Source organism: Lepus europaeus, chromosome 4 (assembly GCF_033115175.1).
Source record: "Lepus europaeus isolate LE1 chromosome 4, mLepTim1.pri, whole genome shotgun sequence".
Taxonomy (NCBI): domain Eukaryota; kingdom Metazoa; phylum Chordata; class Mammalia; order Lagomorpha; family Leporidae; genus Lepus; species Lepus europaeus.
This window is the reverse complement of record NC_084830.1, coordinates 87,291,384-87,345,885: the sequence shown is the minus strand read 5'-3', so window position 1 is coordinate 87,345,885 and position 54,502 is coordinate 87,291,384. Positions and strand designations below refer to the sequence as shown.

General features: G+C 40.0%; 1 protein-coding gene across 1 annotated transcript; it reads right to left on the bottom strand.

The window, feature by feature from the left end:
* Positions 1-16,478: 16,478 nt before the first annotated feature.
* LOC133758420 (short-chain dehydrogenase/reductase family 16C member 6-like) lies at positions 16,479-51,799 on the bottom strand. Its single transcript, XM_062189577.1, has 6 exons — positions 51,479-51,799; positions 38,142-38,273; positions 29,006-29,105; positions 28,438-28,582; positions 19,099-19,224; positions 16,479-16,605 (listed from the first exon to the last, which is right to left on the bottom strand). Exons 1-6 carry the CDS (start codon positions 51,797-51,799, stop codon positions 16,479-16,481), a joined length of 951 nt encoding a protein of 316 aa, XP_062045561.1.
* Positions 51,800-54,502: the final 2,703 nt, after the last annotated feature.

Below are 54,502 nucleotides of genomic sequence, written 5' to 3'. Positions count from 1 at the left end.
AGTGTGTGTTTGGGGTCTTGACTTTGATGTAAAAGACTGATTTTGTCCTTGAACTTAAATGGCACCTTTCTCCATCAGTTCAATATGCTAAATTTGTAGCTTCAAGGGGATGATGAAAAATATTTGAAGTGCATTGGAAATTGCATCTTTTCAATTCCTTACATTTATGATTTGAAAAACTACAGGTGTCACATTAAAAATGTGGGGAGATATGTGATATTGAAACCTAGGGATTATTCAAACAAATCTGAAAACCATTGATGTGTATTGTGTTTTCTTTATTGTTTCTATTTTTCTATTTTCTTGCTTCTTGTTTTAGAGTTTTTTTCATTTTGATAATTTTCATAATAGAGTTTGGAAATCACAGCTCTTAATTTGTGAAACTTGTATTACTTGTTTTTCCTAGCTACAAATTATAGAAAATAAGCAGAGGGACTACCCAGTTGCCAAGTATATTAGAGCTGTGATTGGAAATTAGTTTTGAGAGCAAAGAGCCCTTAAGGATTTGGATCAGCTTCATGAAAATGATATGTACCAAGTACCCATTTTAGCGTTATCTGTGATGGCTCAGAACCGGATCAGCTATCCGATAATTCATGGCGTAGTCCTACAGCAGAATATTATATAGCAAAGAAATGTAGTGAACTGCTGCTACAAGCAATTTGTGCTTGACTCAGAAAAATGATGCTGGACAAAATGACAAATATAAGTGTATCGTGTGTGCTTCTACTTGTATAAAATTCAGAAAAGGCAATACCGTTCTGTGTGATGAAAGTTAGAGCACTGGGTACCCCTAGAGAGTCATGACTGAGAGAGGGCACAATGACGGTTCAGAGGTATGGTCCAAGGACTCTATCTGGACCTAGCTGTCATCACATACTTGTGTTCACTGTGCTGTGCATGCTTGTGCCCACTTTGCTGAAGGTGTATGTCCTGTTTCAGTGAAATGTTTACTTAAAGAAAGACTTTGAAGGACTGGCATGGTGGCACAGTGGCCTAAGCTACTGCTTCTGTTGTTGGTGTCCTATAACAGTGTGATTGGTGTCCTGGCTGCTCTGCTTCCAATCCAGCTCCCTGATAATGTACCTGGGAAAGCAGCAGATAATGGTCCAAGTATTGGGCCTCTGTCACTCATGTGAGAGACCCAGGAGTTCCAGGCTCCTGGCTTTGGTCTGGCCCAGCACTGGCCATTGTAGCCATTTGGAGAGTGAACCAGTAGATGGAAGATGTCTCTCTCGCACTCTGTCTTTCAAATAAATAAATAATAAATAAATAAATAAATAAATAAAGTTTTGCTTCCTGTCACCTAAAGAAAACCACAGCAACTGTTTTGTGGCAAGTATTTTTTTTGACAGGTAGAGTTATAGACTGAGAGAGAGAGAGACAGAGAGGAAGGTCTTCCTTCCGTTGATTCACTCCCCAATTGGCCACTCTGGCCAGCGCTGATCCGAAGCCAGGAGCCAGGTGCCTCTTCCTGGTCTCCCATGCGGGTGGGTGCAGTGCCCAAGCACTTGGGCCATCCTCCACTGCCCTCCTGGGCCACAGCAGAGAGCTGGACTGGAAGAGGAGCAACCGAGACTAGAACCCGGTGCCCATATGGGATGCAGTCCCCGCAGGTGGAGGATTAACCTAGTGAGCCACGGCACCGGCCCCTTGTGGGAAGTATTTTTTTCAGCTTTCTTTAATGGTGTTGAACATGTTGATGATTTTTAGGTGAACACTTTGTCACTGAGAACATTTCTTAGATTTGGCCTGTGCAGACAGGCCTGACAAAGGCAGGCACTACAGGGCCATGTGGTGAGTGTACTAGCGTGGGATCATTATGTAACAAGCTTTCACTTGCACTTTGATTCTTACAGTATCTCTCATTTCTGGCAGGGTGGAGGCAGGATATAATTCTAGGTCTATGGGAGGAATTTCTTGTCTAATTGCAAACACCTGTGCTTGGCACAGACCCTGTGAAACTTTCCTGTGAACCCTGAGACACACCTGCGTGTGTCCATGGACCACACCCCCTGGTGGGGGTGCAGGGAACTCCCAGCCAATGCACACAGCACATGGAACCCTTTCCCCAGTGCCCGCCTGCACCAGTGGTCAACAACTCCACATCCCAGTCTTCTACCCCCACCTATACCCCAGTTCTTCATTCTCCCTACCCACCCCAGGGGAGCACCCCCCATATACAACATGAGCCATGGGTATTAAGACAATCTCTTGCTTTTAGACTTTATTGACTGCTGAAAAGTTCAATGGCTGTGTTCTTAAGATAGAGTTATTTGCAGAAAGTTTCTGTATCATCACATTTATGATATGCGTTTTGCATATACCATGCCACAATCTTGTCTTTACGATTTGAACAGATGATGGTAGCAATAACTTCTAGAGAATCACCTCTTTGGATTTGTTGCACAGAAAGGACTGTCTGCCCCAGAGTGAGGCCACTGACACCTGTCCTGGGCCTGGATCAGCTGCCAGTGCACCTGATTTGTCTCTGACATCGTGCAGTCTTTGTCATCCCCACCCATGTGCCACTCCTGGCTTGGTTTGGAGCCCATTCTGTTCTCTCCTGAAACATGCCTGTTCCTGAGGAGCCGGTCCTGGGATGGGTGGGGAAGAAGAGGAGGAGAGAGCCCCACAGAACAATTGCCTTGAGTCTTGGCTTGGCAGAAACCTAGAAGGAAACTGGCTGTGTTTGGAGGCTGACAGGCAGCAGCATCATGTAAGAGCACCCCATCTTCATTTGCCTGCTATTGTGTTCATCATTCAAGGGAGGCTCAGGTGAGTGAGTGTATACTGTGGAGACGGCAGGTGAGGGGTCTGTGTTGTGATGCAGTGGGTTAAGCCAGCACCTGCGATGTTGGCATCCCAGTTTGCTGCTCTACCTCCCTGTTCTACTGATCCACCTCCCTGCTAATGCACATGGGAAGGCAGCAGAATGTAGTCCATGTACCTGAGCCCCTGCTACCCAGGATGGAGTTTTTGGCTCCTGGCTTCCACCTGATGCAGCCACAACCATTTGAGCCACTTGGGGAGTGAAGTATCATATGAAAGATTCTCTCTCTCTCTCTCTGTTTATGCCTCTCTCTGTGTCACCTTAACTTTCTTTTTTTTTATTAAACTTTTATTTAATGAATATAAATTTCCAAAGTACGGCTTATGGGTTACAATGGCTTCCCCCCTCCCATAACTTCCCTCCCACCTGCAACCCTCTCCTTTCCCGCTCCCTCTCCCCTTCCATTCACGTCAAGATTCATTTTCAATTCTCTTTATATACAGAAGATCAGTTTAGTATATATTAAGTAAAGATTTCAACAGTTTGCCCTTATATAACAACACAAAGTGAAAAAAATACTGTTGGAGTACTAGTTATAGCATTAAATAACATTGTACAGCACATTAAAGACAGAGATCCTACATAATTTTTTTTTAAAATCAATTAATTTTCTATACCATTTCCAATTTAACACCAGGTTTTTTTTTTATTTCCAATTATCTTTATATACAGAAGATCGATTCAGTATATAATTAGTAAAGATCTCATCAGTTTGTACCCACACAGAAACACAAAGTGTAAAAATACTGTTTCAGTACTAGTTATAGCATCACTTCACATTAGACAACACATTAAGGACAGATCTCACATGAGATGTAAGTACACAGCAACTCCTGTTGTTGACTTAACAACTTGACACTCTTGTTTATGGCGTCAGTAATCTCCCTAGGCTCTAGTCATGAGTTGCCAAGGCTATGGAAGCCTTTAGAGTTCGCCGACTTTGATCTTATTCCGATAGGGTCATAGTCAAAGTGGAAGTTCTCTCCTCCCTTCAGAGAAAGGTACCTCCTTCTTTGATGGCCCCGTTCTTCCCACTGGGATCTCACTCACAGAGATCTTTCATTTAGGTCTTCTTCTTCTTTTTTTTTTTTTCTTTTCCATGGTGTCTTGGCTTTCCATGCCTACAATACTCTCATGGGCTTTTCAGCCAGATCCGAATGCCTTAAGGGCTGATTCTGAGGCCAGAGTGCTATTTAGGACATCTGCCATTCTATGAGTCTGCTGTGTATCCAGCTTCCCATGATGGCTTGTTCTCTCTCTTTTTGATTCTATCAGTTAGTATTAGCAGACACTTGTCTTGTTTGTGTGATCCCTTTGACTCTTAGACCTATCAGAGTCATCAATTGTGAACTGAAATTGATCACTTGGACTAGTGAGATGGCATTGGTACATGCCACCTTGATGGGATTATATTGGAATCCCCTGGCACATTTCTAAATCCACCATTTGGGGCAAGTCCAATTGAGCATGTCCCAAATTGTACATCTCCTCCCTCTCTTTTTCCACTCTTAAATTTAGCAGGGATCACTTTTCAGTTAAAATTTAAACACCTAAGAATAATTGTGTGTTAATTACAGAGTTCAACCACTAGTACTAGAACAACTACAACAACAAAAAATACTAAAAAGGATAAAGTATTACATTGTACATCTAGAGTCAGGACAAGAGCTGATCAGGTCATTGTTTCTTATAGTGTCCATTTCACTTCAACAGTGTCACCTTAACTTTCAAAAAAATCTTTAAAAAAGAAAAAGAAAGCTGATGTTGTGGCATAGTGGATAAGGCCTCTGCCTACAATGCCAGCATGCCGTATGGACACCAGTTCATGACCTGGCTGCTCCACTTCCAATCTAATCCCCCTCTAAGGGCCTGGGAAAAGCAGCGAAAGATGGTTCAGGTGTTTGGACCCCTGCATCCAAGTGGGAGACCCAGAAGAAGCTTCTGGCTCTTGGCTTTGGCCTGGCCCAGCCATGGCCATTGTGGCCATTTGAGGGACTGAACCAAGGGATGGACGATTTTCTCTCTCTCTCTCTTTCTCTCTCTCTGTCTGTCTCTGTAACTCTGCCTTTAAAATACTTAAATAAATATTTTTAAAAAAGAAAAAATTGAATGAAAAATAAATTGCAAGTGAGTGAGATTCACAAGCAGGAAAGCCGAGGAAGTGATGTAGTACAGTTTGACTTGAGTTTAGATGATGTTAGATATGGGGAACATTTTGGAAATCCAGTAAATCCAGAAGTTTTCTGCTTTTGTAGAAGTAGCTTGAGAGACGTGGGGCACTCACCACCAAGTTAACTGGATCAGTTGTGCTTTGCATGTTTTCTGTCTTGGGAAATAGCATACGTTGTGAGTTTAGCTCCTGGAATCAGCATGAGGTAGAGAGTGGAGCACCTCTCACTTGAATCTACTTCTACCCCTATTGGTATGCTGACCTCTATTGGTCTGACATTGGGTGAGCAGTCACTTGACCTCTTCGAGCTTCAGTAGTCTGATCTGTAAAGTGGGCATAAGAATACACAGCTCTTCTGGTTGCTCTATGGAGTAAATGATAGCACTGAAAAATACTTATGACTCATACTTACTGAGTACTTTCTGAGTATTTTATTTTAAAGATTTATTTATTTATTTGTGAGGCAGAGTTACAGAGAGATGGAGAGAGAGAGAGATCTTCCAACCACTGGTTCATTACTCAAATGGCCACAATGACCAGAGCTGGGCTGATCCGAAGGCAGGAGCCATAAACTTCTTCTGGTTCTCCCATGTGCAGGGGTCCAAGCACTTGGGCCATCTTCCACTGCTTTCCCAGACTATCGGCAGGGAGCTAGATCAGAAGGGGAGCAGCTGGGACATGAACCAGTGCACATATGGGATGCTGGCATCGCAGGTGGAGGCTTAGCCACAGCATTGTTCTTTACATGTATTTACCCATGAGTTTTATTACTGAAGTATAAGCAGCTGCCTTTCCCAGAGTTGGAGTTAGCCACTGGTGGTGCCAGGATTTGCATCCCAAATTTACCACAGTCTTAGCCGTGATGGCCTCTTGCCCCTTGTCATGGGTAATAAAATTGGGAGCTGAGTTTGAAAAAAAGAGTTTGTACCATATGGGCTTTCTCCAAGAAGATCCAAGCAGGCCTGGCTTCAAGGACGTCTGAGGCTGAATAGGTTGCTGTGTTCACAAGGGCTCCATGCTTAGTTGAATCTCTACATCACAGTCTGAAGATTCCTCCTAATTTATCTTTGACCTTGTGTTTCCCTTGGGTTTTAAGGGGAGTTCCATGGGACAAGGGAGCACGCACATGAGCACAGATGGTGTTCCGTCTGGCAGTGTGCACACTGGCTTGTGATCTGGGAGGGAGCAGGGGCTGAGCATGGTCATGCTCCTGGCATAGTGGGCAACCACACCCAGCATGACTCCGCTTGCATGTGTCTCACTTGGGAAAGTTTGGGGAGCTGCAGGGCCCTAGAGAGGTGGCTGGTCTTGGATCTGGGCAGGACACAGACTGGTGGTGGCTATGGTGTCAGCAGCAGCAGAATAGGGAGTGGTAGAGGCAGCATCTACAGGAGAGAGAATGGTCCCACTTAGGGTATCAGCAAGGCCCGAGGTGGCAGGTGGCTTACTTGTCATCTCCAGAGATACAGGGAGAGATCTTCCACCTGCTGGTTCACTCCCTAAATGGCTGTAATGGCAGGGCCGTGTCAGGCCAAAGCCGGGAGCCAGGAGCTGCTTTCTGGTCTCCCATGTACTTGGGCCATTTTCCGTTCCCTTCCCAGGTGAATTAGCAGGCAGGTGGATGGAAAGTGAAGCAGTTGGGACTCGGAATCAGCGACCATATGGGATGATGGTGCTACAGTCGCTGGCTTATCTCACTATACCACAACACTGGGCTGAGAACAGCCTCTTAAAATGGGTCCTTGTGCCTGCCTCCTGGGAAGGTGGTCCTGAGCAAGTGAATCATATGGTGTTTATGTCTATGCTATATTCAACTGCACCCATCTCTTCCCCCTGCCTTTGCCTCTTGAATTATTGTGGAGCTTCACTGCATTTCTATAGTTAAGTTTGTTTTATTTGGATAATTCATGTTCGCGGGGAAAAATGAAAAACACCCTAAACTTTTTTCAACTCCTGCAAATAGAAACAATAAATGAAGGAGTAGATGTAAAAAAAAAAATTCCATGAGACTCATCAGCTCTGGATGTACCAAAATTTATGCTTTTTAAAAAGGATTTATTTTATTTATTTGAAAAGCAGAGTTAGAGAGAGAGAGAGAGAGAGAGAGAGAGAGAGATCATACATAGAGAGAGATCTTCCATCCACTGGTTCATTCCACAAATGGCTGCAACAGCTGGGTGGGACTAGGCCAGGCTAAAACCAGGAGCCAGGAGCTTCTTTCACATCACCCACATGGGTGTAGGGGCCCAAGCACTTGGGTCATCCTCTGCTGCTTTCCCAGGCCGTTAGCAGGGAGGTGGATAGGAAGTGGAGTAGCTGGGATATGAACTGGTGCCTATATGTGATGCCTACGTTGTGGGCAGTGGCTTAACCTGTTATGCTATAAAGCTGGCCCCAAATTTATGCTTTGAAATAACTGATCAGAAATATATTCCAAAAATGTCACATATGCTGAACAGTTGCACCAGCAGAAATATCATTCCCAAATTAAAAATTATCTGCAGAGGTGTTACTTTCAATTATATTGATTGAAAATAAAATAACTAAAACTATATATTTTAGTGATATAACAGATGAATTTCCAAAAAAAGGAAAATCTTATGATCCATCATGTTGTCACTCTAATAGATTATTAGTTATTGTATTATATAAATTTATAAAAATTTTTGTAGGATTTGGTAATTCATAAGTAGTTACGCCGTGTATTAGAATGCTTTCAAACTAATACAACATTTTAAAAAAGATGTATTTACTTATTTGAAAGGCAGAGTTACAGAATGAGAAGGAGAGACAGAGAGAGAAATCTTTCATCTGCTGGTTCACTCTCCAGATGGCCACAATGGCCAAGGCTGTGGCGGACTGAAGCCAGAAACAGGAACCAGGAGCCAGGAGCTTCATTAAGGTCTCTCTTTGGGTAAAAAAGGGCCCAACCACTGGAGCCGTCTTTAGCTGCTTCTACAGGCATTAGCAGGGAGCTATATTAGAGGTGGAGCATCTGGGAAATGAGCTGAGACCCATAAGGGATGCCAGCGTCACAGGCAGTGACAACCTGCTATGCCATGCTAGCCCTGCTAACACAATTTTTTCAAAAAAGATTTATTTATTGGGGCGGGTGCTATAGCGTGGCAGATAAGGCTGCTGCCTACAGTGCTGGCATCCCCTATGGGTGCCGGTTCAAGTCCTGGTTCCTCCTCTTCTGATCCAGCTCTCTGCTATGGCCTGGGAAAGCAGTAGAAGATGGCTTAAGTCCCTGGGTCCCTGCATCAGCATTGGAGACATGGAAGAAGCTCCTGGCTCCTGGCTTTGGATAGGCCCAGCTCTGGCTGTAGTAGCCATCTGGGGAGTGAACCAGTGGATGGAAGACTTCTCTCTCTCTGCCTCTGCTTCTCTGTAACTCTGCCTTTCAAATAATAAATTGAAAATCAGAGTTACAGAGTTGGGGGGAGAGTGAGAGCGAGAGCAAGAGCGAGAGTGAGAGCGAGAGAGAGATCTTCCATCTGCTGGTTTACTCCCAGATGGCTGCAATGGCCAGGTTGAAATCAGGAATCAGGAGCCTCTTCCTGCTCTCCCACGTGGATACAGGGCCCAAGGACTTGGGCCTTCTGCTGCTTTCCCAGGTGCATTAGCAGGGAGCTGGATTGGAAGTGGAGCAGCCAGGACCCGCTACGCCACAATGTCGGCCCCAGCTAATACACTTTTTTAAATTAAAAAACTTTCATATTTCAGCTGACGCTGTGGTAAAGTGGGTAAAGCTGCCACCTGCAGTCCTGGCATCCCATATGGGTGCTGGTTCGAGTCCCAGCTGCCTCATTTCCGATCCAGCTCTCTGCTATGACCTGGGAAAGCAGAAGAAAATGACCCAAGTCCTGGGGCCCCTGGAGATTCCAAAGAAGAACCTGGCTTGGGATTGGTGCAGCTCCAGTGGTTGTAGCCATCTGGGGAGTGGACTAGTAGATGAAAGATTTTCTCTATCGCTCTCTCTTTCTCTCTCATTCTTTCACTTCCTCTGCCTTTCTGTGACTCTGCCTTTCAAATAATAAGTAAATGAATATTTTTTAAAAACAGCTTTATATTTTAAGACAGTTTATGACAGTTTTTTCTTTTGCTTTTTGTAAAAAAAATATTTATTTGAGAAACAGATTAAGAGGTGAGCTCTTATCCACTGGCTGATTCCCCCAAATGCCTACAATGATTGAGGCTGGATTGGTGTAGACCAGCCCTGGGAGCTGGGAGCTCAATCCAGTTCTGTCTCCCAGGTGGGTGGCAGGAACCCACGTACTTGAGCCATGACTGCTGACTCCTAGGGTTTGCATTAACAGGAAGCTGGAGTCAGAAGCAGGAGACAGAGCTGGGTATCAAACTCAGGTACTTTTGCTGCAATGCTTCAGTGTCTTAACTGCCAGGCCAGATGCTAAGCTCTTTTCTGCCTTTTGGAAAGAGGGCTCGTGTTTTATTTTGCACTGGTCCCTGCACCTTTGTCCTGGATCTGCACAGCTCTTCTCCCTGACGCTTAGATTCCTGTTCCCTGGGAGGCATTTTGAAGCTAATGGGAACCATAGCACCCCAGGAACCCAGCTCCGTCTCCTCACCCTGTGGTGCTTGCTAGAGGCAGCTCGTCTTCATTTCAAGAAGAAATTGTGTAAGGCTCATGCTTTCCTTTCCCCACCATCTTCTTTGATTTACCACTAACTCATTTTTTGCCTGTCACCCATGTGGTCCAGGTTGGAAGGGAGGTCGTCAAGGACCCAATGCTTTCGTCCCAGATGCACTCAACAGACCATGCTCAGCACTTTGTATTAGCAGCAGCACCCAGAACAGAACTTTCTCCACAGGGTGCTGCTGAAAGATTTGGTGGATAGGAGGGAAGATAACCCACATCATGTCACACAGAGCAGAAACACAATCGAGTCTTAAGTGTTGTCCTCCTGAAAGTTCCTTTTCTCTCCAGCTAGCTTATCACAGTTTCCTTTCTCTGTGCAGTCTCTTGATCTTCTAGTGTCCTGACAACCCAGATCCTGCTCCTGGCTCGCACACCTGAGTTGACCCAAGACCAGTCATGAGCCAGGGAACCCCTGCTCTTCAGTCTTGCTTTCTGGTGCAGAGAGAAGGTCCTACCCTCTCTCTCAGGAAAAAAGCCATGTTGCACCCTAAGGCATCATTCATCGAAGGGAAGGTGCTTACCTTCCATTGTTTGTATTCCAAATTCTACAGTTACTCTCAGAGTCTCTTATTTTTCTATTCTCTTACTGAGCTCTATTTGTGAGTCAAAAGTATACTTAGTAACTGTACAAATATTTATGCTTTGCAATTTGGTTCTCAATAAAGATTTATTGCAAAAACGAACCCCACACAATTCTATCACTTGCAAAGACTTTCAGGATTGGAAGGGATCCATATGATTCAGTCAGTAACCTCCTTTGATTTTCAGAAATGGAAAACTCCATTAACACTCAAAGCAGTCATTTTTATCTCAGGCAGCTGTTGTTATTAGAGAATTCTCTCTTATGTTAAGCCAAAATCTGTCTGTTTCTCAGCATTAAGGGAAAGAAAAGAACTATTTTTAAAAATGAACTCAGGCAAAAGGAAGTGCTCTCATTTTTCAAAGCTCTTGGAAGATTCCAGCTGTCTCAGAGTTAGCACCAACTTCTGTCTTATCAGCTTTTGCTGTTTTTTTTTTAATGCATTTGATTTTAAAATGACTCATTGTTAAATATTGTTTTCATATATTTTAATATCTACCAGTTTTTAAAAATATTTATTTATTGGAAAGGCAGAGTGACAGAGAGAGGTGGAAAGAGAGAGAGAGAGAGGTCTCATTTGCTGGTTCACTCTCCAAATGCCCACAAAAACCAGGGCATGGCCAGTTGAATCATTCTTTGCTGCCTTTCCAGACTTATTGGCAGGAAGCTAGATTGGAAAAGGGGCACTCAGTATTTAAACCGGGCCTCTGATATGGGGATGTTGCAAGCTATGGCTTAACCCACCATGCCACAGCACTGGCCCATTGACTGTGTGTGTGTGTGTGTGTGTTAGATTAGGAGGACTTTTATAGGATCACAGTCACTTCATATTTCAGTATTATTCTGTTATGAATGTCAGTTCCCAAGACTGACATGCCCAAATGCATCTTACTTTCCCACACTGACATGCTCATGACATATTTTAAGTATAGAGTGCTAGAAAACAAGGTGGTGGCTACCCATCAAAAGTGTTGTCATAAACAGGTTTTTTTTTGTTTGTTTGTTTGTTTAAGATTTTATTAACTTACTTGAGAGGTTGAGTTAGAGAGAGAGAGAGAGAGAGAGAGAGAGAGAGGTCTTCCAGACACTGGTTCACTTCCCAAATGGCCACAATGGCCAGAGCTGAGCTGATCTGAAGCCAGGAGCCAGGAGCTTTCTCTGGGTCTCCCATTCTGATGCAGGGGCCCAAGTGCTTGGGCCATCCTCCACTGCTTTCCCATGCTGTAAGCAGAGAGCTGGATCGGAATAGGAGCAGCCGAACATAAACCAGTACCCATATGGGATGCCGGCACCACAGGCAGAGACTTAGCATACTATACCACATCTCAAGCCCTAACAGGTGCTTTTTGAGAACTTGGTGGAAAGAAGTAACAGAAGTGACCGAACTCACTTACTTTCAGACCCGCTCACTTCAGCCTTGTTTTTGTCAGAGAGATTTCATGGCTCTCTGTAAACATTTGGAACAAAATTACATGGACAGCTGCCAAATAAGATCAGCCCTCCATATAGATGGGTTCCACATCCTCAGGTTCAGCCAACTGCAGACTGAAAATATTTGAAAAAAATTCCAGAAGCTTCCAAAAAACAAAACTTGAATTTTCTGAATGCAAGGTACCATGCTTAATCCATGAATGTGGAGCGATCTGGAGGCATTGCATTAGGTATTGTGAGTAATCTAGAGATGATTTAAAGTATATGGGAGCATGTGAGTAGGTCATATGCAAATATCATGCCATTTGATATCAGGGACTTGGTATCTGTGTGTGTACTGGGGGAATGTCCTGGAAGCAATCCCTCGCAGATAATAAAGGGACATTGTATTCTAAAATTCCAAAGATTTTGAAATAGGAGGAAAAAGTGCTGTAAACACCAGAGAGACTTTAGGTTCAATTCAATACACAGACTCAGGGGACAAGCATAGGCGGGAGCCACTCAGAGGGTGAGAGAAGCAACCCCAAGTGGCCGGGGCAACATTAGGCATTCCTGGTTCTGGCTGGGGCTACACTTGGCAGAAGTTATCAGAGAGAGGCCCAGGCATATTGTCTCCTTAGATGCCAGCTTCAGTGCAGGGAGATCCACTCAGGGCAAGTGTGCCACCTGCTCTACTGCCCCACAGGACTGATAACTGCTCAGTAACAGCCTCCAAGTTCCTAGTGGTCAGAACTCTCTCATGCCAGGAAGCCCAATGTACAGTGTCTTTCCCATCAAGTACTTAGCATTCACCCATGACTCCCCACAGTCCATCGCAAGTTGCCAACCAGGGATCTCTTTTATCATGAGCAATGTTGCTTAGAAACATTTAACATGTGAATTTACCTGGTTACTAGAGGAACAGAGCTAAGAGGTTAACCTAGGAGAAAAATCCTCCTGCAGAAAGAGAGAACATTTTGTTAGCCTCTCACACACATGTGTAAATATAAATGAACGGTAACAGGAGAGCAGCCTGCATCGTTTCTAATTATTATAAACCTAATGGATGAGAAGACAGAATCCACAATGTTAGCCAGGTAATAGGCAAAACCAAACCAAACCCAAAGTCTCTAATAATGATCAGAAAGTCTTGGTAACTGCTTTATTATCTAGGGCTTGGTAACTGCTTTATTTATCTAGGGCTATAAATAGTTAGTATTCAGTAAATATGTAATGAGTGAATGAAAAAGTAAATAAATAAGACATCTTTAGACAAGATCATTGACAATAAGACAAGTCCAACTTTATTTACTTGAAAGGCGGAGAATGTACAAAATGGCAGAGGCTGGGCCATGTCAGAGCCAGGAGCATGGAACTCAACCTGTGTCTCTCACATAGGTGGCAAAGACCCAAGTAATGGAGACATTACAAGCTGCCTCCCAGGATGCATATCAACAGGAAGCAGGAATTAGAAGTGGATCCAGGACTTGAACCCAAGGACTCTGGTTTGGGGCCAAGCAGCACACGTGGCTTTCACTGCTGAGCCAAATGCCCAAACCAGACCCAACTCCGGAAGTCACAGGCTACGTTTGTAGCTGATGGAAGTGAAAGCTGACGAACAGGTCTTCTGATACACCTGAGTGTGGGATTGTGGACCCGTCCATTTAGAGAGAAACGGCCCCTGACAGCTGCTACTAGATTTCAGCCGAGGTAGACAAATCTCTGTAAATGCTCTAGAGGCATGAAGGAAAAAACCAGTGCCTTGAATACTTCATTTAAGAAGGAAGAGATGTGTCAAAATTTTAGAAACGATTTTTACTCACAAATCTTATGTTAAGGTAAGTTTTATTTCCTTGCAAGCATTGCTTTTTTGGCAAGTTTTATTCCTCTAATGGATCAAGATGTTTCTCCTTCTTCTTATTTTTTTTTAAAGATTTATTTATTTGAAAAGTAGAGTTACAGAGAGGCAGAGAGAGAGAGAGAGAGAGAGACAGATGGATCTTGCATCTGTTGGTTCACACAGCAAATGGCTGCAAGGGCAGGAGCTGGGCCAATCTGAAGCCAGGAACCAGAAGTTTCTTCCAGGTCTCCCACATGAGTGCAGGGGCTGAAGGACTTGGGCCATCTTCTACTGCTTTCCCAGGTCATAGCAGAGATCTGGATCGGAATTGGAGCAGCTGGGACTTGAACCAGTGCCCATATGGATGCTGGCGCTGCAGGCAGTGGCTTTACCTGCTATGTCACAGTGCCAGCCCCCTCTTCTTGCTTTTCCATCTCAGTTTAAACTATGCTTTCTTTGCTTGAAGGCAGAAACATTATGTACAAAATAATAGATCTTGGGGCCGGCCCCACAGCTCACTAGGCTAATCCTCCGCCTGTGGCCCTGGCACTCCGGGTTCTAGTCCCAGTTGGGGCGTCAGATTCTGTCCTGGTTGCTCCTCTTCCAGTCCAGCTCTCTGCTGTGGCCCGGGAGTACAGTGGAGGATGGCCGAGGTCCTTGGGCCCTGCACCTGCATGGGAGACCAGGAAGAGGCACCTGGCTCCTGCCTTCAGATTGGTGCAGCGCACTGGCTGCAACACGCCGGCCATAGCGGCCATCTGGGGGGTGAACCAACGGAAAAAGGAAGACCTTTCTCTCTGTCTCTCTCACTGTCTAACTCTGCCTGTCAAAAAAAAAAAAAAATCTTTTGTAATGAGCTCCCCATTCTCCAGTTAACAGTATGAATACTTATGAACAAATACCTTGATATCCTTACTTATTAGACTAAAACATGCTGGCAAAAACTAGAAAAAAGCCCAAACTTGGACTTCAGTTTTGATTTTACCACTACTCAATAGCTCATGAACTTGATAGGGACAAAGCCAGATTGGAGTTTGGTGATTGTAGCTCCTCCAGAACTACTCCCACCCCAGAAGGTGTCCTGGTTAGGAATGCTTGCCAAATGGCTGGCATGTTGGGAGAACATTCTTGGGAATATAAATGTTTCAGAAAGGGGGTTTCTATCATGTAGTGTGAATGAATGGCGAAAATAAGTTTTTTCCTCAACTCACTGTGTATACAGTGTAATGTGTACATGGTTTTCCTGTGAAATAAGGGTACTAGGAATTGTTTAACATATGTGGATGCAAATAAAAATGGTGTTACAATTTATTTTATTCAATAAGCAGGTTTAGTACTACTAAGGGCCTCGATATGATTATATAACTTCAGGAGGAAGTATTTGGCAATACAAGTAAGTGTTCACTTTGTGAAGGTAAACATTATACATTTGTGAGGTAAACATTTTTCTTAACTATAAAATTAATGTGTATTTTGAAACCTGATATTGAAAAATTATCAGCCTATGGGGCCAGCACCATGGCTCACTTGGTTAATCCTCCTCCTGTGGTGCCAGCATCCCATATGGGCGCCAGGTTCTAGTCCCGGTTGCTCTTCTTCCAGTCCAGCTCTCTGCAGTGGCCTGGGAGGGCAGTGGAGGATGGCCCAAGTGCTTGGGCCCTTGCACCTGCATGGGAGACCAGGAAGAAACACCTGGCTCCTGGCTTCGGATCAGCATAGTGCCAGCTGTTGCGGCCTTTGGGGAGTGAACCAGTGGAAGGAAGACCTTTCTCTCTGTCTCTCTCATTGTCTATAACTCTACCTGTCAAATAAATTTAAAAAAGAAAAAAAGAAAAATTATCAGCCTAAAACACTAATTTCAAGGTCAAGTATATATCGCATAATTTTTTTAAATTAAAAAGATTTATTTACTTATTTGCAAGGCAGAGTTATAGAGAGGGAAAGACAGAGAAAGGAGAGAGAGAGAAATGTTCCATTTACTGATTCACTCCCCAGAGGGCCATAATAGCTGGGGCTGGGTCAAGCAGAAACCAGGAGCCTGGAGCTTCATTCGGGTCTTCCACATAGGTGCAGGGACCCAAGCAATTGGGCCATCTTCTGCTGCTTTCCCAGGCGCATTAGCAAGGAGTTGGATTGGAAGTGGAGCAGCCAGGACTCGGACCAGTGCCCATATGGTATGCAGGCATCCCTGGTGTCAGCTTAACTTGCTGGGCTACCACACTTGCCTCCTCTTTATTTTTATTTATTTATTTATTTTTACTTGAGATGCAGTTGCACATAGAGATAGAGAAATAGAGAAAGAGAGGGACCTTCCATTCACTGATTCACTTCTCAAATGGCTGCAACAGCCAGGGCTAGCTAGGCTAAGCCAAGCCAAGCCAAGCCAAGCCAAAGCCTGGAGCCTGGAACTCTGTCCTGATTTCCCTCCCATGTGGGTGGCAGAGGCCCAATGACTTAGGCCATCCTCTGCTACTCTCCCAGGCACGTGAGTAGGCAGCCGGATTGGAAGTGGAGCAGCCAAGACATGAACCAGCATTCATATGAGATGCCAGTGTCACAAGTGGCAGCTTAGCCCACTGTGCTATAACGCCAACCCCTATCTGCCTCTTTTCCAAAAGTTTTACATACCATTTTAACATTAAATTAGAGTCAATTCACATTATTTTATTTTTTTCACATTATATGTTTTTATAAATATTTTCAGAGCCCATTGGAAAGGCTGTGATTTCCCTATTTATCAAACTAAAAAAAACAAAAACAAAACAAAACAAAACCAAAAAAAAAAAACCATGGTGGCCGAAACCAGATAGATCATTTAAATGCTTAGAAAAATAAGGAATGAAAACAGTGTCCTGGGAATAAGGCTGGCACTTTTGAAAGCTTCAGTGATCCTTGGTCGACCAGAATGCCTTCAACATTATAGGGAATTCCAAACAGGCTATCATTAGAACATGTTTTATTTGATTACCACATTCAAAGCTTGAGTTATTGGTGTTTCCTCTCGGTTTCCGTCTGAAGTTCATTTTCTTTCTCTCTCCCTTTGAAAGAAGCCATTAAAGTGTCAGCTCCCAGGTACTCACCAAGGGCTAGCATCATTTTTGGAGATATTATTCTAGGGAAAAGCAGAGAAAAAAATTGGGATCTTTTAAAAGAAGTCAAAAAGATTATTTGGGAAGGATGAAGGGCAATTTACACAACATCTGAAAGCTGTGCCGTGCACGTGTTATTTAATGAAAGGAGTAAACAGAGGACTGCTGTGTCACATCTGAGCGCTGTCAACATTCTCAGTCAACCATGCCTTTGTTTCTAACCCCTGGGGGTTAGACAAATTCTCATGTTCAGGTCATGCTTTATCCATATATCACAGTCTCTGAGTTCTGTGGAAAGACCTTACTATCTTCACTTACCAGGCTGAAACACAGTAGCAAAAACTAGTAAGAAAATCAGATCACTTAAAACAGACTCTCCCAGGATCAGTGGCTGTACTTGTTCACCAGGTGGTTTCAATGTGCATCCAGGGTGAGAACAGGGTTGTCCCACATCCTTGATGATAGAGGCTGTATTCTCAGCTCAGTTCTGCTTCGATCAGAGTGGTTCTGCCCAATTTAACTTAGCAAATATGAGCTTGTATTTATTACATGCTATTTTATATTAGGTACTCTTCTTCTTTTTTTTTTTTTCTCCAGAGAGAAGTTAGGTATTCTTCTAAGCCAGAGCATGTAGAAGGAAAAAAAGGAGAAAAACGTCTTCTGTCCTCAGTGAGCAACTGGTAAGTGACCATGGTGTGATGAGTGCTACCAAAAGCAGGGGTAGGTGTGAAGGGTAGGACAATGAGGGACTTTGACCTGGCTTAGCAATCGGGGCGGCCAAGAATGACCAGAAATATGCTGAATAGTTAAACAGAAAAGAAAAGTACTGTATTTGTCAACAACCTAATTTTATCCTGGTGATTCTCTGAGCTTTCTATTCTGTGAATACTGGTATTCTGAATCTGAAGTGTTTCAAAACTGGAAACGTTGTGATTGGGGACATGACGCAGCAAGTGGAAAATTCCAAACCGTACCTCACGTTGTGAGTTGCAATCAAAATGCAGGTGTAAAGAAAACAGCAATCTAAGAGACAAGGGATCAACCTAGGTGTTCACTGATGGATAAATGGATAGAGAAAAGGTGGCATATAAACACATTGAAATATTTTTCAGCCATAAAAATAATGAAATCCTGTCATTTGTGACAACATGGGTGAAACTTGAGGACATTATGTAAAGTAAATTAAGGCACAGAAAGACAGATACCACATGATCTCATTCATTATGTGAAAATTTAAAAGTTGATTTTATGGTACAGAGTAGAATAGTGGTTAGCAGGTCCTGGGAAGGGTGTAAAGGTGGAGGCAGGGAATGGAGGCGGGATGGTTTAATGGGTATGGCGGTGCAGTAGGGCAGGAGGAATAACCTCTCATGTTCTGTTGCCCAGTAGCGTAACTGTGGTTAACAAATATTAACTGGATATTTTGAAATAGATAGTAGGAAGGATTTTGAATGTCTCAACACAAAGAAAACCATTTGAGGTGATGGATATACAAATCATCCCAATCAGATCCTTATGCATTGAGTACATGTATTGAAATGTTACATTGTACCCCATATATATGCAGTTACAATGTGTCTATTGAGAAAAGGAGAACAAAAACCACATGTACTAAAACTTGCATAAAATTATCTTCAGACTATATATAAGATATATAAGGTGTACATGAAACAAGATGAATTTCATGCTTTAATTTGGGTCTCATCTCCAACATATCTTATTACTTATATCCAAGCATTGCAAAATCTGACAAAAATCCCAAATCCTAAATACTTCTAGTCCCAAGCATTACAGACGGGACACTCAGCTTACATTTATAATAGGAGAAATAAAGCTTACGGTCTATAATCAGACTGCAAATTTTGGTTTGAATCTTAGTGCTAGCATGTATTAGCTGTTTATCTCTGAAAAAGAAAAACAAACAACTCTATTTAAGTCCCAGGTGCCTTAAATGTGATAAAATTCGTGCTAAGTTGTTACTAGAATATCAGTCATTTAGTAGGCACTCGATAAAGGCTAGATGTCTTCTCGGGGCTGAATCCACCCATAAACACTTTGGAGTTCACAGTGTGGGCTTTGTATGATGTTATAGGCCCTTTCACTAAATTAAATGAGCAACATGCAAATTCCTTTAATATTTTTGTGATAGCATGCTCAGATATTTTGTCCTTTGTTTTAAAATTGAACTCTACATTTGTCAAACTGAGTAATTAACCGAAAACAAAAATACAACAGTCTTAACCAAAACAATGAAAACCCCCAAATAATGATGGTACACTCCTTGTTTCCATGCTAAAGCAAATATTATGTTTTCTGCAATTCTTAAATTGTTGCTGAATTTTGTCAATATATGAAGTAATCAAAACAGCAATAGTCCAAAAAATGTCCTTGCACTACTGGAGTTTTCCCTTCTATTTAGAAAAAAATACGAAGTTGCTTTCTAGGCAAAGGAAGTAACAATGACTGACAGTGTGCTCACAATAACTAAAATGATAGTGAGGTCATTATTAACTTACTGTTTAAGGATCAAGGCAATGTATGCAAATTTGGGTAGTATTATGTAAACTTGTTCTTGTAAGATAGCATTTACCACTTTTTGGGCCACATATTCTGGCTCCAGTATAGGTAACAGAAATGAATACCTGTAATGATAAAAACAAGAGGTTACATCACCAGCATGATATTGTTTACTGTCATCATGGTCATCACTTACTACATTTCAGAATGAGATCATAACATCGAGCTGTAAATAGTCACACAACAACTAAATATTAGGGATTGCCATGATTTTTTTTTTTTATCCCACGAACAGAATTGGAACCATTGCTAGTTTATTTAAATTCCTAGAGAGAATTCCTTGCTTTTGAGTTTTTGCTTCGTAATGATCTGAACAGATGGAAATACTGGCTTTTATGTTTTATGTTCTCTTTCTTCCTTTTCTCTTCTCAAACATCGAATAATTAGGTACTGTGAAGAAGCCAAATTGACAATATTATTTTACCAAAGACAATATCTTGGGTATCTCTCGTATGTCATTTTAGTCAGTCCATTTTTAAGTACTAAGCTAATATAAATGTTTGCAGAATCAATAGCAGCTGAAATAGATGAGGATATAAGCAAATATCCTGTAAGGTATTACTTTGACTTTTATGTTCTTCTCAATTACTTGAACCACAACAACCTCAAAAATTTCTGTTTATCTCTACTGATTCTTGGTTCTGGTCAGGTTTCCATAATTGAATGTAGGCAATTATTCTTTATATTTTACTGTCCTAAGATTTGTTTAGAACTACAGCCTGCAAGTCTCCAACATTTACAAAAGTATGTAATCTTCAGATCATTATATCTTTCATCCTCTACCAGTGTCAGTCTTTCTTTTTCTGGAGACTTCTTTTTTAGTTTTCATGTGCCTAGGGACCTGAAGTTTGTAAGTTATCATTTAGGAACTGGTGTTGTGCAGCAGGTTAAGCTGCCACTTACTATACCAGCATCCAGTGTTGGAGTGCTGGTTTGAGTCCTAGTTGCTCTGCTTCCAATTCAGTTCCCTGCTTATGTACCTGGAAAAGCAACAGAAGGGTGGCCCAGATACTTGGGCTCCTGCCACCCACATGGGAGATCTGGAAAAAGCCCCTAGCTCCTGGTTTCAGCTTGGCCCAGCCCCAGCTGTTGTGGCCATTTGGGGGAGTGAACCAGTGGATAGGAGATCTGTCTCTCTCTCTGTTTTCATCTCTCTCTCTCTCTCACTCTGACTTTCAAACAAATAAATAATAAAAAAAAGAATCATCATTTAGCAGCACTGTCTTTGCTGTTATCCCCACAACCTCATCCTGGATGGTTGCATGCCTTCTTTTAACAGCACTTAATCACCTTATTATCAATCCTTACTTATATCATTGCTTTAATCATAATATTTGAAACAAAGAAATAAAAATTTAAAAAATATAAATATTCATTTTATATATATTTGTTACAAATATTACTGATACAACACATGTTTAGTTCAAAATTTGCAGATAATAATAAATAAAATATGCAATACTTTTTTGTTATAAATTACATGCAGTCAATTTCTTCTCACAGAATGCTTCTGTTAATTTTTGTGAATTCTTGCATCACATAGTTCGCCTGTATGGGCATGCCACATTTTAATTGTCCATTTGTTAGTTGGCAGAGAATTAGATTCTTTCTACGTTTTTGCTGTTATGAATAGTTCTGGATGAACATCCATGTACAAGTGTTTGTAAGGATGTGAATTTTTATTTCTCTTGGGTGTACACCTATGAGGGGAGCTGCTGGGCTATAAGGTAACTCTGTGTTTAACATTTTGAGGAACTGGCAAACTATTTTTCAAAGCAGCCGTACCAACTTACAGTAGCACCAGCAATGTATGCGAATTCCAGCTTCTCTCTAGCTTCACTGACACCATTGTCTACTTTTTTTTTTTTATTATAGCTATCCTACTTAAGGTGGAGAGCTATTGTGATTTTTATAATAGATTTATTGAGATAAAATTCATATACCATAAAATTCAGTCTTTTAAGATATGCAACTTAGAGATTGTTTAGTATCATTAGGAAATTCTTTATCACTATCTAATTCCAGAATTTCATCATTGTTCAAAACCTTATATCCATAGCAGTCATTCTCCACTTGTTTCTCCTCCAAACTGTCCTAGGTGATCAATAATATACTTTCTGTCTTCATAGATTTGCCCATTTTGGACTTTTTATATAAATAGAATCATACAATATGTGGCTTTTTTTGTCTTCTTCCACTTAACAATATTTTGTGGTACATCTATGTAGTAACATGTATCAGAATTTTATTCCTCTTCGTAACTGAAGTTTAGTTGTATAGAAATATTACATTTTGTTTTTTTCACCACTTGATGACCATTTTAGTTGTTTGATCCTCTTGAATATTGTGAATAATGCTAATGAGAACATTTGGTTAAAATTTTTTTCATTCTCTTAAGAATATACCTAGGAGTACAAATATGGTAACCTTATGTTTACTCATTTGAGAAACTGCTAAGTTGTTTTTCAAAGTGGCTGCATGGGCCAGCGCCGTGGCTCAGTAGCTTAATCCTCCACCTACAGCGCCGGCATCCCATATGGGTGCCAGGTTCTAGTCCTGGTTGCTCCTCTTCCAGTCCAGCTCTCTGCTGTGGCCCAAGAAGGCAGTGGAGGATGGCCCAAGAAGTGCTTGGGCCCCTGCATCTGCATGGGAGACCAGGAAGAAGCACCTGGCTCCTGGCTTTGGATTGGCGCAGCACCAGTCGCGGCAGCCATTTGGGGAGTGAACCAGCAGAAGGAAGACCTTTCTCTCTGTCTCTCTCTCTCACAGTCTGTAACCCTACCTGTCAAATAAACAAAACAAAACAAAACAAAACAAAACAAAACAAAACAAAGTGGCTGGATCATTTTACCATCCAGCCAGCAGCATGCAAGATTCCAATTTCTACACATGCTCATCAACACTAATTACTGTCTGTCTTTTTGAGTGTAGCCATCCTAGCAGGTGTGAAGTGGTTCCACAATGTGGTTTTGATTTGTGTTTCCCAAATAACTAATGATGTTTTTTTAAAATGTGCATAGTACTTGTATACCTTTTTAAAAAATGTCTATTTAGCTATTTTTTAATTTTAAAATTAGTTTATTTTTATTGTCGAGTCATTGATAATTCTTTGCATATTCTGGATACATTAGCAGCTATGGGATTTATAAAAATTTTCTTTCATTCTTTCAGTTGAATTTTCACTTTATTGATGTTATTCTTTGAAGTGCAAAAATTTTAAATTTTCATTAATTTATTTATCTTCTGTTGTTGCTTGTAATAAATACATATAATAAGCCATTGTTTATTCCAAGGTCATAAAATTTTCCCCATTTTCCTGTAAGAATTATATGGTATTATCTCTTACATTTAGGTTTCTAATCCATTTTGAGTTAATTTTTTAAATGATGTAGCAGTTGGGGTCCAACTTCATTCTTTTGCACATGGCTGTAGTCACCCCAGAATTGTTTGTTGAAAAAGTTGTCATTTCCCCATTGAATTGTCTTGGCACCCTGTTGAAAATCAGTTGAGCACACATAGAAGGGTTTATTTTTGAGCTCTCAGTTCTATTCCACTGATATGTATGCCAGAACCACACTGTCTAGGGTGGCTTTGTAGTAAGTTTTGAAATCAGAAAGTGGTGTTCAGTCCTACTGTCTTCTTTTTCAAGATGGCTCTGGCTTTCTGTGTTCCTCATATTTCTGTATAAATTTTAGGATCAGCTTGTCAGTTCCTATAAAAATAGAAGCTAAGATTCTGATAGGAATTGCATTGAGTCTGTTGATTGATATGGAGAGTAATTGGATTCTTAACAATATCAAGTCTTTCAATCTGTAAATATGAGATTCTGTTCCACTTATTTAATGTGTTCTTTTCATATGTTTTCTTCTTTTAGTATTTTACTTATTTATTTAAAAATTTAACTGACATAGAAAAATTGTACATATTTATGGGTTATCATGTGATATTTTGATACATGTGTACACTGTGTAATATCCAATCAGGGTAAATATATCTGTTTCCTCAGACATTTAACTTTTTTAATAGTGAAAACATTCAAAATCCTTCCTTCTAATTACTTTTGAGAAATAAACAACATATTATCAATATTTATAGTCATCCTACTGTGCAATAGAACACCAGAGCTTCTTATTCTTTTCTCATTGTGACTTGTATCTGTCAGTCAACCTTTCCATCATCATACCACCCCAAATCTCCCCAGCTTCCGAACTGGCATGAGATCAACCTTTTAGATTCCATATATGAGTGAGATCATGCAATTCTTGTCTTTTGGTGCTTGATTTAATTCACTTAATATTTAATATCTTCTTTGATCTCTTTCATAAGCATTCTGCCATTTTTGTAATATTAAGTTTTACATTTTTCATAAATTTATTAATATTTTGTTATTTTCATGCTGTTATAAATGAAATTATTAATTTTATTTTTGGATTGTTCATTATAAGTTTGTAAGAGTACAGTTGATTTTTGTATATTAATTTTATATATCTTTATACACAGATATTTATCCTGAATTCATTTCTTAATTATAACAGAGTATATGTAAATATATATATATGTGTGTGTATGTCTGTTCCTTGCAATTTTCAATATACAAGATTATGTCATTTGAGAATAAAGGTAATTTGACTTCTTACTTTCCAATCTGAATACCTTTTATTTCATTTTTTGTCTAAATATCTTGGTGAACAGAGTTGAGTTAGAGTGGGGAGAGTGGTTGTCCTTGTGTTGTTCTTGGTCTTAGGTAAAAACATTCAGTTTTTCCACAATTAAATATGAGGTTACCTGTGGATCTTTCATAGATGTTTTATATCAAGTTGTGGGGACGCCATTCTGTTTCTAGTTTCTTGAGAATTTTTATCGTGAGAGGGTGCTGGATTTTGCCAAATGCTTTTTCTATGTGAATGGAGATGATCGCACGCTTTTGTCATTTATTGTATTGACAGGATATATTACATTATTTAAAACTGTTAACCCATCTTGCATTTTCAGGATTTATCCCACTTGATCATGGTGTATTACCATTATTATATGTTCCTGGATTTAGTTTTTTAGCATTTTAATGAGGACTTTCATTGTATGTTCATAAGAGGTGTTGACTGTTAATTTTATTTTCTTGTGATGCCTTTCTCTGGTTTTGATATGAAGGTAATACCACACTAATAGAGTTAGTTGATAAGTGTTTAGTCATATTTTGGGTGAGGTTTTGAAATATTGATATTAATCTTTCTTCAAATGTTTGATAGAATTGTCCAAGAAGGTATCTGGACCTGTCTTTTTTTTGTGTGTGTGTGGGAATTCTTTAGATTACTAATCAGAAACTTTGTTTCAAGTATACTCAAAGTTTTTCTGTATTGAATCAGTTTTGTTTGTTTCTAGGAATTTTCTCAGTTTGTCTAAATTTGTTAGTGTAAGAGACAGTATTTCCTTATGACCCTTTTTATTTCTGTAATGTCAGTAGTGATGTCCTCTCTTTTATTCTTAATTTTAGTAGTTTGAGTCATCTCTTGTTTTTTTCTTGGTTATTCTACTTAAAGTGTTATTAACTGTTGATAATTTCAAATAACCAGGTTTTTGTTTCATTTATTTTCTCTAATTTTACATTCTCTCAGTTATTTCTGATATAATTTTTTGATATTTTTGCTTATTTTGGATTTAGTGTGCTCTTATTTTATTTTATGGTTTCGTAAGGTAGAAGATTATTCACTTAAGACCTTTCTTCTTTTTTATCTAGTAATTTATAGCTATAAAATTTCCTTCTATGTTAGCTTTATCTCATAATTTTGATATGTTGGAATTATCCCTAAAATTTTTCAAATTTCTGTCTTTGACTTCTAATTTTATTTCATTTATGTTGGAGAACATACTTTGTTTAATTTCATTCTTTCCAGGTCTAACTGAGCACCAAAGGGGAAACCTGTTGAAGTGAAATGGACACTATAAGAAACAATGACCTGATCAGCTTTTGTCCTGACTCTAGATGTACAATGTAATACTTTATCCTTTTTAGTATTTGTTGTTGTTGTTGTTGTTCTAGTACTAGTGGTTGAACTCTGTAATTAACACACAATTATTCTTAGGTGTTTAAATTTTAACTGAAAAGTGATCCCTGCTAAATTTAAGAGTGGAAAAAGAGAGGGAGGAGATGTACAATTTGGGACATGCTCAATTGGACTTGCCCCAAATGGTGGATTTAGAAATGTGCCAGGGGATTCCAATACAATCCCATCAAGGTGGCATGTACCAATGCCATCTCACTAGTCCAAGTGATCAATTTCAGTTCACAATTGATCACTCTGATAGGTCTAAGAGTCAAAGGGATCACACAAATAAGACTAGTGTCTGCTAATACTAACTGATAGAATCAAAAAGGGAGAGAAGGATCCAACATGGGAAGTGGGATACACAGCAGACTCATGGAATGGCAGATGTCCTAAACAGCACTCTGGCCTCAGAATCAGCCCTTAAGGCATTTGGATCTGGCTGAAGAGCCCATGAGAGTATTGTAGGCATGGAAAGCCAAGATACCATGGAAAAGAAAAAAAAAAAAAAAAGAAGAAGACCTAAATGAAAGATCTCTGCGAGTGAGATCCCAGTGGGAAGAACGGGACCATCAAAGAAGGAGGTACCTTTCTCCGAAGGGAGGAGAGAACTTCCACTTTGACTATGACCCTATCGGAATAAGATCAAAGTCGGCGAACTCTAAAGGCTTCTGTAGCCTTGGCAACTCATGACTAGAGCCTAGGGAGATTACTGACGCCATGAACATGAGTGTCAAATTGTTAAGTCAGCAACAGGAGTCACTGTGTACTTACATCTCATGTGGGATCTGTCCTTAATGTGTTGTCTAATGTGCAGTGATGCTATAACTAGTACTAAAACAGTATATTTACACTTTGTGTTTCTGTATGGGTGCAAACTGATGAAATCTTTACTAAGTATATGCAGAATCAATCTTCTGTATATAAAGATAATTGGAAATGAAAAAAAAAACCTGGTGTTAAATTGGAAATTGCATAGAAAATTAATTAATTTTAAAAAAAATATCATGTAGGATCTCTGTCTTTAATGTGCTGTACACTGTTATTTAATGCTATAACTAGTATTCCAACAGTATTTTTTCACTTTGTGTTGCTATGTGGGGGCAAACTGTTGAAATCTTTACTTAATATATACTGAATTGATCTTCTGTATATAAAGAGAATTGAAAATGAATCTTGATGTGAATGGAAGGGAAGAGGGAGTGGGAAAGGAGAGGGTTGCGGGTGGGAGGGAAGTTATGGGGGGGGAAGCCAATGTAATTCATAAGCTGTACTTTGGAAATTTATATTCATTAAATAAAAGTTTTTAATAAAAAAGATAATTTCTATTGTCTATGTTTATTCCTTTATATAAGTCAGACTTTCTTGTACTTTGCATATCTCATATTTTTTTGAATAGCAGATATTTCAGGTATTCTATTTTAGCAATTATAAATAGTACTCTACTGTGGGGCTTGTTATGGTTACTTGTGAGGTGGATAGATGAATTCAGTGAAGTCTGTCTGCTCCTACTACTGTCAATGTGTAGCTCAGATGTCATTCCTCAGAGGATGCAGATTCGTAAGGGATGACTGTTTTTATACAGGCAATCTTTTACTGTCTGTTTTTCACATCTCTTCTGGCTAGTCTGCTTCTACTTGTATCACACCCAGTCCTTAAGCTTACAAGTTGCCAACTCGTTGTACTATTCTTTTTGCCAGTTCTGATTCATGGTCTTATCCAATTCAGGTCAGGTCCTGTGATGGGGTAGAGAGATGCCAGTCTTTGAGGTTAGCATTGACCCTACCTGGCAGACCCCTCTGTACTATGGAGCAGGAGCTGAGGGTGACAAGAAGCTCAGTCTTTGCCGGCTGCTCCAAACCAATAATCACTGTCATCAAGATGTGAAGGTTGCAGGTGGAGGATGGCAGGAACTGGTGCTGCCATCCATGTAGTTACTGCCACCACCCTAGATGGATCTTCCACAGCCCAGAGCCTGGGAAAATGGAATCTGCTGGAATTAAGTGTCTAGTAAATCTACCCAAGATAGATCTGGTTTGGGAAGATGGGAAAGATGGAGCCTACCACTTGACTGCTGATCTCACTGGAGTAGGTCTTTCATAACAAAGAATTGTTCTAGAAGAGGAACTATAGCCAACCCTTGACTGAGAGCCCCTCTCCGGATCTTTCCTACCTAGTGGCACTTAGGGGTCGGAAAACAAGCACTGTCTGGCTGAGGCTATTTACTCAATGAAGACATTCTACTGTGTGTAGCTGTTGAAAATGGGATCTGCCAATATTCTGTTGCTGCCAAACCACCCAGAATAGCTCTTCTACCCTGGAAACCTGGGAGGCTGTCATTTGGTTACCACATTTATTGAAAGAGTTATCCACAAAGGATATAGTATGTAGACCCAGTGCCATGGCCTTCTGCTGTTTTTCAAGTATTTTCATAGCTTTTGTTGAATAAATGCTTATTTGTGGCATGCCCATTGATCAATCTTCAGAGATTTTAAATGATTGTCTGTATTGTTTTTAGCCAGCTTAGTAGTTGGCCCATTGAGAGAGTTTCCTCCTCTACATTCTATCAACCCTTCATCAGCTATTCTGCAACTTTCTACATAGTTTTATCACTTCATGGAACCCTATTGCCTCCTAGCCAGCCTTTTTGTTGTCTCTCTCTCTTTCCTATCAATATAGATGATTTATATAATTTGAGTCAGGCCAGTCCTTTTTTTGGACAATTGTAGGGTTATGCTTAATGCTCACATGAAGTTTAAACTTTTCAATATACTTTGTTGATTAGCTCCTTATGTAAAAGAGCTCATATTTCATTTGTATCCCAGCTTGGACTGTTCTAGCTGAATTTAACTTTTATACCAAAATGTCACTTTTTAATGTTTCCCTACATGTATTAATAAATTTCAAAAAATACTTTATCTTTTGTGTTATTTATGCTTTTTCAATGTTAAATATTTTAATAAATTCTCAATACCATTTTCTATGTTACATTTTAACATTCTCATTTGTATTTTAGGTTTAAGTTTTAACCACAACATAAGTTTCATAAGTGTATTATTTTTAAATTAATGTTTGTTAATTTAAGGCACATTAAACTTTTTCCTTGTATGACATTAGGCATTCCCACTATTTCTTCTGTTTCATTGTCCGTATTTCAGGATTCAATATGATCAGATGATAACAGGCAGACATTGGAATATTACTATAAGGTAAAATTTACTGTAAGAGTTGACTTACTTTGTTGAACAACCATCAAACATTCCAGTGTTCATGAGATATGGGCAGACAATGGTGGTTTTGATATCAGTTTTCTTTTGCAAACTTAATTCCAGGAATAGAGACTCAGCAAAGCCAAAGGCTGCAAATTTGCTTGCAGAATAATCTGTAACAGTAGAAAGTGATGAGACACAGAGCTAGACAAGTGAACTCTAGGGATTATTTTAAAAATTGAGCCTCGCTCTCCTTTTCTCTAGTTTGGCACTGGGTTCAAAGCATCACTGTTAAAGTCATTTATGTGAGCAAACAATCCACTTCTATATCTCCACACTATGCACCCAACACTAAGAGGGATATCATTTCAATGTCTCAACCTAAGAATACCAACGAGCCAATATACTCATTCCATCTTCCCATATAACTGCCATTATAAATAGGGAAATGGAAGGGCATGTGGTATTGTAGATAAAGTCAAATGTTCCAGAGATTTCCCCTTGGTACAAGAAGAACTTCTCTGTACCTTAGAAGAGTCCTGATTTTCAAAGATGTTGACTGCATAGATAGGCATCTGATGAAACAAAGCACTCACCTGAGAGTCCTTTGATGCCAGCTAGCCCTGCTACACTTGAAATACAGACCAAATGGCCATGGTTAGCTTTAATCATGGCGGGAAGAAAAGCCTTGCAAGTCTGAAAGACAGGAATACACTGCGTTAATATTTAATTCATTGATAACTTTACTTCTTAAGTATTATATAAATTTAGCAATTCATTTAACAGATACTTATTTAGCATTTGTAATGTGTTAAATTTTATGGCAATGCAAAGTAGGCATCATGTAGCCACTGTTCCCAAGAAGCTTAGGTTTATTTTGTCACTCTCTAAGAGACATTATTTGATTTCTTTTGCCTTTGAAGTAAGCTATACTAATTAGATCAAATAAAGACTTACACTTGCAGTTGGTGAAAATTCTTAAAACTTAAGTTTTTCCAGGATGCTGAGCTCATACATGTAGTTTTCAGCAGTTTCTATTAAAGTTTAGTTGCATTTAGCTTCCTGGCTGTACCATAAATAAGGTCCACCCTCACACTGCTGTGTTAGCAGGATGGGAGAAATTGCTTGAGAAAAGGTAACATTCAATGCAAAGTAAACGCAGCCTGGTAAGTAAAGGACTTTTGAATTATTAATTATATTTTTCAGCTATTTTTGTAAACTTTAGTTATTCATCCTCTAGCAAGATAATAACCCAATGTTCTAGGTCCCTGTGCCATGGAAGCATATCAATTCTCTTCTTTCTGTACCTCTTAGATTCTCTCATGGAACTTTTCCCTTCTTTCTTCCCTCAGTGGGCTTCTTTTGTTTAAACCTTGCTCAAAAGTGATTACCCAATCTCTGATATAAGACAGAGATGAATGCAAGTTTTCAGCAAGCTAGAGCAATTTTAAATAAGCTTGCGTGGTGGTCACCTGTCTCTCACAGAGCAAACAAATGTAACTTTGCTTGACCAGTAATTATTTGGAACAAGGCACTTCACAATCTTGTGAAATGTAGAAAAATAATAAGTATGGTTTTTTTTTTGTCCATTAGAAAATTGTAATTCCAGAAGTAAGAGTTTAGCAATCTTATTTCAGCATTTCTTTTCTCATGACCTATATACAGTGTTTCCCATATTGTCATTTTACCAGCTGTTTCATTTTACTGGTTCTCCTATAAATGAATTTAAGAAAACCCTGACAATACTCATCACCGATTTCTATGAGGTTCCTGATTTTACAATGTCAGAATTTTGCATTTATTTTGCTGAGTCTGCAGATAGGTGCTCATTTTCAAACACCTGGGTGCGCTCAGATGTGCTCACTTACAGGGAAGTGTCACAGGATCAAAGAATGGCAGTTCTGCTGTGAAATCTTTCGTCTTCCACTAACATTCTTCTAGAACTGTTGAACTTATGGATGAGTTCCTACTCACAGATAATTGACCTCTTTTTAACATTTTGTGACAAAGTGGCATGGCAATTTATGTGTAAGTGTGTTGTGGTTACAGCATCTTTGTATTTCAAAAATTAAAAACCAGGGTTGGAATTTGGTGTAGCAGTTAAGATGTCACTTTGGACACCTGCATTCCCATATCAGAGAGTCTGGATTTAAATCTCAGTTCTGGTTCTGATTTTAGCTTCCTTCTAACATGTATCCTGCGACAGTGGAAGTACTTAGGTTCTTGCATCCATGGGGGAGACCAGATTGAGATCTTGACACCTGGCTTCAGCTTGACCCAGCTCTATCTGCTGCAAGCATTTGGCAAGTGAAGATCTCTTTCCCTCTGCCTCTTAAATAAACAAAATTAATAAATAAAAATAAAGGAGATATAGGGTGTTTATTTGTCCTAGTGGTTAAGACACTGCGTGGGACACTCACATCTCAAATTCAAATGCCTGGGTTCATTTCCTAGCTCTACTCTCCATTCCAACTTCCTGTTGATGCAAAAACCTGGGAGCAAATAATTGGAGACCCAGACTGAGTTACTGGATCTTGGCTTCAACCTGGCCCAACCCTGGCTAGTGCAGGCATTTAGGTATTTTGGAGGTCTCTGTCTGTCTGTCTGTCTCTGTCTTTACTTTTCAAAAAAACATAAAATATCAAAAAAATTAAAAGTTGAAAAATCTCAGTGTGCCAGTCATAACTGAGACAGTTAGAGATGGCAAGAGCTGGTTGTTGTTTTTCAACTCCAGAGTTGACAGATTCAGGCTGAGCCCCAGCATCATCTCCTGCATGTCTGCCTGGTCGACCTGGCAAAATGCAGGGATCAGACACTGAGGCATGGAGGTCCAGCTGCAGCACCACTCTCCATGTCTGGAAGCTTATGAAATTATCAGGCAGGTGAAGCTGAGCAATGGAGTTGAAGGTGTGAGTTAGTGCTACTTTTATAAGGAATCCTCTGGGTTGAGGTAGTGAAAATCCTCAGCTGACAGGGAGAGAAAGTAGTGGTCTACAGCAGAAACGTTCAGGGTGAGCAGTTTTCTACTCACAGGGGCCTACAACTTAAGGTTTAGTTTTGTGTCCTTTTTCACACGAAATTTTTTTGTGCTTTTTGCAAATATATCATATGAGTATTTACTGTTAAACTAGGCCTGACTTTGCTACCAATTTCCTGTGTCTTCAATAGAGAAAAGTTTTCCGCCATAGAAGGAAAGTGACTATTTACAGTACTTCCCTCTTATCCATGGAGGGCATGTTGCAAGACCCTCAGCTGAAACTAAGGATACTACCAAACCCTAGAATACTATGTTTTCTCCTATTCATTCATATCTATGATAAAGTTTAATTTATAAATTAGACACTGAAAGATATTGACAACACTAAAATAAAATAGAACAATTATAACAATATACTGCACTAAAAATTTGTGCTTTTTGACATTTATTAAGCACTGCAACACTGTGAGAATTGATCTAATAACCATGACAGCTACGAAGTGACTACTGGGCAGATAGCATATACCATATGGATACCCAGGACAAAGAATGATTCATGTCTCAGGTGGGATGGTGCATGAGATTACATATTTAGAATGGTACAATTTAAAATGTGTGAATTGTTTATTTCTGGAATTTTCCATTTAATATTTTTGTACTGTGGAAAATTAAGTCTTGGATATGGGGGGCCATTCTATTGAAGTGTGTGCTTGAAGTCTTATACATCAATGGAGGGCATTTTTAGGATGTTCTAGAAGGTGAGTTGATTTTAGAAACCCATCATTTGTGCTTCTGGATGGATATTTACTGTTAAAGGGAGAGCAAAGGAATATAAATAAGTGTCTTATTAGCAATTTGTTGTAAAAATATATTTTAACTTTTGTAAAGTATTTTTTAAAATTAATTTGATAGGTAGAACTACAGACAGTTTGAGAAAGAGACAGAGAGAAAGGTTTCCTTCCGTTGGTTCACTCCCCAAATGGCCGCAATGGCTGGAGCTACGCGGATCCGAAGCAAGGAGCCAGGAGCTTCTTCCCGGTCTCCCATGCCCAAGCACTTGGGCCATCCTCCACTGCTTTCCCAGGCCACAGCAGAGAGCTGGACTGGAAGAGGAGCGACCAGGACTAGAACCTGGTGCTCATATGGGATGCCAGCGCCACAGGCGGAGGACTAACCTAGTGCACCATGGTGCCGGCCCCGTAAAGTATTTTTAATACCTTAATAAATTACCTAGGAATCCAGGAGTATACATTACTCATAATCAAACTAGGTCTGTAAAAAGTCTGTGATTTGTATGATAAACAACTTTTTCCTGACTTTATCAGATTTAGTTAATTTTATTTTATTGCATTTATTTAAGATATGTGATTTATTTTTGTCTCATGGAAAAGTCTAATTCACGAATCCCTAAATTTTTTTCATAGTGGCTTATGGGTCAGAAACACTTAGCTTTGTTTCCACAAAACATTTCAGGTTATGAAAAGTACAAATAAATACTCAGTTGAATTATAACAAATGATGAGTTTACTATAAAACAACAAATTACCAAGTGTGTGGATTTAGTTATTCCACTTGTACTGGCTTTTACAATCTTTCAGTTTCATCTTTTTGACTTTTTTTTTTTTTATGGCACCAAATACTACAGTTGTTCTTTAGTATCAACTTAAATGGCTTCAAGGTTTTAGAATAATTTTGCTGGGTAAATTTATGAGAAATCTTTGGTTACTCACAAACTTTTGAAGAAGTTAAAATTCAGAGAGAACATGTTTCGAGTAACCAAGAAGAGTTTAAATTTTTTTTTTATAAAACTTCAATAGAGATGGTAAGTTCAATGTAGTATTCCTTATCTTGCAATTATGATGGCAAAGTGAATTAATTTTTAATGTTATTGCTGAAAACCAAAAATGACACTGGGCCTATGTTGTGGTGCAGTGAGTTAAGCTGTGGCTTGTAACATCAGTATCCCATTTCAGAATGCTGGTTCGAGTTCCAGCTATTCTTCTACCAATACAACTTCTACTAAATATATCTGGGAATGAACTGGAAGATGGCCCAAATACTTGGGCCTTGCCACCTGTATGGGAGACCAGGGTGGAGTTCCTGACTCCTGGTTTTAGTCTCCCCCAGACACAGCCACAGTGGTCATTTGGGGGAGTGAACCAGCAAATAGAAGATCTCTCTTTCTCTCTATTTTCCTCTGTTCTCTCTCTGTTGTCTTGTCATTCAAATAAATAAATCTCTGTAAAAAATGATATCACCACATGCTGTGCATATGCTTTTGTGTGTTTAAGCTCATATACATATATAAATGAATAAGTTAGTAAGCAAAAGAAACTTACTGATCATAAATATGAGTGACTTGGAACCTTAAAATTCGTCTTAGAATATTCAGTCTGTTGTGCACAGAAGTATTGAGAGGTTCAACTTTAACATTTTTAGTCTTCCCAGAGAGCAAAGATTCTCATCTTGTCAGAATATATGCATAGGCACTTGAGCCATAACTAACTGTTGTCATGATAGTGAGTTGTTAAATCATAAAACCAAAATTTGTAATTTCTGAAAGAAGTAACCTCTCTTAGTAATTGTTACTTATTGCTGGGTTTATTGAAAAAAAATAAAATAAGACTTTTATCCCTCTGGCTGTTCAGGTAGCCAGTTACAACTATTCAGCTCTGGTTTTGTTCAGCAAAATCTCACTGTGGAGGTATTTTGCACTCAGAGTCATCTTTGTCACTTCTTAGCTAACCAAAACACTCAGGACTCCTTCCCTTAGCTTAACATCCATGACACGGCAATCAACACAAATGGGCATGCTAGAAACCATGAGTGTATTTGGTAAACTCCACATTTCTTAATTTGCTAGTTTTATTTTATGACCTGCCCTGAGGAAATGTGGGAGAAAAAGTCAAATCCAGAAAGAAAAACATAACTTTGTGTGGGGCAAATTTATCAATACACATTTGCTGCATCAGAGATTGCACTCTTGCCCGGATGGATAAGAAGATCCTTGGGACTTTTCAGTGCTCTCCTTCTAATCATTAACCAAACATTTACAAAATAGTTATATGTTACACCCCAGGGGTGGTTTCTATGTTCTCCATTTTGGTATTATCGGTTACTTAAATAAATGAACCATAGCTGTTTAGTTTTGTCTTTGATAGGGTGTCTGGGTTCCTCTCACCCTGCTGAAAGCCGAATGGTATGTTAAGTCAGACACAGTACAGAAGTCACACTTAGTGTCACATTTTGACTTCCACTGTGCCAAGGAACCCACTCATTGGAATGGGCATCCCAGTGGGAGCTAACATTGCTGTTGCTAAATCAAGTCCAAAGAAGCTGTTTAGTCTGGAAGCAGATGACTATGTGAAAGTAGATGCCAGCTGTGATTGAGCAGAGCACAAGTGACCATAAGAGTCATCCCTTGGGATCCACAGGGGTCTGGTTCCAGCTCTGCCTGTTAAAATCCAAGGATGCTCAAGTCCTTTACATAAAATGATGTAGAATGAGGGTACTTCCAAAACTTTGTGGAAAATGGAATTAAAAGATAAATTTATTTGGGTACAAAAATTTTCAAGTTCATGCACTGAAAATTTCAAGGAAAGTGAGAATTATCAAAAACTATTCAGATTTCAAAACTCTTTGCACTCAAATAAACTTTTCTTTTAATAATGTTTTCACTAATTTTTTGGAGTTCCCTTATATTTTCATATAAACTATGCACTTCCTGCTGTCTACTTTAAATCATCTCTAGGCTACTTATAAAACCTAAGACAAGGTAAATGCTATTTAGCTACATGTAGTTATTTTCTTTATTGTTTAGGGAATAATGACAAGAAAAGAAGTCTGTACATGTTCAGTACAGATGCAGTTTGGTTTTTCTAGTATTTTCAATTTACAATTGGTTCAATCCAAGGTCAACTGTACAAGGCTGGATGAGGAGGATTTAATTTTGTCCCTGTTGTATATTCAGATGAGAATCTGTGAGAAAGTACTTAAAAAAAAAAACTGTTTTAGGAAGTTATCCTTATTCAGGCTGGAATGAAACTCTTTTTAGAAAATTTCTTTTTTTTTTTTTTTTTTTTGACTGGCAGAGTTAGACAGTGAGAGAGAGAGACAGAGAGAAAGGTCTTCCTTTTCCCATTGGTTCACCCCCAAAGTGGCCGTTATGGCCGGCGCGTTGCGGCTGGTGTGCTGTGCTGATCCAAAGCCAGGAGCCAGGTGCTTCCTCCTGGTCTCCCATGCGGGTGCAGGGCCCAAGGACCTGGGCCATCCTCCACTGCACTCCCGGTCCACAGCAGAGAGCTGGACTGGAAGAGGGGCAACCAGGATAGAATCCAGGGCCCCAACCGGGACTAGAACCCGGTGTGCCGGCGCTGCAGGTGGAGGATTACCCAGTGAGCTGTGGCGCCGGCCTAGAATAGTTTCTTAATCCAACTAATTCTTTCAGAATCAGGAAAAAACATCTTATGGGGAATCTTATTTATATTATAAGCTGAGCAAATCATTCATGGAAAGTAAGTATAATTTTTATTCAAGTACTTTGAATTCAGGTGAGTGTTTTCAGAATGGATTAAATTTAGAAAAACATAGGGACTGATATTTGACTTATTCTAACCAATATATAATCATGAATCAAACTGGTTGATAACATGAAAGACATCACTTGTGTCCACAAATGCATGTAGGGCAGTGGACAGATTCTATACAATGACTGCTACTCGGAACCTTGTCTTTCATGGTGATGAATCTACTTGGATAGGTTCAGCAAGAACCAGGCTTTCTTTTTTGCAGGATATTATTGAAGAGCTTGTACACAACGGTGCCATATTTAAGAATAAATCTCATTCAATTATGTTGGACAATCCCACTGTTTAGGAGAAATGATTGTAGTTCACATATGGAACTAATGCGTACTGGTCTGTATCCCCAGGAAACTGGGCTGACACCCGTTGTATAACTCCATAGGTCCTGTTCAAGCCTTATGGGCAGTAGGGGGATTACTTCATGCTAGGAACACAGGCAAGTTTGGAGGACCTCAAGAGAGATAAAAAGAAGAAATCTGTCTCCAGATACACCGCAGGCAAAACCTGATAGAGATGCATTTCTAGGGTTTGATTTCCTAGTACTGGAATAAGTGAGATAACAAGAGAAACAGCAAAACATTTTTAGGGGCCATGGCTGTGGAGTAGAAAGTTAAGCCTCTGCACAAGGCTCCGGCCTTCCATATGGGTGACTAGACTCATGCTATTCTAAGTGCATTTTGAGCTCTGAATTTTCTTTTTTAAGCAAGGGAGAGTGTTGATCGGGTTAGTGTGTACAAGATCACCTTGTTCCTGGATGAAGATGAGTTAGCAGGCACCCGTGTTGAAGACGGAAGGCCATGAAGAGCTGTTGGTGAGAACCAAGGCTGATTTCTACTAGCGGCTGGCAACAGAGATGGAGAGTACAATGTTTGGCAGGGAAAAGCCAAGGATATTGGCATCAAGGGAAGGGGAGTAATCAAGGATGAGTTCCAGCTCTGTGATGTGATTATGAATGAGTGTACCCTGGCTCCATATACCCAGGCAATTATTTCCCCCTCCCAAGGGCAAAGCTTGAGGGTGGGGTGGTACAGGGAAGGAAATCACTGGTACAGGGAAGGAAACCACACCAGGACTGGGGGAGACACTCCTGAGTGAGAAATTCACCAGTTCTTCTGTCAAGTCTTTCTCTCCATTCTCACGTTTTCCTTCTGTAAACTTGTGGCATCATTTTTCAGTTGCTTGCCTTTGGGGAATTCATTTACACTCCATTGGATCTCAGTTTTCTTATTTGTGAAATGAGAATTGAATGGCACTATGCCTGCCTGTACAATTAAAGAACATTAGGACTAGGCATCTTGGCTAGCAAATAAGATGCCACTTCGGATGCCAGCATCCCATGTTGGGATGCCTTGGCTTTGCTCCTGACTCCAGCTTCCTGCTAATCCCAACCCTGAAAGATATGCCATGGATATGGGAGATCTGGATTGAATTCCTGGTTCTCGGCTTAGGACTGGTCAAGCCTTGGCTGTTGTGGACATATGAGGGAGTGAACTAGTATATGAGAGCTCATTCTCTCTCTCTCTCTCTCTCTCTCTCTCTCTCTGCCTTTCAAATTAAGAAAATAAACAAATAAAAATTTCAAATAAATAAGATTGTTAATTAGAAAATAATAATTTGCAACCATGCAGGCATACTGCAAGCTCTCCATAGGTGCTGAGTATTGTTATTCCTCCTGCCATGGTTCCTGTGTTATCATGCCTGGTCATGCAGGAACATACACCAGTACTCTGAAAGCAGTTCCTGCTCTCTGCACAAGCTCCTCTTCCACTCATGAAATAATTGCTTGTATAATTGCTGTCCACTCTCAATTTGTAGTTTGGTGGGCATATTTCTGAACAGACTAATATGAGGGCTCTTCAACTAGTTTATGGAAAATATGTGTTATGAAAAAACCATCATAGATTAAAAAACGTTTTAAACCAAAATAAACTAATCTTTTAATTCCACCATTCAACACTGGGGAAGGTTGAGTGGAGGGAATTCCCTGAGGTTTTGGAATAAGGCAAGATCAGGAAAGACAGAGCTGGGTGTGGCAGCGTAAAAGATGGCAGGGGTGAGTCCCCATCAGTCTATCAGTGGAAAATGCCCAAATGCAGATCATGTGGATGAACAGACATTTATAGAAATACATGGACTCTTCATTATTATATATTTAAAAGAGAGAGGAATTACCCAGAAATGAGCGAAGGCATTGACAAGGAACGATTTTTCCACCATGTGATCTGGAATGTCCAGGAAGGGCTTTCCTGTTACGATGCCTGCATTGTTAATGAGGATGGTCACGTCACCAACTTCTTTCCTGACCTGGCCAGAAGGAAGACAAACATTAAACCAGTCACGGTGTTGCATTTTCCTGTCATTATTTTTTCTTATTTTTTTCAGGTAATTTCTGTAATACTAACTATGGTATTTCTATTTTTGTATAGAAATTCAGCAGTTTTGGGGCCCACATTGTGGCATAATGGGTAAAGCTGTCATTCACAACATCAGCATCCCACATGGGTGATGGTTCAAGTCCTGGCCGTTTTACTTCCCATCCAGTTCCCTGCTAAGGAACCTAGGAAAGCAGTGGAGGATGGCCTGAGACCTTGGGCCCCTGTACCCACGTGGGAGGCTCAGATGAAGCTCCTGGCTCCTGGCTTCAGCCTGCAACAGCCCTAGCCACTGTGGCCATTTGGGGAGGGAACCAGTGGATGGAAGATCTCTTCTCTCTCAACTCTTTCTTTCAAATAAACAAAATAAAAAGAAACATGGAGGAGGGGCTGTTTTCTCTCTTTCATCACATTGTCTCAGACTGTAACTTGGTGGTGACATTGATAAAACACTCAGGGGCAAAGCATGAAGTGTGCTTATTTATTTATTTATTTTTGAATCTTGTCCTGAACTGGGCCTTTTGGCTGACACAATCTCTGTTTCTTTGTTTCTAATCAAGAAGCATTGCCTGCCCTGACTTAGCTTTCTAACTCCTGGTCCAGGCATTGTTATGTATTGAGCCTGCCAGGTAACACCATTTGGGGATATTCAGTAACTATTGTGCTTATGCAGTAGAAAGGAACCAATTGTGAAAGGAGGAGCAAATATTGCTGAGCCTATGCTGGGTTGCAGGATTAGATGGATTAGACACTGCTACTTTGGAGAGAAGTAGGACAGAGGAAAATATCGGAGAGGCTGACTTTTTTAAGAAAGGATTTATCATTTATTTGGAAGAAAGTTAAAGAGAGAGAGAGAGAGAGAGAGAGAGAGAGAGTCTTTCATCCACTGATTCACTCTATAAATAGCCACAACAGCCATGGCTGAGCCAGGGTGAATCCAGGAGCCAGGGCTTCTTCTGGGTCTCCCACATAGGATCAGGGGCCCAGGCGCTTGGGCCATCCTCTGCTGCTTTCCCAGGTGCATTAGCAGGAAGCTGGATTGGAAGTGGAGCAGCTGGGACTTGAATGGGTGCCCATATGGGATGCCGACGCTGCCAGCAGCGTTAACCTACTATGCCACAGTGACAGCCCCAGGAGAGGCTGACATTTATTTTTTATTTTTTTTTTGTAATAATGTTTTTTTTATTAAACTTTTATTTAATGAATATAAATTTCCAAAGTACAGCTTATGGGTTACAATGACTTCCCCATCCCAAAACTTCCCTCCCACCCACAACCCTCCCCTTTCCCACTCCCTCTCCCCTTCCAATCACATCAAGATTCATTTTCAATTCTCTTTATATACAGAAGATCAGTTTAGTATATATTAGGTAACGATTTCAACAGTTTGCCCCCATATAGCAACACAAAGTGAAAAAAAATACTGTTGGAGTACTAGTTATAGTATTAAATAAGAGTGTACAGCACATTAAAGACAGAGATCCTACATAATATTTTTTAAAAATTAATTAATTTTCTATGCCATTTCCAATTAACACCAGGTTTTTTTTTTATTTCCAATTCTCTTTATATACAGAAGATCGATTCAGTATATAATTAGTAAAGATCTCATCAGTTTGTACCCATGCAGAAACACAAAGTGTAAAAATACTGTTTCAGTACTAGTTATAGCATCACTTCACATTGGACAACACATTAAGGACAGATCCCACATGGGATCTAAGTACACAGTGACTCCTGTTGCTGCTGACTTAACAATTTGACACTCCTGTTCATGGCGTCAGTAATCTCCCTAGGCTCTCGTCATGAGTTGCCAGGGCTATGGAAGCCTTTAGAGTTCGCTGACTTTGATCTTATTCTGATAGGGTCATAGTCAAAGTGGAAGTTCTCTCCTCCCTTCAGAGAAAGGTACCTCCTTCTTTGATGGCCCCGTTCTTTCCACTGGGATCTCACTCACAGAGAACTTTCATTTAGGTCTTCTTCTTCTTCTTTTTTTTTTCTTTTCCATGGTATCTTGGCTTTCCATGCCTACAATACTCTCATGGGCTCTTCAGCCAGAGAGGCTGACATTTAAAGCAGAGCACCCCCTTGACTTGGTAAGGTAATCAGTGTGAGCAAGCTTTCACATCCAGACCATGGGTACATGGGCCCCAAAGGAAATGGAATATTTGGTATAAAGTCTTCCTTCCTTCCTTCCTTCCTTCCCTCCTTCCTTCCTTCCTTCCCTCCCTCCCTCCCTCCCTTCCCTCCCTGCTCCCCTCCCTCCCTCCCTCCCTCCCTCCCTCCCTCCCTCTCTCCCTCCCTCCTTCCTTTCTCTCTCTCTCTCTCTCTCTCTCTCTCTCTCTCTCTCTCTCTCTCTCTTTTTCTCTCTTTCTTTCCGAAAAATCCTTGGGGCAGGCTTGATGGTGCTGTTGAAGCTGCTGCTTCGGATGCCAGCATCCCATATCAGAGTACCAGTTCCTGTTTCAGTTCCTCTGTTTCTGATCCCATTTCCTGCTAATGTGTCTGGGAAGCAGCAGATGATAGCACAAGTAGTTGAGTCCCTACCACCCATGTTGGAGACCTGGATGAAGCTCCTGGGTCCTGGTTTAAGCTGGGTCCAGCCCTGGCTTTTGTGGTCATGTAGGGAGTGAACCAGAGAATGGAAAATGTCTTTCTTTCTTTCTCTTTCCCCCAAATTGTTTTTCCCAAATTGACTACTCTTTATAGCCAAAATGATAATTGTCATAACAAACAAAACTCATGTGTGCACACCCAAACATTGATGACTGATTACATCGAAATTTGAGAGGAAGTTTTGCCCCAGGTTATTTTTTCAAAGAGTATTTGTATATTGGCTTCCTATCTTGCAGTTGAGACTGCTATTTTGATCTAATTTTGTGAAGTTAATCACTGTGTCACTTTAGAATTCTGTCATTGTTGTTTGATTTTCCTACAAATTTCAAGGATTTGGGTTTGCTGAAAATCTTGTAAGTAAAGTCTAACACTGGTATTTGGGTTCCTCAGGATTTCACCAGGTAATTGAAATAAAAAAGAAAAGCAGATGAAGTAGTTGAGTTATAATACTTTTATTTAGGGGCCAGCACTGTTGCATAATAGGTTAAATCTCTGCCTGTAAAACCAGCATCCCATATGGGTGCCAGTTTGAGTCCTGGCTGCTCCACTTCCAATTCAGCTCCCTGCTAATGTACCTGGGAAAGCAGTCGAGAATGGACCAAGTTCTTGGGCCCATGCACCCATGTGAGAGACCTGGAAGAATCTCATGGTTCCTGGCTTCTGATCAGCCCAGCTCCAGCTGCTGCGGCCCTCTGAGGAGTGAATCAGTGCATGGAAGATCTCTCTTTCTCTTTATCTCTTTCTCTCTCTTTCTCTCTCTCTGTAACTCTGTCTCTCAAATAAATAAATAAACCTTAAAAAATTATATTATGGGACCTTGAAAAGAAGAAAACTTTAAGAGACATTCCAATGGTGAAAAACAATTTTTCAATGATGATTTTAGATTGGTTTTCTAACAGAGAGTTTTAACCAAGAAGGATAGCTTTGTTTGTGTGGGGGACTACGATACTTTTGTTCTAAGGAAGATAATGGGGCTTTTCGTTGCTCACTCATTTGTTCATGACCCTTTTGGGGTGCAATGAAGGCTCTGATCCCAGGTGATAGCTGTATGTCTTAGCTCTATCTTATCTACTTCACTACCTGGACAAGTCCCTTACACTAAGTCTCTCTTTTTATTAGCAGTAGAATGGAAAAAATTATAGCATCTATTTAATTCATGGAAAATGAAAGTAAAAGATAAGCTTATTTGGATGAAAACATTTTAGGAATCATGCATACAAAGGGTCTTTAAAAAGTTCATGGAAAATGCATCGTGTGAAAAAACTGTATGGTTTTCAAAATTTTTTGGCACACTTTCAATCCATTTTCCATGAACTTGTTTGAGTGGTTACATATATGATAACATTGCAGAAAAGAAGACTTTTTCAGAAGTCCAGATCTTGCTTGCTGGGGGTGGAGACCCAGTCAGACTTTATCCTTGAGCCAACACTAAATATATTTCATTTTCTGAGAACAGCTCCTGTCATATTTCTGCCTGCTTTGCAAAATGAGAGCTGATTTGGATTTTACTTGCGTTTCACAAAAATAAACCTAAGGGCCTATAATGCATATATTTCCCTTAGATGATGATGAGTTATAAGAAACAAATGCTACTGGGCCCCAAACAAAGAATAAGGCAACAGAAAATGAATGATGAGGAAGATTCGGAAAGGGGGTCAGAGGGTGAATGTCAGGGTAGCAATGCATGATTTATTTATACACACAAATATCATTTATAATATTCATTTATACATATATTATCTAAATATTTATACATATATGTACATACAGTAAATATTAGCTGTGATTGTTAGTGTTCATTAATATTTAGCACGAAGTTGGATAGCAACAGGCTAACTGTAAGAGAAAATTTAGTCTAAAATAAGCTAAATGGCTCTGCTTTATATTCCATACTGTATATCCTCAGTACCTGATGAAAAGGAATTATCTCACTTTGAGATGGAATTTTCATATATTTAGAATCATGAAATATAAGAAGTAATGTTAAAGCTAGATAGGATTTTTTTTTGCTTTATTCTTTTTTTTCAACTTTTATTTAATAAATTTGAATTTCCAAAGTATAACTTTTGTTTTTATTTTTTTAAAAGTAATTTCTTTTTTAAAATTTATTTGACAGATAGAGTTAGACAGTAAAAGAGAGAGACAGAGAGAAAGGTCTTCCTTTTTGCCGTTGGTTCACCCTCCAATGGCTGCTACAACTGGCGCACTGCGCCAATCCGAAGCCAAGAGCCAGGTGCTTCCTCCTGGTCTCCCATGCGGGTGCAGGGACCAAGCACTTGGGCCATCCTCCACTGCCTTCCCGGGCCACAGCAGAGAGCTGGACTGGAAGAGGAACAACCAAGGCTAAAACCTGGCACCCAAATGGGATGCCGGTGCCTCAGGCAGAGGATTAACCAAGTGAGCCATGGTGCAGCCCTAAAGTACAACTTTTGGATTATAGCAGCTTTTCCCTCCCACCCGCAACCATCCCATCTCCCACTCCCTTTCCCATCCCATTCTTCATCAAGATTCATTTTCAATTATCTTTATATACAGAAGATCAACTTAGTATATACTAACTGAAGATTTCAACAGTTTGCACCCACACAGACACACAAAGTATAGAGCACTGTTTTAGTAGTAGTTTTACTGTTGATTTGCATACTACAACACATTAAGGACAGAGATCCTACATGGGGAGTAGGTGCACAGTGACTCCTGTTGTTGATTTAACAATTGACATTCTTATTTATGACATCAGTAATCACCTGCAGTTCTTGTCATGAGCTGCCAAGGCTATGGAAGCCTCTTGAGTTCACCAGCTCTGATCTTATTTAGACAAGGCCATAGTCAAAGTGGAAGTTCTCTCCTCTCTTCAGAGAAAGGTACCTCTTTCTTTAATGGCCTGTTGTTTCTGCTGGGATCTCACAGAGATCTTTCATTTAGGTTTTGTGTTTTTTGTTTGTTTGTTTGTTTTGCCACAGTGTCTTGGCTTTCCATACCTGAGAAACTCTCATGGGCTTTTTAGCCATATCCGATTGCCTTAAGGACTGATTCTGAGGCCAGAGTGCTGTTTAGGACATCTGCCATTCTATGAGTCTGCTGGGTATCCCACTTCCCATGTTGGATCATTCTCTATTTTTAATTCTATCAGTTATTCTTCGCAGACACTAGTATTGTTTATGTGATCCTTTTGACACTTAATCCTCTCATTATGATCAATTATGAACTTAAACTGATCACTGACTAGTAAGATAGCATTGCTACATGCCACCTTGATGGGATTGAATTGGAATCCCCTGGCACGTTTCTAGCTCTACCATTAGAGTTAAGTCCGAGTGAGCATGTGCTGAACTCCTCCCTCTCTTATTCCCACTCTTATATTTAAGAGGGATCACTTTTCAGTTAAATTTAAACACCTAAGAATAATTGTGTGTTAATTAAAGAGTTCAATCAATAGTATTAAGTAGAACCAAAAAAGACAACTAAAAGGAATAAAATAGTAAGTTGTTACTTGACAGTCAGGGCATCTGATCAAGTCACTGTTTCTGATAGTGTCCATTCACTTCAACAGGTTTCCTTTGAGGTGCTCAGTTAGTTGTCACCGATCAGGGAGAACATATGATATTTGTCCCTCTGGGACTAGCTTATTTCACTCAGCATGATGTTTTCCAGATTCCTCCATTTTGTTGCGAATGACCAGATTTCATTTTTTTTAACTGCTGTATAGTATTCTATAGAATACATATCACATAATTTCTTTATCCAGCCTATTGTTGATGGGCATTTAGGTTGATTCCATGTCTTAGCTATTGTGAATTGAGCTGTAGTAAACATTGAGGTGCAGACATCTCTTTTATTTGGCAATTTAATTTCCTTTGGGTAAATTCCAAGGAGTGGACTGGCTGGGTTGTATGGTAGGGCTATATTCAGGTTTCTGAGGAATCTCCAAACTGTCTTCCACAGTGGCTTTACCAGTTTGCATTCCCACCAACAGTGGATTAGTGTGCCTTTTTCCTCACATCCTTGCCAGCATCTGTTGTTAGTTGATTTCTGTATGTAAGCCATTCAAACCGGGGTGAAGTGAAGCCTCATTGTGGTTTTGATTTGCATTTCCCTGATTGCTAGTGATCTTGAACATTTTTTCATGTGTCTGTTGGCTATTTGTATTTCCTCTTTTGAAATGTTTATTGAGGTCCTTGGCCCATCTCTTAAGTGGGTTCTTTGTTTTGTTGTTGTGGAGTTTCTTGATCTTTTGGTAGATTCTGGTTATTAATCCTTTATTGGTTGCATAATTTGCAAATATTTTTTCCCATTCTGTTGGTTGCCTCTTCACTTTCCTGACTGTTTCTTTAGCAGTACAGAAACTTCTCAATTTGATGTAAGCCCAATAGTTAATTTTTGCTTTGACTGCCTGTGCTTCTGGGGTCTTTTCCAAGAAGTCTTTGCCTGTGCCTATACCTTGCAGGGTTTCTCTGATGTTCTCTAATAATTTGACAGTGTTGGGTCATAGATTTAGATCTTTAATCCATGTTGAGTGGATTTTTGTGTAAGGTGTAAGGTAGCGGTCTTGCTTCGTGCTTCTGCACATGCAAATCCAGTTTTCGCAGGACCATTTGTTGAATAGACTGTCCTTGCTCCAGGAATTGGTTTTAGATCTTTGATCAAATATAAGTTGGCTGTAGATGTTTGGGTTGATTCCTGGTGTTTCTATTCTGTTCCATTGGTCTATCCATCTGTTTCTGTACCAGTACCATGCTGTTTTGATTACAACTGCCCTGTAGTATGTCCTGAAATCTGGTATTGTGATGCCTCTGGCTTTTGTTGTATAAGATTGCTTTAGCTATTTGAGGTCTCCTGTACCTCCATATGAATTTCAGCATCATTTTTTCCAGATCTGAGAAGAATGTCTTTGGTATTTTGCTTGGTATTGCATTGAATCTATAAATTGCTTTTGGGAGAATGGACATTTTGATGATATTGATTCTTCCAATCCATGAGCATGGAAGATTTTTCCATTTTTTGGTATCCTCTTCTATTTCTTTCTTTAAGATTTTGTAATTCTCATCCCAGAGATCTTTCAAATCTTTGGTTAAATTAAGAATTTGGGAAGATTCCCTCTCTTTCAATTGTACTGAATAATTGAGAAGAATTGGAATTAGTTCTTCTCTAAATGTCTGGTGGAATTCAGCAGTGAATCCATCTGGTCCTGGGCTTTTCTTTGTTGGGAGGGCCTTTATTACTGATTCAATTTCTGACTCGGTTATGTATCTGTTTAGGTTTTCTATGTCTTCATGGTTCAATTTAGATAAGTTGTATGTGTCCAGGAATCTATTTCTGATAGATTTCCCTGTTTGCTGGCATACAACTCTTTGTAGTAATTTCTGATGACTCTTTATTTCTGTGTTGTCTGTTGTTACATTCCCTTTTTCATCTCTGATTTTATTGATTTGGTTCTTTTCTCTCCTTTTTTTTTAGTAGTTGGGCCAATGTTGTGTCAATTTTGTTTATGTTTTCGAAAAACCAGCTCTTCATTTTGCTGATCTTTTAATGTTTTTTTGGATTTAATTCCATTGATTTCTTCTCGAATTTTAATTATTTCTCTTCTACTAGTTTTGAGTCTGGTTTGCTGCAGTTTTTCTAGATCCTTGAGATGCATTGATAGCTCATTTGTTTGGTGTCTTTCCAACTTTTGTAGGCACCTATTGCTATAAACTTTCCTCTGCTTTTGCTGTATCCCATAAGTTTTGATATGTTGTGTTGTTATCTTCATTTGCTTCCAGAAAGTTTTTTATTTCTCTTTTGATTTATTCTATGACCATTGTTCATTCAGAAGCATGTTGTTCAGTCTCCATGTGTTTGCATACATTCTAGGGATTCCTGAGTTGCTAATTTCCAGCTTCATTCCATTGTGATCTGAGAAGATGCTGGTATGATTTCGACTCTTTTGAATTTGCTGAAACTTACTTTATGGCCTAGTAGAATGTGGTCAATCCTAGAATAAGTTCCATGTACTCCTGAGAAAAATGTGTATTCTTCAAGTGTATGATGAAAAGTTCTGTAGATATCTGTTAGATCCATTGGGTTATAGTTTCGTTTAAATCTGCTGTTTCCTTGTTGATCTTCTGTCTGATTTATCTGTCCATTGCTGATAGTGGAGTATTGAAGTCCTCCAATACTATTGTATTGGAATCTAGGACTCCTTTTAAGTCCCTTAACATATCTTTTAAATAACCCAGTGCCATGTAATTAGGTATATATATGTTTATAATAGTTACATCTTCCTGTTGAATTGATCCCTTAATCATTATACAGTGTCCCTCTTTGTCTCTCTTAACAGTTTTTGTGTTAAAGTTTATTTTGTATGATATTAAGATGGCTATTCCAGCTCTTTTTTGGTTTCTGTTGGCATGGAATATCTTTTTCCAACCTTTCACTTTCAGTCTGCATGCACCTTCATTTGAGAGATGTGTTTTTTGTAAGCAGTGAATAGATGGGTTTTGTTTTTTAATCCATTCAGCCAGTCTGTGTCTTTTAACTGCAGAGTTGAGGCCATTAACATTCAGTGTGACTATTGATAAATAGTGACTTTGCCTGCCATTTTCCCAAAGATATTTCTAATATATACTTTGAACTTCCTGTGATCTTTTACTAGGAGATTTTCTTCCTTTGCCTTCTTTTGTATTGATGACCATGTTTCTGTGTTTCTGTGTGTAACACATCTTTATGCATCTTTTGCAGGGCTGGATGAGTGGTGACAAATTCTTGCAGTTTATGTTTGCTATGAAAGGTCTTTATTTCACCCTCATTCACAAATGAGAGCTTTGCAGGATATAATATTCTGGGCTGGCAGTTTTTTTCTCTTAGTACTTGGGCTATATTTCACCATTCCCTCCTATCCTGTAGGGTTTCTGATGAGAAGTCTGCTGTAGGGTGCTGGTGCCGTGGTGCACTATGTTTATCCTCTGCCTGCGGCGCTGGCATCCCATATGAGTGCTGGGTTCTAGTCCCAGTTGCTCCTCTTCCAGTCCAGCTCTCTGCTGTGGCCTGGGAGGGCAGTGGAGGATGGCCCAAGTCCTTGGGCCCCTACACCCACTGGAAGACCAGGAAGAAGCACCCGGCTCCTGGCTTTGGATCAGTGCTGCTCTGGGCTTTGTGGCCATTTGGGGAGTGAGCCAATGGAAGGAAGACCTTTTTCTGTCTCTCTGTCTCTCTAACTATCTGTAACTCTACCTGTCAAATAAATAAATAAATAAAAAGAAGCCTGCAGTGAGTCTAATTGGAGATCCTCAGAGTATTCTGGCATTTCTTTCTTGCACATTTTAGAATCTTTTCTTTATGTTTCACTGTGGTGAGTTTGATTACAATGTTTTGTGGCGAGCATCACTTCTGGTCATGTTTATTGGGAGTTCTTGTGCTTCCTGTGCTTGGATGTCTCTTTCTTTCTTCAAACTCAGGAAGTTTTCTGCTAGTATCTCACTAAAAAGGCCTTCTGATCTTTTATCTCTGCATGCCTTCAGGAACTCCTAGAACCCGGATGTTGGTTTTTTTTTTTAATAGTATCCTGTAGATTCCCAACAATATTTTTTAGATTTCTAATTTCCTCTTCTTTTTTTTTGGTTTGACTGTAAACTTTCCTGTGTTATGTCTTGTAAGTCCGATATTCTCTCTTCTACCTCACTGATTCTGTTTTTAAGGCTCTCAAATGTGTTTTTCATTTGTTCTATTGAATTCTTCATTTCATTTTGATTTTTCTTCAATATCTCAATTTCATGTTCTACTAAATTTCTCATTTCATTTTGATTCCTTCTTTAGATTTCATTTTCATGAGAGAGGTTTTCTGTCATGTCCTGTATGGATTTCAGTAGTTCATTCATTTGTTTTTTTATAACTTCTAAATATTCTTATCATAAATTTTTTTGAGTTCCACTTATTGCATTTCTTCTATCTCATCCTATTCATAATCTTATACAGGAGTGTCATATTTTTTGGGGGAGCATCATGTTGTCTTCCTTGTTCTTGTTTCCTCTTTTTTTTTTTTTTTTGCATTCGTTGTTTGGCATTGTGGAGATATTCTTTGGTTTCTTATTTTTTTTTCACTGCTATGGCTTTTCTTGTTATACTATGACTCTAGATTAAGTGGACTATCTGCTTTTGATGAATCTCTAGAGGCTTGTGGTGGGTGTGGTCAAAGAGCTCTGTTCAGTTCTTCAGGGTTAAGGGTGTACCTAAGGTGACGCACCCAGGTTTGGCATGGTAAATCTCTCTCTCTCTCTCTCTCTCTCTCTCTCTTTAATCAGAAGGGAAATAATTCCGCTCAGCTGAGTTCTTCTCCTCGTTGGTGATCAGTGCCTGAGCGCTAGCCCCAGTGGGTATAATATTCGTCTGCTCTGTCCCAAGGACTACACAAAGGATCTGTGCAATCCTCAGTGTAAGCTCAGATTCCCTTACAATTCTCTCAGTGGATAGCCAGGGCTGCCCCAGCTTGTGGCATCTCCCACTGAGACTACTCACATCCCAGCCATGCTGTGAGTTCTCCCACACACCCTGTTTTTTTTTTTTTTTTTTTTTTTATAGTCCTGGTTCATAAGCTCAACACATTCGCTAGGTCTTTGTCTCCACTAGGTTATTATCCCCTAACAGAGTCAGGTTTTTCTTCTCAGCTGAGGGCAGACGCAGTCCCGAGCTGGCACAGCTGTTATGTATGTCCAAAATGGTGCCTGTTCTATTGGCTTTCATGCCTTTGTAAGGTGAGTGGAGAGAAAGAATTGTGTCCATACTGTCTCTTTTATTTTTTCTCTCCTCTAGTTAGGCTGGTGTACTTTCTTCAATGGGGCTTCAAGCCTCATTCCCTCTAGACTCTTCCTGCCACTTTTCTGCCAGTTTCTTGGCCTACTGCAGTTTCATCTCACCTCTCTTTCCAGCGCTGGTGCAGAGACTCCTGGCAGCTGGGCTCCCGAGCTGTGAGCGCCTGTGCCTCCACATAGATCCACCCTTTCCCTCTAATTCTGGAAGAGTTTCCTTTGTCGTGTTTTCCCTAACTCTTCCCTGAGGTTGCACTATCTCCACTCTTATTAAATTATCTTTTCCTGGACTGTCAGTGAGCTCCCTCCCTATTCTGCCATCTTGGAACCTCCCTCAGCTAGATAGGATTTTAAAGACCATCTGGTTCAACTCTTTCATTTTACAGATGAAGAAACAGGGACCTAGAGTGCGCAAGCAATGTGATAAAGATTGCACAACCAAGGAGAAGCCAAGCCAGGATTAGGTCCCTTTTCTGAGAACTCCTGATGGTGAGTGAGTCACCAGCAAAAGCAGTTGGGCAAGACAATACCAAAGGCTGATCAAATTCCCACAAGCGTTGTGCTGTGCTAGAAATTACAAAGTCAGCTTCCCATCCAGCTTCCTGCTCGGAAGACAGCAGATGATTGCACAAAAACGTGGGACCCTGCTACCCATGCAGGAGCCTCAAATGGAATTCCTGGCTCCTAGTTTCTGTTTGGCCCAGCTCCAGCATTGCAACCATTTGGTTGAACCAGTGGATGGAAATCTCTCTCATTCTGTCTCTTCCTCAGTCTGTCACTTTGCCTTTTAAATAAATAAATAAAATTTTTTAAAAAGATAAAATATGCTTAGAAATAAAAAAAACAGAGCAGAGTCATTTGAGGAAACCACTACCTGATAATACTGATTATGATGGTGATGATGATGATGGTAGTAGTAATGGCAATACCATTAATATTATACTATGAACTCTTTTTCACATGACAGGCAAATTCTAAATGTTCAGTGTGCATCAAGTCATTTAACTCTTGCAAGCTGCCCTGTTTTACAGTTGAGAGAACAGTCGCTAAAGAGACTCAGGAAATTAGCCCAAAGTCGTGCAGTTAATAATACTGAGGACAGAGTTTGAACCCACACATTAAGTTCACTGCCCAAGTTCTTAAATACTCAGCAATGTAGTATCCCTTTTACCCTGGACTTCTGTATATATTATGTATATGTTTATGCATATGTATATATATATATGATGTATATGTTTATGTTTATATTTTGTGAGGGAGACAGACAATGGAAATAGAGAGAGAGAGAGAGAGAGAGAGAGAGAGAGAGAGAAAGAGAGAGCGAGCTTCTCAGCTGGTTCATCTCCAAATGCCTGCAACTGCAGATGCTAGGCCAGGCTGTAGCCTGGAGCCCAGAATTCCCTCCAGGTCTTCTATGCAGGTGGCAGGGGTCCAAGCACTTGGGCCATCATCTGCTGCCTCGTAGAGTCTGCATGGAAGTGGGGAGGGTTGGAAAGGGGAGCTAGAACTGGGAATAAAACCTAAGTACTTGGTTGTGGGATACAGGCATATTAAACAGCTTTTTAACCACTAGGCCAAATGCCCATTCTCAAAATTGAATTTCTGACATGTAGAATCAAGTGGGAGACACATGGGCATCTGGGGAAGCTGATGACAAGCATTTTCTCCTCTTTTTGTGAAAGTGCATGCTGGATGCAATATTTTGGGCCATAGAAGTGAAGAACTCCCATCAGCTTACCTGATCAGCGACTCTGTAGACCTCTTGCCTCTTGCTACAGTCACATTTATAGGCAAAGACTTTCACATCACCCTTTTCTTTGATCAGTCTGCATGTTTCCATATTGCCTTCTTGATTAATGTCCCAGAGAACTAAAATGGCCCCAAGGTTGGCAAAATGTATGGCCAAGAGCCTCCCAAGTCCACTTCCAGCTCCTGTTATAAGTACAATTTCTCCAGCAACGTTCTTTTTGTTGTTGGGAATTATCTTGTAAACTAAAGACTCAAAAAGGTAATATAGAAATTTTCCCAAAAATATGATGGTGTCCATAATGGCATTCATGTTGATGATTGAAGAAGGGAATGTCCTAATAAGGAAAAAAGTAACTGATGAATCCATTACATTATGACAACAATTGCAGTACATATAAAGCTTTTGATACAAAGGACATCAATTCTCCAAAATATAGATTTTAACAATAATTGCCAAACATACTGAAGTTTTAAGTCATATAAATAATGATTGTGAGAATATTTTCTGTTAGGAAGAACTTTCCCAATTTATAGGGTCCTCTCTTAGGCATAAGTTAATTTGACCTATAGGCAGGACACAGTTATTCGGATAGTTTGACAGAGACACAAAGTCTTTGCCTGTTGACTTGCCCAACATTATGTGACTAGCAAACCCAGATATTGCATTCCAGTCAGTTTTCTGTTTCAGGAAACTTTTGATGCTCTTAAATAAAAATTTTCTTTTCATTAGGCAAGTGTTCTGTAATATAAATAAAATAATACACATAAAGCATTTACACATTTTTGTCTGATCCCTACAATATATCTCTGAGATAGACAATCCAAGTGTAATTATTATTATTTTAGACTGAGGACACTGAGAAAAATGAATATTGAGTAGCTTTACTCAGAGTCATACACAGTTAGCCAATAAAATAGTCAATGCTGAGGATCAAGGACAAAGGTGTGAATTGTGGTTTTACACTTAGAATAGGCTTTTCTTGGCTCAGTACTTCCATTTGCTGATTTTTTTAAAAATTAAATGCTGTTTTATAAGGCTACTTCATAAAGTTAGTGGAAAATGGAATTTAAAGATAGATTAATTCTGGTCAACCATTTTGAAATCGATGCATACAAAGGATGTCCAAAATGTTTATTGAAAATGTGCATTTTAAAAGAAACTATACATTTATTTTAGTTCTATTTTCCTAAGAACTTTTTTTTTTTGACAGGCAGAGTGGACAGTGAGAGAGAGACAGAGAGAAAGGTCTTCCTTTTGCCCTTGGTTCACCCTCCAATGGCCGTCGCGGTAGGCGCGCTGCGGCCAGCGCACCACGCTGATCCGATGGCAGGAGCCAGGTGCCTATCCTGGTCTCCCATGGGGTGCAGGGCCCAAGTCCTTGGGCCATCCTCCACTGCACTCCCTGGCCACAGCAGAGAGCTGGCCTGGAAGAGGGGCAACCGGGACAGGATCGGTGCCCCGACTGGGACTAGAACCCGGTGTGCCGGCGCCGCAAGGCGGAGGATTAGCCTAGTGAGCTGCGGCGCTGGCTCTAAGAACTTTTTGAAATAGCCTCATACTATTTTAAAGATTTATTCTCCTCTTTAAAAAATTATTTATTTTTCTATTTATTTAAAAGGCAGAGCCAAAGAAAGGCAGAGGCAGAGGCAGAGAAGGAGAACCATTTACTGGTTCATGCTCCAAATGGCCTCAACGGCCAGAGCTGGGCTGATCCAAAGATAGGAGCCTGGGACTTCTTCCAGGTCTCCCACATGGGTGCAGAGGCACCGGCTTGGGTCCCAGCTGCTGTATTTCTGACCCAGCTCTCTGCTATGGCCTGGGAAAGCAGCACAGGATGGCCCAAGTATTTGGGCCCCTGCACCCATGTGGGAGACCCGAAAGAAACTCCTGGCTCCTGGCTTTGGATTGGCCCAGATCTGGTCACTGGGACCATTTGGGGAGTGAACCAGTGGATAGAAGACTTCTCTCTCTGTCTGTAACACTGTCTCAAAATAAATAAATCTTAAAAAAAGAATAAAAAATTGATGACTCTGAGAGGTCTAAGAGTCAAAGGGATCACACAAACAAGACTAGTGTCTGCTAATACTAACTGATAGAATCAAAAAGGGAGAGAACGATCCAACATGGGAAGCGGGATACACAGCAGACTCATAGAATGGCAGATGTCCTAAACAGCACTCTGGCCTCAGAATCAGCCCTTAAGGCATTCAGATCTGGCTGAAGAGCCATGAGAGTATTTTAGGCATGGAAAGTCAAGACACCCTGGAAAAGAAAAAAAAAAAAAAAGAAGACCTAAATGAAATATCTCTGCGAGTGAGATCCCAGTGGGAAGAACGGGGCCATCAAAGAAGGAGGTACCTTTCTCCGAAGGGAGGAGAGAACTTCCACTTTGGCTATGACCCTATTGGAATAAGATCAAAGTTGGTGAACCCTAAAGGCTTCCATAGCCTTGGCAACTCATGACTAGAGCCTAGGGAGATTACTGATGCCATAAACAAGAGTGTCAAATTGTTAAGTCAACAACAGGAGTCACTGTGTGCTTACATCTCATGTGGGATCTGTCCTTAATGTGTTGTCTAATGTGCAGTGATGCTATAACTAGTACTGAAAGAGTATATTTACACTTTGTGTTTCTGTGTGGGTGCAAACTGATGAAATCTTTACTAAGTATATGCAGAATTGATCTTCTGTATATAAAGATAATTGAAACTGAAAAAAAAACCCCTGGTGTTAAATTGGAAATTGCATAGAAAATTAATTAATTTAAAAAAAAATCATGTAGGATCTCTGTCTTTAATGTGTTGTACACTGTTATTTAATGCTATAACTAGTACTCCAACAGTATTTTACACTTTGTGTTTCTGTGTGGGTGCAAACTGTTGAAATCTTTACTTAATATATACTAAACTGATCTTCTGTATATAAAGAGAATTGAAAATGAATCTTGATGTGAATGGAAGGGAAGAGGGAGCGGGAAAGGGGAGGGTTGTAGGTGGGAGGGAAGTTATGGGA

Bases quoted from the DNA above. Each gene is read 5' to 3' on its own strand.
- LOC133758420 (XM_062189577.1), bottom strand. From the start codon at position 51,799: ATGAATGCCATTATGGACACCATCATATTTTTGGGAAAATTTCTATAT. The intron at 29,106-38,141 runs GTAATTCCTCTC...CCTGTCTTTCAG, and splicing joins ATGCCTTCGCTCATTTCTGG to ACTTGCAAGGCTTTTCTTCC. The intron at 28,583-29,005 runs GTGAGTGCTTTG...CTACTGTTACAG, and splicing joins TGGCATCAAAGGACTCTCAG to ATTATTCTGCAAGCAAATTT.